The sequence below is a fragment of the Acartia tonsa genome, chromosome 12 (genome assembly GCF_053477335.1).
Source record: "Acartia tonsa isolate MP-2025a chromosome 12, ASM5347733v1, whole genome shotgun sequence".
Classification (NCBI taxonomy): domain Eukaryota; kingdom Metazoa; phylum Arthropoda; class Copepoda; order Calanoida; family Acartiidae; genus Acartia; species Acartia tonsa.
This window is the reverse complement of record NC_137271.1, coordinates 46,268,409-46,332,415: the sequence shown is the minus strand read 5'-3', so window position 1 is coordinate 46,332,415 and position 64,007 is coordinate 46,268,409. Positions and strand designations below refer to the sequence as shown.

The 64,007-nt window shown below is 30.4% G+C and overlaps 2 protein-coding genes and 1 long non-coding RNA gene across 3 annotated transcripts; 2 read left to right on the top strand and 1 right to left on the bottom strand.

Annotated features, from left to right (window-relative positions):
* Positions 1 to 13,354: 13,354 nt before the first annotated feature.
* LOC145333380 (uncharacterized) lies at positions 13,355 to 16,877 on the top strand. The gene is made up of 4 exons (XR_013884489.1): positions 13,355 to 13,392; positions 13,752 to 13,928; positions 15,976 to 16,110; positions 16,831 to 16,877. It is a non-coding gene; the product is annotated as an uncharacterized LOC145333380 (long non-coding RNA).
* An 8,740-nt stretch (positions 16,878 to 25,617) lies between these two features.
* Positions 25,618 to 29,792, top strand: LOC145333990 (lectin-like). The gene is made up of 7 exons (XM_080179262.1): positions 25,618 to 25,656; positions 27,713 to 27,767; positions 28,042 to 28,083; positions 28,463 to 28,591; positions 28,984 to 29,079; positions 29,390 to 29,454; positions 29,713 to 29,792. Exons 2-7 carry the CDS (start codon positions 27,716 to 27,718, stop codon positions 29,788 to 29,790), a joined length of 462 nt encoding a protein of 153 aa, XP_080035388.1. The 5' UTR covers positions 25,618 to 25,656; positions 27,713 to 27,715; the 3' UTR covers positions 29,791 to 29,792.
* Positions 29,793 to 36,835: 7,043 nt separating this feature from the next.
* LOC145333856 (peptidylglycine alpha-hydroxylating monooxygenase-like) lies at positions 36,836 to 56,405 on the bottom strand. The gene is given in 10 exon segments (XM_080179114.1): positions 36,836 to 37,520; positions 38,738 to 38,833; positions 39,195 to 39,277; positions 39,582 to 39,704; positions 40,667 to 40,760; positions 48,891 to 48,976; positions 49,171 to 49,342; positions 55,452 to 55,542; positions 56,304 to 56,349; positions 56,351 to 56,405. Coding segments are annotated over 10 exon segments (930 nt in total). The 5' UTR covers positions 56,390 to 56,405; the 3' UTR covers positions 36,836 to 37,420.
* Positions 56,406 to 64,007: the final 7,602 nt, after the last annotated feature.

Genomic DNA, 64,007 nt, shown 5'->3' with positions numbered 1-64,007 from the left:
CTATAATTGGTAACTTTACACATTTAAAATATAATTTTTGTTTAATTAATCATTTTTATTTTTATATGACCTCAAAACTTTTTTAAATTTTTATGAATCATATCTTTTCAAGTGTTTTTTAAATTTTTATGAATCATATATCTTTTAATTGTTTATTTTATCATTTTAATTTTTATATGACCTCAAAACTTTTCAAATTTTTATGAATCATATACTTTTTCAAGTGTTTTTATTAAACATTTTATCAACTAGCGTACATTTTTTATTTAATTACCCCTAATTACCTTAGGTCTATTTTACAGGTGTCCTTTTTTTTATGGTCTGATGATTATCATTTTAAAGCATTAACACGCAATTATACGTACGTTCAATTTCCTAATTTTTTCCCACAAGTGTTCTTTTTTTCCTATTTTAATACTTTTTTAATTACCATACATTCAATTTTTTACCTTTTAATTTATTATTTTATTTAATTAATTATCATAAAAATTATCTTTTTTAGAAACTTTCATTATTTTTTTCACATATTCAGCTATTTTAATATGGAAATCGATTTTATTTTTCACTTGAATTTTAAATGGCTTGTTATAGTGTTTCATCCAAAGCTTCTAAATAGGGTTCTTCTTGAATATCCGACAGATTATCATTTTCATCTTTTTGTATAAAGATTTCTTCATCTGATTCACTTTCTATATTGTCAAATTTTTCTTCTGTTTCTTTAATTTTCGCTTTTATTCTTGATCTTTTTGATTCCATATTAGGTATATCAAAAATATTGCTTAAATTACTTAAATTAATGCCTCCAAACATCTCAGCTATATAATTTGGAAGGTTTAATTCTGCAATTTTTTCAAAATTAATTAACTTTACATCCGCTATATGCCTAGTTATAATTTGATTACTTACTGTTGATTCTAAAAGTAAAACATATTTCTTTGTTTTTATAACTTTATACAGAATAGTTCCAAAAATTGGTCTATATTTTGCACCATAACCACTGTCATTTAACTTAATAATGACATAGTCATTTATTTTAAATTTGTGGTCAAATCTATTCTTGTTTTTCTTTAATATTATCTTCTGTTTTTCTTTAATAATTCTATTTCTACATTCTTTTACCATATTTAAAAATTCTTTATGTTAACTTTTTAATTTTTCTTCTAGATCAGAATTTACTTTAAGTTTATAATCAAACAAATATTCGCCTGGCTGTCTTATATTACCATCCAAATTTTTTACTGATAAAAACATAATGTTGTATGGGGTTAACTTACTATTTCCATAAGGTGTATGATTCAGCATATATGCTATTATAGAGATAATATGATGGACGTCCAAGTATTTTTTATTTTCTCTAACTACCCGTAAAAGATAGTTAATTCTTTTTACCGCTATCTCCACAAAGCCCCTAACTTTAGATTTTAAAGCAGAGCTCTCTACCATTTTTATATTTAAATTTGATAAATATGTCTTTATTAGTTTAGATTTAAATAGCTGAGCATTATCACTTACTAAATACATAGGTAAATCATAAGTACAAAAATGATTTGTGAGACAATTTCTTATAGCATAATCTTTCTTTTCATTCAATACATATAATGAAATATAATTACTATACACGCATTTAATTACTAAAATCGCACTGGGTATTTTTGTTTTCTTTTTTAAATGGCTTTCTATTGTTGGAAACTCCAACAAATCCATATAGATAGTTTCATTAGGACGTTTACTTTTAATAAAAGATGTGGACCCCTCTTTATATTTATGCACTAATTGTTTGTTTGTTAAACAACCCATACAAGAATTTGTCAAATTTTCACATATCATATTAGCATATTTTTTATTATTTACATAATAATTATCAAATATGTAATTTTTTAATTTCTTTTTACCAATATGACCTAACGAATAATGGAATAGGCATATAAAAGGTAAAATTAGTTTTGTTGGTAACAAAATTTTCTTATCTATGAATTTTAACTCCATAGGATTTTGATTAGGACAATTTTTCTCTTGTAACTGTAGATTTACAAAGTCTTTGGTGTTCATAATGTTATTTAATTTATTAATAATATGTCTTCCTGGATCCGGCAATTTTAAAGCTTCTTGAATGTTTTTTATTACCTCTTTTGCTGGATAATTATCTTTTTTCCTTATCATTCGCTTTAAAGGTTTATCATAAGATTTTTCTTTTATCCTAGAATTTTGTTCCAATGATACTATTTCTAACATTTCATCTTTATACACTGGTTTAAATGTTTCATTAAATCCAGTATTTCCATTTTCTCCGGTTAATCTTGAAAAAATGTCAGCAAGATTTTCTTTATCTGTGCAATGAATAAAATAGATATTATCGTTGCTGTACCAAGATGTGATTCTAGAACTTAAGTTATCTAATTTTGTAGTTTTCTTTATAAGTTTACTATTATTTAAGACTGCGGTAATTACATTACTGTCTATCAGAATATAAGTGGGTCTGTTAATAATATATGGTTCAAAATGCATTAAACACAAATATAATGCCCACATTTCTAGAAAAGCAATTCCTAGCTTTTCAGTACCTTTTGGTACTGCTTTGGAAAAATACCCCAAAATTTTTATAAACTTTTTGTTTTGCTTGTAGGTGTTTTCTTTTATTATTTTTAAGAAGTACGTTTTTAATTCAATTTTTTTCATAAGATCTGGAGAAAAATTTATTGTAGTTATTTTGAACCGTTCTGATTTGATTACTTTTATACCATAGTATAAGTTTTCTTCACAATTATACATTATTAATATTTCAGAAAGCTGGGAACCCACATTAAGACCGAGGTTATGGGTGTTGTTAAACATATGGATTCGGACATCCAGGAGATTCGCAAAACCTGCCAAGAGGTATGTAAATTCATCTAATTTTTCTTCCATGTATTTTTTATCTATCTCTGTGTATGACTTACAAAATAAATTATCTTCAAGCCGTTTTAATGCCATTTTTTCAGTTTCATTTTCCCGTATTGGAAAAAACCCTTCAAAATCTGTCAATTGACAGTAAATAAAAGCTAGATTCATAAAAGCTTGTATATCATTTGTAATTTGTGTTTTGTAGTTTAGAATTTTTGCTGTTTCAAATAAAGTTTCCACAAAATTATCTTTACATGTTAGTATTTGGAGATCTTCCCCTTCTTTTAAAAACTTCTTTTTATTTTCTGGTGTGAACTCAAAACTTTTTATTTTGTGTACCAAATCTTTACAGGCTTCATTCATATTTAAATTTAATAACACCCCACCTGTAGAATAGAAGCTACTATCGCTAAACAAAATATTTACACTATTAGATTCTACAGTGTCTATTGATTGAATTTCTGTGTTAAGCTTATCTTTAATTATATCAAAGTTTTTCTTTAATTCATCATCAAAGGTAAATGGTGACAGTTTTTTGTATAATTTATTTAATGCTTCATGTATTTTTAGACTAAATATATTTCTATAATAGTTCAATTTTCCCAAAAATACTTGTAGTTTCTTTAATGAGTCAGGATATGTCATTTCTGTAATAGTTTTTATCTTTTTATCAGGTATACAAAATTTTCTGTTTTTAATTTTATATCCAAGCAGCTCTATTTCACCGTTGTCAATATCAATACAAGTATTAGCCTTTTCTGGGGACACCTTTACCCCAATTTTCTTTAATCTCTTGAGAACATTTTTTACTTTACAGACATGATCCTCTAAATTACCATCTGAGAAAATTATAATATCGTCTATAAAGACAATTATGTCTTTTATGTAGCTAAATTTCCCATTTTCATCTAAATGTAAATATTTTAAAAAGGTTTGCACAATAAAAGCAGGAACACAATTTAACCCCGTTATAGCTGTATTAAATCTATATACTCCCTGGGGAAGTATAACATTAAATAGCCCCGTTTCTTTCGCCCTCTCTGAAAGTGGGATACTATAGTAGCATTTTTTCAAATCAAAAGATGACACATATTTAGATTTTGTTATCATTTTATTCAATAATTGTTTATAATCTGGTAGCGTAGCAGCTTTAGATTGCTTAATACTTAAATTTGCATTTCTCATATCTGCTATTATCCTTGGTAAACCAGTACCATCATTTCTAGTTTTTACAGTAAATATAGGTGCTCCAAAACTTTGATGTGGTGGCGCTACTTCAATTAAATTATTTTTTAATAATAAGTTAAAAAAATTGGTTACATGGTTTTGATCTTCAGGTGTCAAATTATATGGTTTAGTATTTTTTACCATTTCATTTTTTGTTTCTACATCTAATTTAGGAATATTATCAGATAATCTCCCACAATCAAATGTATGTCTTGAATAAATTGATTCATTATACAAATATTCTGCTATTTGATAATTACCATCAGCATTTCCAGTTTTCATTAAAGCTGCTATTTCTTCAATTGTTAAATTTTTTATTTCTAATAATTTTGTTATGTCCACACCACTAGAGTGGTCAACTTTTTCTTTAAAAGCCTCTATAAATTCATTTTTACTATTAGAGTGGCTTATTTCATTTTTATCTATCTCTTTTTTATCTTTAATTATCTTTTCTTTCATTGATTTTACAATTTTCTTTATTTTAGACCATGAAGTTTGTTGTAATGGAGAATCAAAATCAGGAGAATCGTCGCCGATATGGTCCTTCGCACTCTCAGGATGATCCAGATTCTGCATTAAAAAGGCCCCTGTTAAGCCACACTGCACAGGTATATTTAGTCTATTTTTTACTCTACATATAATTTTATCTTCTACTATTTTATCTTTTTCTATATACACAGGCAAGTTTACATTATTTTTAATTACATAATCTTTCATTGGTTCACCATTTATAATTTTTCCCACAAGATATTTTTCTTCTCCAGGTTTAAACTGTAATTTTTGTCCAAAAAATAAGCTGGGTGTTCCTTTCATTGAAAATTCTAATTTTACAGTTTTATTTTCTTTATCGTATTGTAGTAGACCTCCAACTTTTTTGAAAAATTGTCTTCCCAGTATAAAAAAGTCATCAATATTATCTGATATTCGAATTGTTAAATTAATATTTCCATAACCTGGTAAGTTGAATGGTATTTTATATACTCCTATTACATTTATTGGATTATTATTTTCTATTCCAGTCAAAGAAATGTTATTTGGACCAGTGTAATATTTTTCATAGTCAGGGATATAACTCTGAATAAAATCCTTGGAAACAATGTTATATTCGCTACCTGTATCTAGCTCAAATATTATCTTGGTATCTTCATAAAATATTGGGAAACAGAATTCTTTTGCTTTATCTATTTTTACTAATTTTGTTTTAAATTTCACTTTATTCATTGAATATTTCCGTTTATCTTTTTTATTCTTATGATATCTTACCTTTTTGTACTTTATTTTCTTTGTCATGGTTTTATAATTATTTCTTTTATTTTTCAACCAATTCCATATTAATAGTATCCAATTTATACTCTTTTTGGTACAGATATATGAAATCCAAAAGGTTCCTAGATTTAATACAATATCTATCCTTTTTTCCATGGAACTTATCATAAATACTGCTATCATAATTATCCACATAATTATACTAGGGCCTTCAATATTAAGTTTTTTCATAATTTCCATATTTTTCAAATAATTTACCGTACTTTCTGACTTAATTTTGATATTTTGAACCCATTTATACCTCTTGGTTTTATTTATAATAGTTTTTCCCCATTGTTTTAATTTATTATCCTTAAATACTTTATTTTGTAATTCAGGTCTACCCAGAATATGAAGGTTTGACTCCCAAGTAATCCAACTATTGGCTGGAAAAATTTCCTTCTCCTTCATATTACATGTATCTGTTTTTAATTCATCTATTTTTTTCATTATTTCTACATCTTTTACAGAGAAAGTAATGTTACTATAACTCTTTAATTTTCTTTTTATTGAATTCATATCTCTTTCTAAATATTTCCTTATTTGAATAATGAAAGTGTCTTTAATTTTATTAGTTTTATTTAGCTTTATATAAAAAACATTATGGTTTATATACCAATTTTTTGATGGTTTAATTATCTTATATTCTTTTTTAACAATTTTCGCTTCTATGCTTTTTGACACATTGCTGCTTGTTATTTTATTTTCATGCATTGTTACATAATTTCTAACAATATTGTACTTTTTATTTGTTTGAATAATTTCTTTGCTACAAATATTCATATTAAATTTTTCATTGTTTGATTTTGAACATTTATGATTAAAATATACACTTGAATCTATTTTTCTTTTTCTATTTATTAAATTGATACAGGATACTTTATTATTATCTTTCTTGATTATACTTTCATCGCAAACAGGTTCTATTTTTATCCATTTTATTTTTTCCATTGGATAATCATTTATTTTATTCAACACTAATGGATGGGTTTGTCCTTGTTTATTATTTTTAATTTTTATTAAATTTAAATATTCTAAAGATTTGAATTTATTTTCATAATTTTTACATTGATGACACCTGTACTTTAAATTAAAAAGATTCAAATACCCTATTAATTTACTTAAACACTTGTGCATCATTTCATTTTTTATCATATTAATATATAATTCATAATTAGCATAATTTTGGCCTAATTTTTTATAATTATTGTCATTTACTTTTCCAACTATAAGTTTTTCTGAAAAACAACCATTTTTTAGCTCTAGTTTATTTTTTGAGTCATTTTTATCATTAATTAATTTTTCAACTTTTTTATACCATTTTTCATTGAATTTATCTTTTATTGGTTGTTTTTTAATTTCTCTAAAAAATTGACCTTTAGGCATTCTTCTGGGGTATGGTGGTATTCATATTTTTCTGCCGCTTCACACCTTTCACATGGCTTAGAAACCAATAGTTTTTTAAATATTTCGCAGTTACTATCCTTATGTTGTCCCTTACATTTAAGACAATTTCTAATTTTTAGTTTTTGCTGATTTTTTTGTCTTTTATTTTCATCGGGATTAAATATACACTCGTCTTGAGTATGATAGTTTTTCTTACATATTTTACATTTTTTAAATGGCCTAGGCTCATTTTTTACTTTTAAAACGTTGGAATCTTCATCTTCTTCATCACTACTTGCAGTAAGATACTCCTCCTCTATTTCATAATTTATTTCCGTGGTATTATCATCCTCTAATTCATTTTCATCTATCCTTTTTATTGGAACTTTCTTTGTCATTGTAGTTTTGTTAACAAATCTGAGATATTTGTTTATTTGGTCCCTATTAAGCAATATGAAATCATGGAGTGTTTCACTATTAAGATTTCTACCTAATTTAGCTTCTTCTATTCTTAAAATAGATAATAATTGAGTTGGTAGATATTTCATCATTTGAGAATGTATTCTTCTTTCTTTCTCACTAGCAGACATAACATTAGGAGGTAAATTATTTATTTTTCTTCTATACTCATCATAAATATCCTCTATGTTTCTTTTGGATGTTTTAAATGTTTCAAGCATATAATCAATGTTATGGTTTGCTATACGTCCGTTGTTAACAATGTCACTGACAATGTTAAGATAATCTTTGGTAGTCAATTTTGCTGGGTTTATATTTTTGCATTCAATTCTGTCTTTGGTATCCCTTGGGAGAGAATTGTGGAAAACCGCATTGAATTCGAATTGTGAAAAGCTATCAAAGTCGAATTCACCGAACTGGTCGATGTAATCGATCAGTCCTACATTTTTCAGTGAGAGGAGTTGATTTTTTATAATTTTTAATTTATCACTAACTTTCTCAACATTGTAATATCTTAGACTTGTATCTATAAATTTGGGTGTGAAATCATCACAATTATAATACTTTGATGAGTTATATTTATTTTCCAATGTTTGTATTTTACCAATTTTTGATAATTGTTTAATAACATTTTGTTTCATTTTTTGTTTTTCTGCTTGATTTGATACTAAGTATTCCTCTAATAGTTCTACAGCTTCTGCTGCATGGGTTAACGAGAGTCCCGCAGGGCTAGAATCCCTGTTTTCCGCAGATCTATATACTGTTTTAGCTTCAAATTTCTCACCCCTAGCTGGTTTCCGTTTTAAATATTTTATTTCCATATTTAGATTATCAATTTTCTTTTGCAAATCATCCATATACTTTTTATTTAGATAAGAATCTCTATTTTCTTGAAAATTATCTTTTCTGGATTGTCTAAAATTTCTTTCATTTCTTTCAAAATATCTTTCATTTTTTGGATATCTTTGTTCTTGTCTATAATTAAAACCTCTAAATTCACCCCACTGATTTTGATGTTGATTATTATCATGATCATTTGTGTTAAAATTTTCTCTATCAAAATTAAATTGATTAGAATTATCTTTATGTTGATTAAAATTGCTTCTTTCAAAGTTCATTTCTCTATCCCTTTCATCCCTGAGATTTCTAAGTGAAATATCATCAGTAAGTTCTGTAAAATTTGTCACATAACTTTCTGCTTCTCTGTTGCGCAATAAATCCATTGTTTCTGTATTGAAATCTACATGGTTTTCACGTACACTTTTGTAATCTTCTCCATTCGAATTTTCCAAGTTATCTTTATACTTTTGTAGCCTTTCTAAATATTTTTCTTTATTTTTAATAAACCAATTACTAAACTTTCTTCGCCTGGCACCAGCAAAGTAAGGATCATTTGGTTGTTCTGTGTCCGACATCTTTTATTTTCTTTACCTTTATGTTTTAAGGAAAATGTTTTTTACAGTGTATTATAAAATAAAATTTGGGTACCGTTGGAAGTTTTTATTTTGATTACCTTTTTTATTTTTAGCTTACCAAATTATAATTCAGGAACAATTTTCTTGGCGGAGACTATCTTTATTTTAGATTTTAATGAAATCTGAACAGGAACAATGTTTTGATGACTTTCCAGATTAATCAGGTAGAGTTATTTTTCAAAATTATTTTTACCAATTTTTAGATTAACAAGTAGAATTATCTTTTAAAATTACCTTTACCTAAAATTTTACAATGTTTGTTTGAACTTAATTCTTATAATAGTTATAGAACCAAGAGTAATTTGACAGCTTCGAATTTTTTCAGTCCAATTTTGCCCTCTAATTTCAGAACATAGAATTCTTAATTTCCATAAACCAAGAATATTTAAGCAAAATTTTATCATTTAATTACTTTAACAATAATTATTAGCTTTATAAATTGAACTTTTCTTTTGTGTTCAATATACAAAACTTTTATTTTACCTTTTTTAATTATCTTTATATTTAGTTTTATAATTTAGACTTTTCTTTTGTGTCCAAAGTACAAAACTATAATATTATTTTCTTAACAATTTAAAAATGTTAGGTAATTAAAAAATTTTCAACTTCCCAACTTTTTAATGAAATGATATAATTACTATAATTACAGTGTATGTCCGGTGTAAACACTTGTGTTTTAAATATTTACACTTTTATACAACAATTTTTATGAAATTTTCAATATTTTTATATTTTGATGACGTATATTTTTAAAACTTTATTCTGAATCAGAATGATAGATATTATCAATTTGACTGTTTCCAATTATTATCGTTCCACCTAAATATCTTCTAAACTCAGGAAACCTGTCTAGAGTTCTATTTATTCCAAAATGACTAAATGTGAAAGGACCTGCTATTTCTTGATCTACTTCTTGTCTATTGTATGATGAATTATTATCCAGATTCTCCGCTGTACCTCTATCTCCTATACCTGTATTACCTTGTCTTATTAAATTATATCTATCTTGAATTAATCTTTTAACTGCATAATATATAATTTTCAAATTTTCCCCAATTTTAAATGAGAAATTTGCTTCATAAACATAAAAATTATTATCTTGATTTATTGATTGATTAAAGGTTTTCTTTTTTACATCAAATTTAATAATAACTAGTTCAAAAATGTTGATTATCAACCTTAGAACGTAATGGAGCATAAATTTAATTTTTGTTGCCCCCTATTTTTAGTAGACAAACTTTGTTTTTACTATCTTTTAGTCCTTATCAGACCAAATTATCTTTTTTGTATATTTACCGTAACTAAATTTTATCTTTTTGCCTATATTTTTAGTAGACAAAACTTTATTTGTATTATCTTTTTGCCTTTATCAGACAATATTATCGTTTAAAAAAAAAGGAATTAGATTTTTATTCACAAATTTTATTCACAATTAATTAGATATCTTTTGAAATTATAACTTAGATTTACTTTAATTAAAAGTTACCATTCATCCGACTAAAAAATTTTGAAAAAAAATCAAAAATTTACCAAATCCAAAAGAAATTTTCCTTGATTCTTGACCGATGGGGTTGCCAATCTGTAATAAATCCGCTAATGAAGGTAACAAAATTAATTTTCTTCTATATTATATTTCAGTGTAATCTATTTAATGGTTATAATCTAACTCCACAAATACAAAATATTATAATAATACATCACATTTTTACAAGTGTGGTAATATCTATTATTTACGTCATAGAGATTAAATTTTATTTAATTCACAACAATTATCTACAAGCTTAATACTTAAATTTTATTACTTTTAATTAAAAAGTGTTACAGGGTGCCCCATCCCTCATTTTTAATTTTAGTTAAAAAAATTTAAATTTTTTTTTTTTTTGGGGGGGGGGATTTTTCATTTTTTGGGGGGGTTGGGGGTGTCCCACCCCCCAAGAAAATAGTTATAAACCTTCCCGGGACTTATGAGAAGCTACCCTGTTAAGGAGAACCCGATCGGTTCAGTGGTTAGCGAGATCCTTGGGTACAAACACACAGACACACAAACACACAAACACGCAAACACATAGACATCCTGTTACTTTAGTATAAGGATTCAGGCCTTTAATCTATAATACAAAGTAGAATGATGTCTTTCCGCCTGTCCATTTGTCTGTCTGTCCCTTAAGATCTCAGTAAGCACTGAACCAATTGCATTCTACTCTTCAGGGAATATACCTACTAGTCCTGTGGTGGTTTTAGGCTATTTTCTTAAAAGGTGAAACACCCCCAACCCCCCAAAAAAACAAAAAATACCCCACCCCCAATTTTATTAATTTCTTTTCTTAGAAATTTTGCGAATTCGCCATTTATTCTTGAAAATTTGCAATTCATTTGCACTTTTTTCGGCTGGGTAGGTAATAGAAGATTTAATTATACCTCTTGGGGCAAAGCCTCTAGAGGCTATGGGCGAAGCCGCTAGTACTTTTATATTACATCAAAAGGCCTTCCTTTAAATAAAGGTCTTGCAATAATAATATACAACCTTTGAAAAAGTGTTTCAACACAAAATTTTCTTTTATTGCAAATTTAATATTCCTATAAAAATTTATAATTTAATAATTATTATTAGATCATGGAAAGAAAACGAATTAGCGGGTTTCATTGCATTTTCACAGTAGCTTTAGATAGGTTATATGTTATGTACTGAACCTCTATTGGATAAGGGTAAATTTTCCTGTCTTACATCACCATTTAAATAACAGGTTTAACTTTAAATGGTTAAAACTAAGAATCACAAAGAAATCATTGGCCTCAAGATCATTCTTTTTTTTTATTACCCTTATAAGATTTACCAATACCTGCAAGTAAACTTTAGACAACAAAATAAGTTTTTAGCAATCTTAAAAGGAATTAATTTGTGAATCACGGCTCAAGATTAAAAATAAATAAGCTAAGAGATATTTTCAGAAAATAAGTCCTATTAATACCAACTGTGTGTTTAAATGAGAATCTTTAATAAATTAATGACAAATAAATTGCAGGAACCCTTAATTGGTCAACTAACTTAACCACCTCCCCCCCCCCCCAAATTTTGAAATGTAAAAGATAGTAAATTTTTAAAATTGGCTTTTCAAATGGAATATTAAGACATATATTAAAATGTATTTTTTTGAAACAATATTCTGGATATCAAAGGATGTCAGCAAACTGGCTGAGGTAATCAAAATAAACCAAAATCTATCTATATTAACAATTTTTGCTATGGACTAAATAACAAAATATCCTATCATTTAAATAATAGAGGGGTGACAACATCCCACTAAAAATTGAAACTGAATAGCATATCTTCCCCTTTTTTCCTCCCCTAATGGTTTCATACCCTCCTTGTAAATGGATGTGCAGGCCACTGCATATAAATCTTACTTATAAAATACTTTATTTATAGTAATTTGATGAGAATAGCATAATATTTGTCCTGTTTGGCCTTGAAACAAATTAATCTCCACAGAATTAAAACCAGTCTTAAGCCATACTGAAATTTCACATATATTATCGTTTTACAAACATTTTTCACAAATACAGAAATAAAATCATAAAATTACTACCAGTTTTAATAGTTTTGGTCTTCTGCTGCTTCTCAGGGATACCAATACTGGTTTTAATAATTATTTCATTTTAATATCTGCAGAAAGCTGCAATATGATGCGATAAATAACTATTATTTTATTTTTGCATCTGTTAATGCCTTTAAATTGCAAATGCAACGTAGAAATTTTATCAGTTTCTCTTCAGCTCTATAGTTGGTAAGTAGTGATTTTTATTGTAATACAACTTAAATTACTGCAGATATTTTTTAAAACCTTAATTATTTTATATCTATTTGTATTTGTTTGATACAGTAAAGAATAAAAATATCCCAGGTTGTTACTTGTTTACTTGTACAATTCTTTTGTATGGTTACTTTGTTTATGAAAGTATGACACATCATTTGTATAATTTTACATGTAAAATCATATATTTTTTTGTATTTCACTTTTTTATTCTTTTTGTATTCTATTGTCTGGTATTGTAGTTAAAATTTGAACATATTCTATATTATAAAGTTAAAATTTTAGCCGTAAGGTATTTGTACCTAAAATCTAAACTTGATATTATTTGATGTAAATTTATGTGTTGGTGTTTAAAAATTAATGATGTATCTTTATCTAAATTATATTATGATTTGATTCCGTACTAAGTATTTTGAAACAATGGAATTTGATTTTATTTAGTCATTTTACTAATAGGAATATACATTCCACATAATTTCATAAATCTTGCAGGGGCTCAGTCATTTTCTAAAGATTAGGCTACCCCAAATAAAACACTAATAGTGGGTTGTTTGGGTGATTTATTAGTACATAAAGACAGAACATTCTGACATAAAATAAATATACAAAAAAAATAATTTTACACTATGTAATTATTAATTATACTATTTTATCATATTATAGGAGATGATTTTGCTCTTGTGCTTTCTTGCCTTATTGGCACCTGCTTTATGCCAAGGTAATATGTTTTAGAGAGACTACGATCATGCAGAAAATGATTTTAATAAATAAAGTTTTGTTCTTAAAAAACTGGTTTTCTGTTTTAGGATATACTTGTGATGAGGGATGGACTCTTAATACAAAAAATGGTATAGGGTTTTAACATGTTAAATCAATTTTTAAAAGAAATATAACTTTACATGATGTAGGGACACATAATGAATATTATATATAGTTAAGCATTAATTAATGATATAAACTAAATCATCTTTTATGTATTCTTTTATTGGCACACAAAAATCCTTCAAACGTTAAAAAACAATTTGAAACAGTTAATTAAAGTTTCTTTACATAAGTCGCTTTAAAATTTGTATTAATTTTTTTCATTCTTGGCATATAAAGAGGGTTGTTTAGGATCTTTTTGATAATTTTTGAAATTGAATAAAACAGAAACCATGGACTATGTATGAATTTTATTCCAAATTTTTTATTTTTTAATTTATAATAGCAAGTTGGCTGTCAGTCAAAAAGCCATTTTTTGACTCATTACCTTATGATGATGAAAAATGTTACATGCTGTTAACTGGTAAAAAGATGGATTTTGATGCTGCCAAATCTGCATGTGAGGGCCTGAATGCAACTATTGCTATTGCATCAACTCCTTATGATAATCATTTTCTCTTTGGTTAGTAACAATGACACCAATTAAACTTCCAATACATATAAAGTATTATGTTTTTTTGTCTGTAGCTTGATTACTATTCGAATGGTCTTCAAAATAATTACTTATCCCTACTATAAAAAATTTGGCTTTTATGTTACTTATAGTTTAGTGACATAAATAATGTGATTCTTCATGTTTTAGACACTTTTAGAAATACACCTAAATTTTTTAACCCTTTAAATATAGATTAAAGGAAGCCTGCAAGAAATACCACGCTTTAACTGCTGAAAGACTGCCACAAGTAGACCCAATACCCCAAATTTGAAGCCTTCAGCTTCTATAACAAAAAAGTTCTAGGCATTTTAAAATGACATTTTATGTACAATTAAAATTTTGAAAGAATTGCAATGCTAATGTTAGAAATTTTGAAATTAAACTACGTGGCCTAGAAACAAAATTATAAGCTTATTTTTGTCATAAATTTAGGTTTCCAGTAACAAATTATATTTTTACAATAAAAATGCCCATTTTTAGAGTCAAAATCATTAAAAAAAATTATGTTAACTTGCGTTGTACCGAGTGTACTGTAGCCAATCAGAAGGATGAATCAGCTAAGCAACTAATCACAGCTGAGCTTGTATTAGTTTCCCCCTTTGTTTCCGCTATGATTTTTGTTTACAAATGCAATTTAAATCTAACTTTTTTCATAGATTTTGACTATGAAATGTGGTGTTTTTATTGTAAAAATGTAATCAGTTATCGACAATCTAAGTTTCTGACAAAGATAAGGTTATAATTTTGTGTCTAGGTGACGTAATCTAATATTGTTTTTTCTTTTATGAGCATTGGAAATCTTTCAAAATTTCATTGAACATAAAATGCTATTTTGAAATGCCTAGAACGTTTTTGTTTTTGAAGCTGAAGGCTTTAAATTTGGGGTCTAAATTGGGTCTACTTGTAGCGGTCTTTCAGCAGTTAAAGCATGGTATTTCTTGCAGGCGTTCTTTAAGGACTATATTTGGTAGGTCCGCAACCGCTAGTATTACAGCATGACCCTCAAAAAAGTATTTTTAAGCATCTGCAGCCCTTATTTCTCAATGAATTATAAAAAAATGCATATGTCCTTGTTCTCCATAGTATTCCACATAAGTAGATATAAAAATATTTTTTTTTACCTCCATTAACACCGGAGATTTTTAGAGCTAAAGTTTTGAAAAAGTGACTGAGGAAAAAGTAACTTTTAACATGAAACGACTTTTTTAGCAAAATTAAGGTAGAAATCCTTTTATTTTTGTTACTAGCAGAAACTTTATACAAAAATGAAATAAAAAATTTAGTTCTTGAGTAAAAAGCATTTTTTTACACATATTTTTTGAGTCTTTTTAGTTTAATGATATTTTGAAAAACTTACTTATTAGGCAAAATTTTTTAAGATTAAAAAACCAAATAAATTTTTATGAATATAGCAGGAAAATAGTTTTTGTTTCACAATCCTAACTTTAATAACAAAAAAGTTATGAAGAAAATAAAATTAAAACATAATGATTTTTTTGTCTAAAAAGCTTAATTAACCCCCTATTAAATTATTGAGATGTCAGAAAAGTAGGCGGAGCAACTGTCAAAATTAATCCTTTTCTCAAATAAGGGTTAATAAATAACCTAAAATTTGCAAATAATCAATTCATTCAGTAGTATTTTTTGCCATTAAAAATTTATATTTTTTGGTGGAATAAAAAAGAAATAATTAGTTAACTTGTTTTTCTTTGTGTCTCATTATTCAGTTGCCAGAAAAACATAATATAACCATCCAAAAAATAAGAGAAACAAAAAAAATTCTTTTTCTCAGTCACTTTTTCAAAACTTTAGCTCTAAAAATCTCCGGTGTTAATGGAGGTAAAAAAAATATTTTTATATCTACTTATGTGGAATACTATGGAGAACAAGGACATATGCATTTTTTTATAATTCATTTAGAAATAAGGGCTGCAGATGCTTAAAAATACTTTTTTGAGGGTCATGCTGTATAATAATAATAAATTAGATTTTGATTTATATTTTTGTACTTTAGAGCTGCTGTTGTATATCCTTCACACAACTGAAAAATCTAAAACTGCTATCACAAATATTTGGCTTGGAGCAACGCCCACGTATTTTTATCACGGAAGATACAGAAAATGGTGGTACTGGTTAGATGATTCTGAATGTAAGACCTTTTGCAGATCTATTTTTTATTTTTACTTATGCTCTTTACATCTCATTGTCTGTATTCTAATACATGCTTTTTTGTGCTTCGCTACTTATGGACGATGCCATGTTTGTTTCCACTTCTTATAAACTTCATAAATTATCAATTTACCTTAATAACCTTACATAAATGTAACAGGATGTCTACCCCTCTATTGCTAACCACTGAACTCATATGGTTATCCTGTACAGTTTAGAGTTTTATAGTTAGTGGGATTAGTTTTAATAATATTCTGGTTACTAGCTGAAACAAGGAGGAGAATATCCATAAAAGCAAAGCTCTACAACTAAAGGACAAACGAACCTAACACTTGTAGAGTTTGAGAACTGAATAAGCAGATTATAAATGAATAATTCTAAACAAAATTGGAAGTAAAAAAGTTGACACTGTTTAAGGGCATTGTTTTAGGACTTGATCATTGAGATGCTTCCCTTATAGCTTTGTACTTTATTGTCCAAGGAATCGGTATTCAAAAAATCAGATGAATAGAATAATTATATTATGGACGGATCGATCCTAATTATAAAAATGCTTGGCATTTAAAAATCTCAATATCAAGACACTAAATTATTTATTAACGAGACTGCATATATTCTTTTTTTTTTAAATTTTTACTCTAAAACTTCAGAAGTATTTAGTTATACTAGTTAAACTAGTGACTAAGCCCCTACTATCTAGGTGCTCTGTATTCAAAGGGGAAGAGAGAGGCGAGAAAAGTAGCTTAGAACCACCCGAAGACTTAAATTTAAAATAAAAAAAGCCTGCTAGAGTTGGTTTAGTAACCCCTTCATCGGAGGGTCAATGGAGGGGTGATGAAAAGTTGATTAAGTGGCGATAGAGGGGTGATGAAGGGGCAATGGTGAGGCAATAACATAGCCTCTTATCATAAGAGTTGAACGCTTCTTAAGTGAGGCTTTCACATATCTATATGAAAAGAGGTGATAAAATTGCCACTCAAAAGGGCCATATAAAATAAAATGCGAACATTTTTAAGGGAAAAATGTTTTTATGATAATATGGTTAATTGTTATTTTAGATATGATAGGGAACTCTAAAACTTAACAAGCTTAATTGGAGTTAAAGAAATATTTTTTGAAATTTAAAAATTTTTATACTCACCCCCCCCCCCCCCCCCCGACAGAACTATGAACTATTTTAGGTTAGGTTAGGTCATAGGCATGGTGGCCTATTTAATCTTTGAATTTATAATTGCTTAGAATAAATGTATTATGTATCTTGTTAAAAGTTATTTTTTATATGTTTTATCTTAACATTATGTGTATTAAAAATGATTAAAAAACAGACCGTTTTTTTCTCTAAAATACTGAAACAGTTTCTTTATAAGCCCAAGTAATCAAATTCGAAATAACTATCTATTTCATGGAAAACTAATAAAATACAAAAAAAATATGCAAAGAGAGGAAGTAAGAAAACCAAGAAATGAATAGAAAATCTCCTTTTAAACTTTCTTCTCATTTTTAAAGTTTGATTCTGTTCAATTAACTTTTTGAAAATTGATTTATGCACTGATTAGAAAATAAGAAATTCGACCCCTATTACTTTAAAGGACAGCTGCCAACAGTTTTCATGATGTAGTTAAAAACTTGTTAGAGATAATCATCAGCCTAAAAAGTAAAACAAAAAGTTTTTTTTAATATGGTAAAAAAATATTATTTAAATCTTAATTTTGGGAATGATGACCTTACTTGTGGTGATGGTGAAAACCAACTTATATCTACTTAATGTTATGCTTTATTTCAATCAATTCATAAATCCCTTTGAAAAAAAGTTAATTGAACATAATTAATTTGTAAAATTGAGAGAAAATTTTCAAAAAGGAAATTTTTCTATTGATTTTATGGGATCCATCATATAAAAACTTTTACCCAAATTTGCAAAGAAGGTGTATCAACTTTTTTTTTATAGCTAGCCGGTTCTTTTAGTAAGTAGTAGATGTAAAATTTTTCATAGAATTCAGATATGCAATCGGTTTTTTTGTAGACCTCTTATTTTTTAAGTAATTTAAGTTTAAAAAAAAAAAGATTAAGTCGATTTTAAGGTACTAAAACGCAACAAAAAAAGGAAGAAATGTCCATTATGTACAAAAATAGTAAGATCTTTAATTTGACACCTTACTTTTTCAATTCTGTCAGGTAATTATTAAAAAAATTGATTTTTTTAAACCCACGAGAATAAAAACTTTGATCTTAATTTTATCATTTCACAGGTAAAAAAATATGGGTTAATATATACCTTTAGAATCAGAAAAATATTATGAATCCATTGTAAGCAAAATTGAAAAAAAATAAAAAATAAACAAATGGCCAATTATATTTTTTGTTCAGGCAACACTTTCGTCTTCCCTTTTTTACCCCCTTCTCATTTTTATACTCAATTCAAGAATTAAGACGTTGCCTGTATAATATAATATGATATTTTCATATAATTCCTTTTATTGTAGTTTATATACTATATTGTAAACTTTTTATTTCAATTATGCTTACAATGGATTCGTAATATTTTTCTGATTCTAAAGGTATATATTAACCCATATTTTTTACCTGTGAAATGATAAAATTAAGTTCAAAGTTTTTATTCTCGTGGGTTTAAAAAAATCGATTTTTTCAATAATTACCTGACAGAATTGAAAAAGTAAGGTGTCAAATTAAAGATCTTACTATTTTTGTTCATAATGGCCATTTTCTTTCTTTTTTTTGTTGCATTTTAGTACCTTAAAATCGACTTAATTTTTTTAAAAAAAACCTAAATTACTTAAAAAATAAGAGGTCTACAAAAAAAACCGATTGCATATCTGAATTCTATGAAAAATTTTACATCTACTACTTACTAAAAGAACCGGCTAGCTATAAAAAAAAAGTTGATACAGCTTCTTTTAATATTTTTATTAGTTTTCCATGAAAATGAAAGATGGGTCAAACTGGGCTTGTAAAGAAACTGCTTCAGTATCTAAAAAGTTCTGTTTTGTAAGCATTTTTGAGAGGTAGGGCCAAATATGAACAAACATATAAAAAAAATAACAGAGTTTACGTAAAAAAAACTTTATTTTTTCCATTATTAATGGATGCAAAAAGAGACCACTTGTTTCTAATGTCAGATATGCAATAATTTATGAAAAAAACATTAATAACGAATTACGTCAAATAGCATATACCTACAAGAGAGATAATTTATCTGAAAAAAAGTTACTGTTAGAAATAAAAATAAATATTTTTTTTGCTCTCAATTAGCCTATGCTTTGAGACCCCCGGGGCTAATAAAACTGGTTTTAATCTAGTATTTTTTTCATTTAAATATCCGCGGAAAGTTGTCTATGATACAATGCAAATTTTTCATAATAAATAATTCAAAAAAAGAACACTTGTTTCTAGTATCAGATATGCAATAATTTATGGAAAAATTTATTAATAACAAACTACATAAAATAGCATATACCTACAAAAAAAGGGTACTGTACATTTTTTTATAAAAATTCTAGGTTTTTGAAAATACTCAAAGAAAGCACAGTCTTAAATTCACATGTCTTGGCATTCTGGGAGGGTACAAATAACGTTTTTTTATCGGGCCTTTTTTTGAGATAATCCACCAAAAATGTTTCTCTCATTTTTAGTCTAAATACTAAAAATTAGGGAAATTGATTTAAGATACAAAAGAAAACTTTTGTGACAAGAAGGCACTTGTAGGTTGCTTTTCGGAAAATCACAAACGGTTAAACATAAACATAAACATAAACATATTTATTTGGGCATAAAAATTAAACTTAGTCATAAAATCAAAAAAAAAATATATAAAACACAATTTAAATTACTATAACAATAAACATTAAACAACCTCAATCCTAATCAGTTCTGCCCGGGTAACCATGAATAGATCACTAAGGATTCCCACTGAGGAGAAAGGAAGGAAAGGGTTGGTTATTTTTTTTATAAGCCTCGGCATATCAGCCCAGGAGGGTACTCCAAAGAATTGGAAGATACCTTATTAACCGCAATAAACAAGGCTAACATCCATTTTTAAAGTTGCAATTGAAGGCCGGCCTCCGGCCTTAAAATGCTGGCAAAGTTGTTATATCGAAATTTTGGCAATTTTTTGTTAGGCAGTGTGTTAGGCCGTTGGCTATTGGCGCAGCTCTTAGGCTGGCAGCTGCCACCAAAAGTGTCAATAATTGGCAAAATTCAATGTTGCGAAGCCATGTGATCGAAGGTCTGGGACACATATCCCCTTATAATCTGAGCCATGGAGAATGTTTTGTATTTTGCACAATTTTTTGATCGGACAGGACCAGCCGTCCAAATTTGTCTAGGTCGAATTCGGCCAAAAACCATAAAAAAACTATAGTTTTGGCCATTTTATTAGGGTAAATTTGTCTCAGATCTGTCAGTGACACAGCTTGGCCACAATGCCCTGCAAAAATCTGGAAAAAAAATTGCCAAAATTTTACAATTCGGCCAAATTAAAAATTTAGTTTGTACATTTCCCAGTATGCAAAAACATTTGACTTTTAGGCTGTGCTAACCCCTTTTATGGGTATTTTTAAAAACTAGTTTTTTATGCTACCCGAAAACAATGAATTTTTTTTGCAGATATCTCTCTTATACATACACGTACTATATCAATATATTGCCACTTGTTCTACTTCCATTGTCATAAATGTTATGCATTATATAAACAAAACAAGGATGACAACATCCATAAAAGCGAAGCTCAAAAATCCTAAGGAAGGACAGACAAACAATAACAAAATTATACACAAATTTTATTGTAGAAATTGCATAAATACAGTAAAAGGACATTTTTTTCTTTTGTAGGATTTGATTGCTTTGCTTATAATATTGTTAAAAGTTAAAATATTAGCATGTAAATAAATGTGCTTACGGACTTTCTGGTAACGATTACAGAGTTGCTATGCTTCCTAAATTGTACCTAACTGTTATAGAAATCACCATGCAAAGTTTGAGATTAATTGGACAATTTTAACATGTCTGAATTAAACTGACGGATATATTCTAATTATAGAAAAGCTTCGCTTTTAAAAAGTAAAAACTACGTCAATTGGAATGTGCGCAATCCTCCTAATTTACGCCTCTAACACTTTTATTTTAAAAATACAGGCCCTCCTCTAAGTATTAGGCGTTTAAGAGAAGGACATTGCAATCTTAACCTGAAACCACAAGGGATCATGTAAAGAAAATAGAAGTAGCGGGTTTCGTCGTATTTTCACAGAAGCTTTTCTCATATTTTTAGCCCCTGCAGAATGCTCTAACCCTTTGGGCCTTTTGTCCAACCCTGCGACACAATCATTAACATTTACCTAATCTATCCTATCAAATGCTACTGTGAAAATACTACGAAACACGTTACTTCGTTTTCTTTCTAAAAAAACTAAAAAAGTTGCTAAAATAAAATAAAAAAAATATGAAGATTGATATAGATTACATGCGTAATACAAAGTAGAACGATGTCTGTCTGTCTGTTTTTTTTGTAGCGTTGGATTTCGCTAACCGCTGAACCGATCGGGTTCTCCTTTACAGGGTAGCTTCTCATAGGTCCCGGGAAGGTTTATGACTATTTTCTTGGGGGGGGGGGGGGCTAGGGGCGAAGCAACGATGTCTGTCCGTCTGTCCGTCAGAAGCTTAAGATCTCAGTAACCGCTAACCCGATTAGGCTCTACTTTTCAGGGATTATACCTACTGGTCCTGTGATGGTTTTAAGCTATTTTCTTGGGGGGTGGGACACCCCCAACCCCCCCAGAACAAAAAAAATCCCTCCCCCATTTTTTTTTTTTTGCAGGAGATTTCCTTGGTACTTTTACGAATTTCACCTTAATTTTTTTTTGATCACCTCTTGGGGCAAAGCCCCTAGAGGCTAGGGGCGAAGCCGCTAGTATATAATAATCATTATAATAAAGTAACAGGATGTTTGTTTGTCTGTGTGTTTGTATGTATGTTTGTACCGAAGGATCTCGCTAACCACTGAACCGATCGGGTTCTCCTTAACAGGGTAGCTTCTCATAGGTCACGGGAAGGTTTATAACTATTTTCTTGGGGGTGGGACACCACCTTACCCCCCCCCCAAAAAAAAAAATATCCCCCCCCCCATATCTTTTTTATTCTTTTAACTAAAATTAAAAATGAGGGGGGGGGCACCCCACCCCCAAGAAAAAAATTGGGTTATTAAATTCGACTCTCTCCTCCTCAAGTGCCCCTAGAGACCTCTATGGGCGTAGCCGCTTGTATTTTATAAAGTAGTAAGCCTTTTTTTCTGAAGCGAAGGATCTCGCTGACCGCTAAACCGATATGGTTTCCCTTTACAGTGAAGCTGTTTATATGTCCTGAGATGGTTTTAGGAATTTTTTTTGGCCTTCAATGTCTTCTCTACAATCGAATATGAAGCCAATAGATACAACTAGGGGCGTAGCCTCTAGTTTTAAAGAATAAAACAATTTTATGAACGGCGTAAAAACATATAACAACAATAATGTTTTACGCATATTTATAAATTCTAATGTCATGCATTATGAATTTATGAAACTTTATAAATTCTTTTTTATTTGTGCAGCAAACTTACTGTATAAAAATCAGGGAGCTAAAGGGATAAGACAATGGCCGATAAATTGCTAAACATCCCCTATCATTATACACAAAATTATCATCTGGATAACAATTAGTAGTTGAAATGTTTGATCACTTAACTACACAAACTAACCAATCAAATTTCAATAAAAGTCCCCAGGGTTGTTAAGCAAACGTAATTTTAACACTTTTGGGACTAGTGTAATAAATAGTCCAATGTTTCCTCCCTCTCTGATAATAATTATCAAATTGTGTATTTTGTCCGATTTTTGTTAAAAGAAACCTAATTTAATTGGATATAGAATATACGTAGATCACAGTGCAAATGAAGGTGATTTGACTTTTGTGTCAGAACCTAAATTGGGACATAGTGCATTTCATTACCCTAGGTTAGGTAACTTCATTTCACTTTTCAATAAAATCTAAAATGCAGCGGTTTTTGAGAAAATTAAATTTGAAAATTTTAAGTTTAATTTTCACCCACTAGGAGTTACCGCATAATCATGACAAGAAAAGCAAAGATTATTTATTTAAAATTTTGAACAACTTTGTTTTTATAAAGTTTTTTTTATAAAACCACTCCTGAAATGAGTTAATTAATGGCCATTTTTATCAATTGCTTTGCTAAGGTCACGGAAATTCAGCCTTTAAAAATCATATATAGAGAGGTTTTATGACAGACTTTATAAAAGCAAAGTTGTTCAAAATTTTAAATAGATAATATTTGCTTTTCTTGTCATGATTATGCGGTAACTCCTAGTGGGTGAAAATTGAACTTGAAATTTTCAAATCTAATTTTCTCAAAAACCGCTGCATTTTAGATTTTATTAAAAAATGAAATGAAGTTACCTAACCTAGGGTAATGAAATGCACTATGTCCCAATTAAGGTTCTGACACAAAAGTCAAAGCACCTTCGAACGGACTGTGAGATATTATAACAGAGAAAAAATGGTCTTTAATATAGGTTGCTAATGGACATAATATATTGGTCAGTTTGTTTATCCAGTAGGAGGGAAGGTGATTGGAAAAAAAGGGTGGAAATGATGATGGGTTAAGTAACACCTAAGATATAAACACGTTGCGCATCCGCTCATTGTCGAGGAGGTGCAGGTACAAATCTCTGCTTATCACCACGTAATAACTAAAGACTATAAAAATGGTTCCTAGTGCTACTATGTCAGGTGCCCGACATTAAAAGTTTGAGTAGAGGAGCAACTTATTGCCATGCAGTTAGTACTTCTCAGAAAACTCTTTCAACTCTTTTATTGCATGACCTTGCAGCAGTGTAGGAAAAATTCTTAGATATGACGCGGTGTGTTTAGCCCAGATCTGAACTCATTACCAACCCAACGACGTGACGTGTTAAGCCACAGTCACGGGGGCGGGGCATTTAAAACATCTTATTTCACACTCCCTCTAAATAGAAAACTAGGGTGTCCCTGAAGGTAGGCCTTTCCAATGTCAATTTTAAGGGGTGTATTAACACTCCCCTACGGCACAATCCTGGTTCCTACATTGTGTCCATTTAAATGAAGGCTAAACCAAGAGATGGAGGGAACAATATGCTGTTTATTACAATAGTCTCCATGGTATGATAATAAAGTTTTCTTATTCGTTGGCTCAACAACTTTGGGAACTTTAATTTAATTTTGATTGGTTTTTTCATTAAGTTGAGTGTCCAAATTTTTAATCAAATCATAGTAACCTACACAAGGAGTTTTTTGTGTATTATCATTGAGGATGTATTTTAATTTATAAGCCATTGTCTTATCCCTTTACATACCTGACTAAACCCTAGAGTTTTAGGAGCTACTCTAGCAACATATATGTATAGCGTAAATATATTGTTTATTTTATCCTAACATTATTATCAGATATTGGTCAATATGTTTCTCTAAGGTCAAGGAAGGGGAAAGGGTAAATGGGTGTGGAGGTATTGGGTATTGTCATAATAGCCAGCTTGAAAAAAAACACATTTAATCAAGGTACGTAAGAATCTCTCAAAATATCCATGTGTTTTATATTCATTGCCAAAAGTTTATAAAATAAATATTGCATTGGTTCTAGTGCTCAAAGACCAAATTAAACAGCCCAATAATTATATTATCCCATTTACCTACAAATTAACATTTCCTGAAAAAAATTCTTTTAGCATGAAAAACTATAGTTATTTTAAGCTTTAGGTAAAAAAGGACATAATACAAATGTTGCAAAATAAAGGTGCGAAGTAAGCAAAGTATGACTTTGACTCCTTTATAATGGAAAATTTGTTATAAAAGATGGAAACCTCACACAAATTTCTCAGGAATAAGACAATGGCCGATAAAGTGATATACATCCCCAATAATGATCCACAAAATTTACCCGTTCTTTAGATTACAATTAGAGGTTGAAAGGTTTAAACACTCTACTTCACGAAAATTAAACAAAAGTCCCCAAAGTAGTTAATTCAACAAAGAAGAAAACATTATTATAAAACTATGGGAACTAGTGTAATAAACAGCCCTCTTTCTCTCTCTGCGAATTTCTAGCTCTATAAGAGACCGAACTAAATATTGTATGATAAAATTGTCCTATTCATCTATTTAAAAAAAATATGGTTCCTATTACAACAAGGTACAATTACAATAAGCAAAGCACCTCTATAATCAATTCCTTAAAATGAAAGTATTAAGAGTTAATAATCGTTTGTCTAACCGTTTCCTAGCTTCACTTTAATGAATGTTGTCATCCTAGTTTTCTAGAATGTAACGTAAAATTATTAAAAATAATTATAGGTTCTCAAATATAGTTTAAAGTAATTTGATGATAATGCATAATACTTTTATTTTATTTTTGCATCTGTTTACATCTTTAAATAGTAAATACAACGTAGAAATCTTAACATTTTCTCTTCAGCTATACAGTTGATTGGTAAGTAATAATTTTTGTATTAGATTGCTTAGATAATTGCGTTGTATTTTATTTTTAAAATGAAAGCTTTTAATATAATTTCAAAACAAAGCCTTTCTTTTATTATTTTGGTTATTCAAACATGTTAAAATTGGCTCTTCCGTTTAAAACTTTGCATGATGATTCCTAAAACAGCTAGGTATGTTTTAGGAAGCGTAGCAACATTTTGATCATGATAAGAAAGTCCGTCTGTCTATTTAACGAACATTGCTTTTTTACTTGTTTAACAACAATTTTTACTCATTTCAATTACAACAAGGTACACATGTAAGTATGTCCTAAACAGCCTCCTGTGTTTAAGAAGTTTTACAACAATTTCACATACATTTTTTTCTAGTACATTTATATTATGCTTTAAACACATATTTTCCTAGGCAATAAGTGCAGTCAATATTCTCTAAAATGGCTATAACATTTGGAATGATGGTGCAGCTATTACCTTTTATGATACAAATAAGGATTTTAATTGCCAATTATCTGAAAAGTTTATATCCTTGATCTAAATTTTTTTTTGAAATTTTATAACTCTGCCAACCCTAAATCTTCATGCGGTTTTTAATATCTTTGTTATGATTCAATCCACGCATATAACGATTGCTTTAATTGTTTTCCAGGTCCCATAACTGTGCTGCTAGATCTTTATTTTTTTAAAATCGGTTCAGAAATAAGGATTTTAGAAGCTATAATATTAGAATATTAGTTGTTTGATCCTTATCCTATTGGGGAGTCTGATAGAGGTCAGGAACAAAGCCTAAAACCAACCCTAAGACATTTATAAACCTTCCCTTAAAAGTGTAACCAAATTGGAACAGTATTAGCAAGCTGTTTTTGTTATCGGCCGGCCGGAAATCGGCCGACTTCGGCCCACATTTTCTTCATGTTTAGTTTAAAAATATCGTATTCGGCTATTCCTCGGCCGATTTAGTTGTCTAAGGTGGCAAAAAAATAGTCCTGGTCGTAATAAATTCAAATCCGTTGACCAATCTAAAATCGGTCCACTGGTTGTTGCGTAACGATGATTTTAAAGTTGTAGACATGATAATAATTGCATAAATTAGAAGTAAAGTTTAAAAATACCGTAGCCGGCTATTCCTTGGCCGATTTAGTCGACCAAGGTGGCAAGCCAAAATTTCTCTAACTTTGGCTAGACTTCAAAATTCAAATCCGTTGACCAATCTAAAATCGGTTCACTGGTTGTCGCATAACAATGATTTTAAAGTTGTAGACATGATAATAATTGCATAAAATAGAAGTAAAGTTTAAAAATACCATAGCCGGCTATTCCTTGGCCGATTTTGTCGTCCAAGGTGGCAAAAAAAATAGTAATAAATTCAAATCCGTTGACCAATCTAAAATTGGTCCACTGGTTGTCACGTAACGATGATTTTAAAGTTGTTATAAATGCTGCGTATATTATAAATATAATAATGTCGTCTTCGAAATGAAAATTTTACTCTAAGCAAATTTTTGAACTTCAAATGTGATTTAGATGGATCTTTTACCATAAATTTTTTTTTTCATAAACTAATTATTATTTAACTACCTTTTTTACAGTAGCTGCACTAGTTTTCTACCAAAAAAAAATTATTGACTGCACTTACTAGGCAATTTATTTTGAGAAGATTACGCTACTACAAAAAACCTTCGAACTCAAACTTGCTTTATTTCTTAAAAATACCAATTAGACAAAAATAATAGTTGTATATTTAAAAAATATTTATCTTTTTTTTAAATGCTATGTAATAAATCAAATATTTTATTTTCTCGTATTCATTCAAATCCGGTGGAGAGGAACCGGTTCTCATCCATACAAAAAAACGATGTCTAGCATCGTATTATATCCAGCTTTCTACGAATATAAAAATGTACAATCAAAAGATTAAAACCAGTTTTTTTAGCCGGTGCCGTCGGCACTCTGGGGATAAAAAAACTAGTTTTAATCTTTTAATTGTACATTCTATATCCGCGGAAAGCTGTTTATAATACGATGCGAGAAATAACTATTATCATATTTTAGAAAATGATTTTTCTTTTGTGCTATCTCGCCTTTTTGGCACCTGCTTTGGTCAAAGGTAATCTAGTATTAATAAGATACTCTTAGATTTTATATAAATAAAAATTTCTAGCAAACAATCTGAAAAGAGGGTTATTTTCTTGTGTAATTCCGTAAAGGTAGGTGTTTGGTTGTAGTCAAATGCTATTATTAAATCAAACTGTTCTTAATTATAGACCATTTCATGTATATATGTATACATCTGGTTATAAATAAGAACACTTTGACTATAACCCAACACCCAACTTTACGGAATTACACAAAAAATGACTCTCTTGTTTTTAATGTTTTAGGACTTACTTGTGATGAGAATTGGATTCCAAATCCAAATAATGGTAAAATGTTTTTATTAATCCTTACAATAAAGTAACAGGATGTCTATCTGTTTTTTTGTACCCAAGAGTCTCGCTAAACGCTCAACAATTATGGTTCTCCTTTACAAGGAAGCTTCTCCGAAGGTTTTTAACTTTTTTTTAAAAATAATTTATTTCTATAACTAAAATTGACCCACAAATTTTTCTTATTCTTTTTAAATCTAAAATAATTAAAAAAATATCAAATTTAACTCCCCTCTCCTCTACAGAGGCCTCTAGGGCGTACCCGCTAGTCTAAATATAAATTGTCCATTATTAAAATAAAACTTTGTAATAAATTGAATTGTTACTGGCTACCTTTCTGTCATAAATCATTAACTATTTCTAAAAAAAAATATAGGAAAATGTTACATGATGATAAACAAGTTTGAGAAGCGAATGAATTGGACTGATTCGATGATTCGATGTGAAAACTTGAACGCAACCATTGCTTCTGCATCAAATAAGAATGATAATTTATTTGTATTTGGTTAGTATAGTTTACATGTTTATATAATACTACATTATAAACCTACTAGTGGTTCAAAGACGAGATGGGAAGTACCAACCTCCCAGAAAATAGCTTAAAACCAACAGGTGGTATATACCCTATAAAGTAGAGCCCAATTGGTTTAGCAGTTACGCTTTGCTTACAATAAAAAGAAAACAAATTTTTGGAGGGAATATTTTTTCTTTTAAGAAATTATCTTAACACAACCACAGGACCAGTATATTCTCTGAAGAATAGAGCCCTTTCGCCAAATCGATTCAGCGGTTACCAAGATCTTAAGCTTCAGATGGATAGACAGACAGACATTGCTCGACCTTGTATTGTAGATATAATTTAAAACTTATTGTTTCTTTAAAATAATATGATCTCAGGTATGTTGAATGCCACTGATGAAACTGATGTATGGCTTGGAGCTATAATGAAGGACGGGAATGATCGACCATTTACCTGGCAAGATGGATCTACTTGTAAGACCTTTTTCAGAGATACAACAAGGATAGGACAACGGGCATTTAATTCAATTTTTCTAACTCAATTTCTTCCCAAACCTGATTTATCTAGAAAAATCATCAAAAATATTTTAACGTTGAAAGACAAATATTTAATATTAAGTTATATCTTAAATCCATCATTCCATCCAATATCCGTGCCTTTTTAAATCATTATTTACCTACTGGAAATATAGAAAATTATAAACATCATTTAGATTATATCAATGAAATTACCATATTCTATAAAATATATTAAAAAAATAAAAACTTGAAACATTAATTTTAGGGAACTATACTAATTTGATGGAACATGCACCAAATAATGGAGGTGGCATTGAACACTGTCTTTGGGTAATTATTTCTCTTTATATTTCACTACCAGTTACGCTCCTAGGGGCTTTTTCTCTTGGGAGGTTTGTTATACCCTCCCACAAAAAAGAATTCCTAGGGCCTATAAAAAGCTACCTTGCAAAGGAGAAACATATCAGTTAAATTTTTAGCAAGATCCTTTGATACACACACACAAGAATCCTGTTACTTTAAAATAAGGATTAACATTTGTTATTGTAATTCAATTTTCAAGCCTTGTTGAATACTTTGATTATTTAGACGTCGAAAAAGCTGGATGGAAAGTGGAATGATATCAGGTGTTACCTAAAGAAACCAGCTAGTTGCCAAAAGCCCTGAAGTAGCTGTCTATGACTCTATAGTGCCCTAGCAAAATGGGGATAGATGTCACTGCTTTTGGCTTACCTATTCTATTGACGTTAGGAAATATCCTATACTCCATCTCCTTTCTAGGGGGTTCTTTTCCATTTCCCTTTCTCTTGCCCTCTGCTATGACATACATCCCAATTTTCCTAGGGCACTAAACACAGCTACAATAATAAAAAGGTAATAAAAATATTACCTTTTTTTAATATCTTTTACATATGAAAAGTTAATGTTTCATTTAAAAAAATGATTACTTTTTGTTGTATTATTTATGTAATTTGGGAGTTTAAATTTTTAATTGTGAGATAATACAGGGTGCCTTTTTTAATATAACAAAAGTATTGCTTAATTTAACCTGCGTAACATTCTCAGAAATTAATAATCAATATTTCATTTTCTTCATTGACATGGAACATTTTGTATCAGTATAAAATCATTTTATTGTTTTTAACAAATTATGCCTTAAAAACCGGTTTTCTAAAGTGCCTCATTTTGAAGATTAATGGACTATGATCAATCCAAAGGATGTGCAAAAATGGGTATATTTTTAAAATTCAAACTGCATGGCTTGTGTTAGTAGTATAAAATTGTTGCGCATCGTCATAAACTCTAGTTTTTGGAAATATATGTATCATATTTGCGCTATTTGTAGTTGAAAAATGTGAGAGGGATTTTAAAAAGTTTTATTTTAGTTTGAACATTTTACCACGTAGCTCCTAAACTATTTGTAGCACAGGAAGGGTTAGTATATATCCAAAAAATAGAGTTTATGGTTATTCTAATAGTATACATTTTCATACTATAACACAAGCCACACAATTTGAATTGTACAAAATATACATATTTTTGCACACCCTTTGAATAGGTCTTGGTCTATTAATCTTTCAAATTTAGGCACTTTGGAAAACCAGTTTTTAAAGCATAATCTGTTGAAAACTATGAAATGTTTTTTTCCTGATAAAATGTCCCACATCAATGAAGAAAATTAAAAATTGATCTTTAATTCTATCAACGGTAAGTGGTTTAAATTAAGCAATACTTTTGTTCCATTAAAAAAGGCACCCTGTTTTATCTCACAATTAAAAGTTTAAAATGTCAAATTACATAAATAATACAACAAAAAGTAATATTTTTTTTAATGGAATATTAACATATTCCTTGCACTATAATATGTAAATGATTGTTATATTATTATGATATGTTATTATGATATGGCCATATAATATTTACCCACATTAAAAAATATACTAATCCTAAAATTGACTTTAGCTTGTATTTATTCAATAGAGGGTATTGAAACAAGGAGGACAACATTCATAAAAGCAAAGCTCTGTAACGGTAGGACAAACAAACATTAACACTTGTAGATTGTCAGAACTGAATAACAAGAATATAAATTTATAAAAGTCGAAACAAAATTGTAAGTAAATTTGTTGACAAATTGCTTAATTAAAGGATATTGTTTAAGGACATACTTCTTAGGGCTTGATTACAGAGTTAAAAGTTAAAAATCAACATTTTTTAAATTTCTAGTAAAGATTATAGAGAAGCTACGCTTTCTAAATCATACCTACTAGAGGAATCACAATGATGGACGGACGGACAGATTTACTAATATATAAGATAAGGTAATAAAGACAATGCGCTGTGGTAGAATTATTCCCAGCTGAACAATATAATTAACAGTTTAACCTGTTTCATATATATTATTGGTTATTAGACAAATATATAAATAAACATTCCTATAATAAAGTATTAGGATCTTTGTCTGTCTATCTGTTTGTAATATAATAGTTATAATAGTAACAGTATATGTGTGTTTCTGTCTTTTGGGTGTAAAACAAAGGATCTTGCTAACCGATTAACCGATGTGGTTCTCCTCTGCATGGTAGAATCTTATAGGTCTTAGGAAGGTTCAAAACTATTTTGAGGTAAGGTACCTCCATCCTCCGAAAGAAAGAAAAATCAAGTGCCCCTAGCCGCTGGTATTTGTGAAAATGAAAAATTAATGTAAACTGATTGTAGATAAGAAAATTTTAATTACCTTTAAATAAAAAGGGAATTACAACAAATAGATTCCTAAAACATGGATCTCATTTGTTGTTCAGTTCGTTCATACAGTAGAAAGGGAGGGGATTATTTTTGTCCGTTACTAAAGAAAATTACCAAACAGATAAAGTTCTTCATTTCGGGGATTCTTTACATAGGTCCTTGGGTGGTTTAAGGTTATTATTTTTTTAGATAGAGTCTATTTTTACTTTTTTATGATAATTTTATTTAAATTTTATAAACAAAACAAAACAGGAAAATACTAAAAATTAGAAAAGACTACAAACAATAAAAATAAGGATGACAACATCCATTAAGGCTTAGCTCTACAGAAGGAAGGACAAATAATAAAAATCTTGTAGTATGTCAGAACTTAATAAACATAATTTTTTTTATATATTACTTAGAGTTTGATCATAGAGATACCTCGCTTATAATATTGTACTTCGTTATTCGATGAATCATTATTCTAAAAATTAGAAGAATAGGATAATTATATCATACAAAAAGTTGTTTAAAACAAGTAAAGTATGTTTTTAATGAACGTAGTAAATGAATTATGAGTTACTATGCTTCCTAGATCGTACTTAACTGTTATAGTAATCATGACTGAAGAATGGACCAACCATAATTATAGAAAAGCTTAGCTTTTTAAAACAGATAGAAAGATATTAAGTTGAGATTTAAATTGTGTGTAGTGTGTAGCTTTGTTGTAATGAAGTGCATATAAATTGCCTATTTAGTTAATTCTAACAAAAGTTTGTGTACTATATTTACAGGGATAAGACAATGGTCAATAAATTGATGTACATCCTCAATGACGATTTATCCTTCTGTATTTTACAATTAGTGGTTGAATTGTTTTGACACTTAACTTACAATGAAGTAACCAATCAAAATACAATAGTCCCCAAATTGTTAAGCCAACAAACAAGAAAACGTTATTATAAAACTTTGGGGACCATTGTAATAAACAACCCAATGTACCCTCCCTCCCTGGATTCTCAGTCTAGCATTCTCATTGTGTTGAACCTTTTTTTGTGTTTTCCTTTTATGTTTAAGGAAGAAAATGTTCGTATTATTGTCTATTTTGTAATGTTTTCCACTATTTTTGTCAAGATTTTGTTCTTAAACTAATTGGGAGAGGTAGCTTGTGCAATATTGTATAAAATTGTGAGTAAGCTTTCAGTCCAAAGCCATAATTAAGTCTAACTGTTCTTAATATTGACAAAAAGCATAGTATAATTAAACGCATAACATTAATAACAGTTAGACTTAATAATCGCTTTTGATTAGAAGCTTACTTACAATTTTACACGATATTGCACTAGCTACTTCTCTCTTTATGAATATTTCTCATTAATTATATTTTTGCTTATGATTTTATTGTTAAGGATCTAAAGGGATAAGACAATGGCAGATAAATTGATGTACATCCCCAATGATATAGAGTACAATTAGTATTTGATTAATTTGGCGCTCTAAATAAACCAACCAATCAAAATTTAATTAAAAGTCCTTAATTATACAACAAATAAGAAAACTTTTGGGACTAGTGTAAAAACCTACCAATGCCCCTTACCTTCCTAATAAATAACAAAAAAATTGGCATAATACATCTATGGTAAAATCTTCTTAAATTCAGTTATAACTTTAAAATAGCTTAAACAGATATCCTAATCTTCCTTATAATAAAGTAAAAAAAATTTTGTCTGTGTGTCTGTTTGTTTGTACCGAAGGATCTCGCTAACCGCTGAACCGATCGGGTTCTCCTTAACAGAGTAACTTCTCATAGGTCCCGGGAAGGTTTATATCTATTTTGGGAGAGGGTACCACCACCCTCCTAAGAGAAATCACCCCTAGAAAAAATCCCCCCCCCCAAAAAAAAAAATCCCCCTCAAATTTATTTTACTTTTTCTTTTCAAATGTAAAATAATAAATTGGATTATCAAATACGACTCTCCCCTCCTCAAGTGCCCCTAGAGGCCTCTAGGGGCCTAGCCGCTAGTATATAATATTAGGAGTCTCTTTGTATCTTCATCATTGGTAAAAACAAGACTGACATCAACCATAAGAGCAAAGGTAAACAAACATACAGACGGACAAATGAACATTAAACAAACACTTATGGATTGACATTGCTTAATGGAACAGAACATAATACAGCACTCCACCCAAGGCTTATTAGGTTAGAATAAAAGACCATAGAATAGAAACAGTTTTGACTAGATGTACTGGGACCTTATGGTGAGTTTAAAATAAGCTTTATCTAAATCTAACTAGTAGCTCACCTTAATTAAAAGTTTTTCATATAACTTTTGGTGGTCAAATTGTAACTTTTCTTTGAAGAACATTTACCTTACCTCCTTTATTATATTATTTTATCTCACATTTTCAATGTACTACAATCCCTTTTTTAAATCAAATTTTTATAAAAATTACTTTTTTCATGAAGCTATCATTTTTTTATTTTTTATGCTTTAGAAAGATTGAGTATCAAATCTGCCTCTGTGTAAAAAATCAGGATAATGATTTACCCTTTTTTTCCTATAGGCTTTTTAAATTTTAACACTGTTTTTAATGTAAATAAATGATCCATGTTTGCAAAATCTTTGATTAAAAGTTTTTTCTTTATCTCCCACACGGGCCCAACAATTTTTCATAAACTTTTCATTAAAGATGAAGGATCTTCTAACACTTTGCTCTCCTCTTACTTTCATTATGATATTCACCCATCTAAAGGAATAAGACAATGGCTGATAAATTTATGTATATCCCCAATGATGATACACATAATTACCTCTTCTGTAGATTACAATTAGTGGTTGAAACGTTTGGACACTAAACTTAATGGATAAAGGATCTTCTAACATTTTGCTCTTTTCTATCTCACTTTCATTATGCTATTCACCAGGGAGGGAGGACTGTTACATTAGAGTTTTTATTACACTAGTCCCCAAAGTTTTATAATAACGTCTTCTTATTTGTTGGCTGAAAAACCTTGGAGACTTTTTGTTAGTTCATTTAGTTGAGTATCCAAATGTTTCAACTACTAATTTTAATCTACAGAAGGGGTAATTATGTGTGTCATCATCGGGGATGTACATGAATTTGTGGGCCAGTAATTGTTCCCTTCAGATCCCTGGCTTTTCAGCCATCATACTTATCTTAGCTAAAAACCATCATATAATCAATTTTACAATTGATACTTAGCTCTTATTATTGAAAATAATCAGTTAGAAAGAAAAATAGTGTAAAAGAGTTAGAGCTTTGACACAAATAAAAAAAGATTTGAACAATAAAAAGTAGATCTTCATGCTTAATTTGCAGTCTTATAACACTTTAAGACTCTTACTAAAATACCAAGAATTGATTTTTTTCCAATACCAATTTAAAGGTTAAAAATAAAATGTTTTGAATGGTAACAAAAAGTTGCTACGCTTTCTTAATCGTACCTAACTGTCATAGGAATCATCGTACAAAATATGAATTTCAACATGTTTAAATTACTCAAAAAAGCTTATCGTTATATACGTTTGGACGGACAGACCGACGGACCATAATTATAGAAAAGCTTCGCTTTTAAAAGGATATTATCTTAAGTCTTGTCTGTTAAAATTCTTTTATATAGAATCCATATCCCTCCCTCCCTAAAAAAAACTAGGAAGTTGTGTTAACAAATGTATCCCAGGAGGGCAGTGAAGCCCCCCCCCCCCACCCACTCCCCAACCTAGTACAACTTTTCAAATTTTTAGCAGGGATGAAGGAATTGATTTGGTACTTCACCAGGAAAGAAATTTTTAAATTGAATCACTTCATAAATTAAACAATTTGCTTTAAAAAAATCATTTTGGAGTATTGCTTAGGATACTGTAGCGGACAGACCTATAGTAATTATGGCTTCGCTCCCTCTAATAATAATGTGCTTGTAAATTTATCTATTTTAGGTTATCAATAATTTTAACTTTGTATATCTATTGTGTTGTTGATTCCTCCCTTAAAAATTTTACAGGCAAGGAATCTATTCCCATCGCATTTAACCCATCCTAACTCTAAAGATATTAATGTTTATTACTCCCCCCAAAATATATAGATAGAAGGAATCTAGTATTATCGCATTTGACCCATCCTAATTTTGTAGATATTTTATTTAATATTGTTAAACTTGTGTACTAATTAACTTGTTAATATAACCTTTTTTGTATTAGAGATAGAAGCGAAGCTCCTTTATAGACAAACTAAGTAACGTCCGTCCGTCCGTTACGCTAGAATAAAAAGATTTTTATATAAAGTATTTTTTACAAATGTTCCTTTACCTCTGAACCTAACTTCATCAACTAAAGGCAAAGTTCTCTAAAAATTAATGGATCACTTAATAATAGAGGAGAGAATAACTCTTTATAATCATATTTTAACATTAACAATTTCTTAAGGGAGATATAAATTTTAGAGTTTGGAGATCAAGGTAGATGAACTAACAGGCAACTGAATTAATCTGAAAATAATGTTTATCATTGCTTTGGTTACTAAATTAACTTTTAATGCAAAAAACAAAGCTTTTCTATAAGTAGGGCCAGTCCGACCTTCCGTCCGGAACCGTTAGAACTTATTCTTCGTTCATATAGACATGTTAGAATTCTCCTATCGTTTTCAAACTTTGCATGATAATTCCTATAACAGTTAGGTACTATTTAAGAAGCGTTAACAAAAATAAAGTACAATTAAATAAGCAAAGCATCTCTATAATCAAGTCATAAATATGTAAGTATGTCCATAAACAGTATCCTGTATTTAAGCAGTTTTACGAAAAAATTACCTACAATATTGTTTTGACTTATACATTTATATTCTGCTTATTCAGTTCTGACAAGTGTTACTGTTTGTTTGTCCTACCGTTTCAGAGCTTCTATGTTATGGATGGTGTCATCCTTGTAGGCTTGCTTGTTTATAGTAAGTTTCATATAAGACATTTTAAAGAAATCACATGTATTTAAAATAGCAACACAAAGAAAAATTAAATTTTTTTTTTTCATAAAACATTTAACAACAAAAATAACAAATCAAAAAATATACAAATTATAATCAGCTGCTTAAGAATAAATATATGACAAAAGACTTGAAACAAAATTATTTATAAAAAATGTTTGCATTTCATAACAAATATTCAATTATTTGAATATTCTAAAAAACTCAAAAAATAATAAATTACCAAAATGGGTTAGGAGTATTCTAAGAAGTCAAATAACTATAACTAGCGGGTTCACCCCTTGGTACTTGAGGTGTTTTTGGGTTGAATTCCACCTAATCCCTCATAATTAATCTTAGTTTTAGAAAAAAACAATTACTTTTTTTAAAGGGGCGTAATTTTTTAAGTGGGCGATTTATCTTGGGAGATAATAACACTTACCAGGACCTATGAGAAGCTACATTGTAAAGGAGAACCATATTAGTTCATTGTTTAGCGAGATCCTTAGGTACAAACAGACATACACATACAAAGATCCTGTTACTTTAAAAAAAGATCAACTTGAAGCTTGGGACACCAAATAGATTATTAGGCCAGACTTGAAGCTTCTTCATCAGGAATATTTCTGAGTCCACCTCCAACCAGAAATCTGTCCCAGGTATACACAGGAGGTCCCAGGGATGTACACCTAGATAGATAGATAAATAGATAGTTGGAAAATAGAGAAGTAGTCCGCCTCCAACCAGAAATCTGTCCCTTGTATACACAGGGAGTCCCAGAGATGTACACCTAGATAGATAGATAGATAGATAGATATATAGATAGATTGATAAGAGAGATAGATAGATAGATAGTCCGACTCCAACAAGAAATCTGACCCAGGTATACACAGGAGGTCCCAGGGATGTACACCTAGATAGATAGATAGATGGATAGATAGTCCACATCCAACCAGAAATCTGTCCCTTGTATACACAGGGAGTCCCAGAGACGTACACCTAGATAGATAGATAGGTATATAGATAAGTATATAAATAGATAGAGATAGATAGTCCACCTCCAACCAGAAATCTATCCTAGGTACACACAGGGGGTCCCAGAGATGTACACCTAGATAGATAGATAGATAGACAGATAGTCCACCTCCAACCAGAAATCTGCCCCAGGTATAAACAGGAGGTCCCAGGGATGTACACCTAGATAGATAGATAGTCCACCTCCAACCAGAAATCTGTGTCATGTATGAGGGACAATGGGCAATTAATTCAATTTAAGATTTTTTGCTGAAAGGCCATGAAATCCAGATTTATCCTATATTACTAGAAAAATTGTCTCTGGAACTCGTTCACCCCATGTTTAAATTTTAAAATGCCATTATTTATCCAAGTCTAAATAACACATGTTATACAATATCTACCCCAAAAATAAAACAACAATTAGATATTGGTCCAAACATAATGAATAAAAGACACAAACTGAAAATCTCAACCCAATTATACCAAACATAACCATCACTCATAAAAACCTGTATTTCAGGGATAAATATTATAAAACAACATACTAAATGCAAGACTTGAGTTTAATGGTTCTTAGATTGTTTATTACAAAAATATCACAATAAAGTTTTTATCTATGAAATGAAAATTTTTGGAGAGAAAAAAAATGGTAAAACCAGCTATCTCACAAAAAAATATTCTGTCTGCTACTTGTCTGCTATATTCAAAACTAACTCGCGAGCTTGCGGCATTAGGCGCAAGTACCCAAAATCAGTCAGACCCTGCTAAATTCTTGCACATTCCCTTTGAGCCAGTACCCAAAGTCTGAGACTCTTAAAAATTGAATATTCGATCCATTGTCCCCTCCCTTACTCCCTGTAGATAAGTATATAAAAAGATAGTTCCTTACCATTCCCCATTTAGAATATCCCCCTCAACCCAGTACATCATGTAAAAGTTGCACATCTCGTCTTCAGCTGTAGCACCAACCCAGGTTATTCTGTCCCTAAAATGAAATAAAATATTGGATACAAAGTTTCATATAATTAGTAGTATTTTTTACATTAAATCCTTATAATAAAGTAAAAGGATCTCTGTCTGTCTGTTTGATCGTCAGAAGGATCTCGCTAACCGCTAAACCGATATGATTCTCCTTTACAGTGTAGCTTCTCATAGGTCCTGATAAAGTTTATAGGTATTAGGAGTAAGTGTACCACCACTCTCCCAAGAAAAATCACAAAAAAATGATAAAGTAGATGTTCTTGGTAAACAGCTGTTCTTAACATAGATTGAAAAGAAAACATTGTAAATGTCCCTATAGGCCTCTAGGGGCATAACCTAAAGTCTACAAACGATTTTTGTTTTACCTGTAACTAACCATGGTGCATCTAGCAGCAATTGTATCTCCCTTTCTGATAACCATAGACTTATCTTCTACGGGGTAGAACATCTAAATTCAGTTTATATTATTATATTATAATAGATAGACAGATTGATAAATTGATAGATATATTGTATCTCCCTTTCTGATAACCATAGACTTATCCTCTACTGGGTAGAACATCTAAATACAGTTTAGATTAAAACCAGTTAAAACTGAGAGGTTAAAAAAAACTGATCTTTTTATGCAATTATAATTTTGATATTTTTGTAAAATTAATACAATGCTTTAAATGCATTTTTAGTATGGCTAAGGACCAGTTTTAATCCAGCAAATATTTATCGGTTTCGAAGCCATACTGAAAATAACTTACCTGGGGAAGTTGAGGATCCTTCTTGCCAATGAGGCTCCATTCCATGGAGGGGGAGACCTTCCATCCTGAGACTACTCTGCCCAGAGCATGGGTGTGGGTACGGAAAGCAAATGGATGCAGCTCCTAAATAATATTCTTTATAGTTGAAGTTTCCAACTTTCCTCACACTTTTCTACACTACTCTGCCCAGAGCATGGGTGTGGGTACGGAAAGCAAATGGATGCAGCTCCTAAATAATATTCTTTATAGTTGCATTTCCACACTACTCTGCATAGAGCATGGGTTTGGGTACGGAAAGCAAAGGGATGCAGCTCCTAAATAATACTATTTTTATTTACATTTTCCACCCTTCCTCACACTTTTCTTCACTACTCTGCCCAGAGCATGGGTGTGGGTACGAAAAGCAAAAACCTTCCATCCTGAGACTACTCTGCCCGGAGCATGGGTGTGGGTATAGAAAGCAAAGGAATAAAGCTCCTAAATAATATTCTTTTTAGTTATATTTTCCAACCTTCCTCACACTTTTCTACACTACTCTTCCCAGAGCATGGGTGTGGGTAGGGAAAGCAAAGGGATGCAGCTCTTAAATAATATTCTTTATAAATGAATTTTCCAACCTTCCTAACACTTTTCTTCACTACTCTGCCCAGAGCATGGGTGTGGGTACGAAAAGCAAAAAGGTGTAGCTCCTATAATAATATTCTTTATAGTTGCATTTTTCAACCTTCCTCACACTTTTCTACATATCTCTGCCCGGAGCATGGGTGTGGGTATAGAAAGCAAAGGAATAAAGCTCCTAAATAATATTCTTTTTAGTTGTATTTTCCAACCTTCCTCACACTTTTCTACACTAATCTACCCAGAGCATGGGTGTGTGTACAGAAAGCAAAAGGATGCAGCTCCTAAATAATATTCTTTATAGTTAAATTTTCCAACCTTCATCGTCGTCAATTTTACGATGTGTTGTGCCCCAAACGACAGCTGAAAAACACGTATAGGTTTCGTGATTTCCCCCCCGAATTAATTACGTTATTGGTATAAGCTGAATATATAATCTTTAATAAACAATTTTTTGCAATCTTTACCTTATTCTCTTTGATTTCACAGGCAGCTTCCATATTAGTTGTAGACCTGGCGGGGATCATTCCTCTGGTTCCAACAAAATATACTCCAGCACTCCTAGATAGATAGATAGATATATAGTTAGTTAGATAGATAGATAGTTATATAGATAGATAGATAGTTAGTTGTAGACCTGGCGGGGATTATTCCTTTGGTCCCAACAAAATATACTTCAGCACTCCTAGATAGATAGATAGATAGATAGTTAGTTAGATAGATAGATAGATAGTTAGTTGTAGACCTGGCGGGGATAATTCCTCTGGTCCCAACAAAGTATACACTAGCACTCCTAGATAGATAGTTAGATATATAGTTAGATAGCTAGATAGATAGATAGTTGTGGACCTAGCGGGGATCATTCCTCTGGTCCCAACAAAATATACTCCAGCACTCCTAGATAGATAGATAGATAAAATAGATAGAGATGTATAGAGAGATAGAGATAAAGATCTATTTTAATTTTAAGTATTTTATTTATAGTATGTTTTCCTCAAAAATATATTTTATTTGCACAATAATATCGCTTTGAAATTTTATCTATTGAGACAATTTATAAATTTTTATATTTTTATTTGAAAATTTTCTATTTTCATGGAGTAAATCCTTAAATCCACACAATACATTCTCAGGGATATACAGGGATAAGACAATGACCGATAAATTAATGTACATCCCCAATGATAATTAACCCTTCTGATTATAATTAGTGGTTGAAACATTTAAACACTCAACTTACTCAACCAACCAAAACAAATTTAATAAAGGTCCCAAGCCAGTGAATAAGAAAACGTTGGGGACTAGTGTAATAAACAGCCCAATGTCCCGTTACTCCCTAGAATAGGATAAGAGAAGATAGATAGATAATAACAGATTACACGGAAAGCAAAAGAAAGAGATAAGATTTATAAAAAGAATAATTATCTACCGTATTATAGACAGATTTCCGCCGATATTAAAATAAAAATTATAATATTTAAACCAGTTTTGTGGCCGAAGGCCTTGGATAACTGTGCATCATTGGATCTTGGCTATTCTAGTTTATTTATATGCCTTTTTATACTGCTTTTTATTTGCGGGCATAAAATGGACGTTCAGCCGTTTCGCAGTTTTTTAAAGGAAACTTTATCCCTATCCTAGCTGAGGGCTATATATTTTGTATTGAACTTATAAGATAAATTGAGGATAAACTTGAACTTTGGTTAAGCTTAAATACAACATAGGACATACTAAATTAATAGATGGATATCTTTATCAGGGTTCAGCAGCCTTTACCCCCAGAGAGAGAGAGAGAGAGAGAGAGAGAGAGAGAGAGAGAGAGAGAGAGAGAGAGAGAGAGAGAGAGAGAGAGAGAGAGAGAGAGAGAAAGAGAGAGAGAGAGAGAGAGAGAGGGGGAACAAGGTGTTTATTACACTAGTCCCCAAAGAGTAAAATTTAACTTTTTGTAAATTCTGCTTGGTTGGATCATTAAATTAAGTGTTTAAACATTTCAACGATCAATTGTAAAATACAGAAGGGTTAATTTTATGTATCATCATTAGGGATGTACATCAATTTATCGGCCATTGTCTTATCCCTTTAGATCCCTGCTTTAACCCTTATAGTTATAATTCTAAACTTGACAAAAATTTGACAATCCCTCTTTTCAAAACAAAATTTAAAGCATCCAAACGGGTTTAAAATTGATGCTTAGTGTGGTATTAAAATATTTTGTTGATTATTTTGTGAAGGTGCCTGTAAATAATTTTTAATTCAGAATTTTTTTATGCTTGCCTACTTATGGGTGTTGTCATCCTTGTTTTAAAAACAAAACACTTGACAACCTATTTGATATTTTTTGTATTGTAAAATATAAAGGTAAACAAGTTAAAATTAAGATTCACAGGGATTTTAAGGGATAAGATAATGGCCGATAAATTGATGTACATATCCATTGATGACACACAAAATCATCCCTAATGTAGATTAAAATTATTGGTTATAAGGTTTGAGCTTAAACCAAGTCAAAATTCTGTAAAATACGAAAACTTAATCTTAAAACTTTGGGGACTAGTATAATAAACAGTCCATTGTCCCCTTCCTCCCTGGTTGAAAATAATGAAGCATTAATCTGCAATGTTTGCCAAAACTGAAGTCTGATATTGACTAAATTACCCATTTATTATAGAAAAATGCCAAGACAGTCAAGAATAGTTATTTAGTTCATCGTATTATAGACAGTTTTCCGTGGATATTAACATTAAGAATTTTTGGATACAAACCAGTATTGTTAGTCTCTAGGCACTAAGGGTCCGGGGCAACAAAACTGGATTTAATTTTAGCATTTGTATTTTAATATTCGCTGGAAATTGTCTGTAATACAATGATATACATGCTTTTTCAGTATGGCTGAGTAATGAGTATCTAATCCAGCGGATATAAATGGGATTCGAAGCCATACTGGATATGAAGTTTTAGCTAATATAAATAAGACATTTGCCAATAACATTTTAAAGCAATAAAACCTATATTCAGAACTATCGACTAAGCCCTTAGCAACTAAGGGCTCTATATTTAAATTGTGTGGTAAGAAGAAGGCATTCAAATATAAAGGTGAAGCAGCCTAAAACAATCCCGGGACCTATGTGACGCTTTCCTAAAAAAGGAAAACTCTTATCAATTCAGTACGTATTAAATTTTTAAGCTTTTTTAAAAAAAAATTATGAGATGTTTGGACACTAAATACCTAGTAAAAAATGTTTAATCACTTGTAAAGTTTTAATTAGAGCAATATAAACTCAAACAACATTAATGATAAAATCTTAGTATTTAAAACCTTTCAATGTACAAAATACCATCTTATACCCTTATGCATATAATTCTATATATTCTGTTGAGATTATGCTCTAAATTTCAATTTAAGAATTCTTCACATTACATGTATGTATAGCAAAAGAGGAATTTTGAAATATTACCAATATCTTACATATTTTAGAAGATCCTAAAAGTTTGGAAGGTAAACAATTATATAACTTTATTTAACATTTAGCTACAGAGTACAATATTCATATAAAAAAAATCAAATTCTAAGTTTTTGCCCAATTTGCTTAGGAATTGCAAATCTTATTGCAAAATTAAATACATTTCAAAAGTCCTATCAAGTCCTCTTATAATTTACAAGTATGATTTATTTTAAATAAATATTTGAATAAATTGGAACCCATATGAAATATTTAGGATATTGGAGAAATATTCACCATTGCATGGTTGAATCTCTTACGGAGCAACAACAATAAAATATGACATATAATACTTTAAAAATTAGAATATGAAATTGTTGTGGATTTTTAACACAGGGATCTAAAGGGATAAGACAATGCTTGGTAAATTGATTTACATCAGCAATGATGATACACAAAATTAACCCTTCTGTAGTTTATAATTAGTGGTTGAAACGTTTGGACACCCAAACGTAAGTACCAACCAATTAAAGGTTAATAGAAGTCCCCAAAGTTGTCAAGCCAACGAATAAGAAAACGTTATTGTAAAACTTTGGGGACAAGTGTAATAAACAGCACAATGTCCTTTTTCTACCTGAGAGTAACAGTTTCATCTGATATAGTTAACACCATCAAAGAAATCTAACTTAAATTTTAAAATATAAGATATTCAAAAAAATTGCCTTTTGTAGTTGCTCCATCTCACTTTACAATAAATCCAAATGTTTAACTCAAGTATGGTATAATATGTAAGAAGGGAGGGGACAATAGCGGTTTATTGCACTAGTTCCCAAAGTATTATAATAACGTTTTCTTATTTGTTGGCTCAATAACCTTGGTCACTTCTAATTGAATTTTAGTTTGCTGTTCCATGAAGTTGAGTGTCCAAACGTCTCAACACCTAGTTTTATAATACAGAAGGGGTATTATTGTGTATTATCATCGGAGATGTATATCAATTTATTGGCCATTGTCTTATCCCTTTAGATCACTGATACTAATGCATATGGAGAGATAGAAAAAAAGTTCAGTACCTAAAGAAAGGTTAAATGATTTTAACAGCCACATGAAAAGATAAAAAAATTGGACATGATTTTGGTTGATCTAAATATAATCGACTCTTTAAAATTTATATAAAATATAATTATTAATAGTTATCTATCTTTTTGTAATATAATCAGCTTTTTAATTAAAATATTAAAATAAAAAATTATAAGTTTAAAACCGAAGGACCGGTCTAACAAAACTGTTATTACTTTAACGATTTTTATCTTAATATTTGTAAAAAAAAATTCTGTAATACGATACTATACATCATTTTTCAGTGTGGCTTAGAACCAGTTCTAATCCAGCGGATATTAATCGGTTTAGAAGCCATACTAGAGAATATTTTACACAGATATATATAGATAAATGTATAAAGTAGGGGAAATTAAAATCTCAATAGCTTATAAAATCTGTATAACCCAGACAGAAATTTAAATATGTGAATATTGAAAATAAGGTTAAGGGTATCCAGATTCATGTATAAAATAAATTGAGATAAAAATGCATTATAACCTTTGATGACAAGCATAAATATTTTAATAAAACTATTGGTTACGCCCCTAGAAGCCTCTAGGGGCACTTGAAGGTTTTAAAGGGGTGTGATATCGAAAATCCAGTTCTAGATTTTTTGGGGGTGGGTAATTTTTTAGGGGAGATTTTATCTGGGAGGATGGTGGTACCCTCCACCAAAATAGTTGTAAACCTTCCCAAGACCTATGAGAAGCTATCCTGTAAAGGAGAACCATATCAGTTCAGCGGTTAGCAAGACAAACACACAGACAGACATCCTGTTACTTTAGTATAAGGATGGTTACAAAAATATGATTCTTTTATGCTTTAAGAATTCAAAGAGAATAGTTCTCGAAGGGAAGGAAGGGGAAAATGGGATATTACTAGTCCCCAAAGTTTTATAAGAATGTTTTCTTTTTCCATGGTTTAACAACTTTGGGGACTTTTATGTAATTTGATTGGTTGGTTCATTGTGTGGATCTTCCAAACGTTTCAACCACTAATTGTTATTTACATAAGAGGGAATTTTTAGCATACTAATTTATCGGCCATTGTCTTATCCCTTTAGATCCCTGGGTTCTCAAGTAGTTTAAATATTTCAATCTTTACAGTAGTTAGACAAGCAAATTGAAAACTAAATTTTTATACAGATTCTCCCCAACCCTCCCCAAAAAGATTTTCCCTTTCTTTTTTAAATCCTTGTTTCAAGCATGGATCTAAAGGGATAAGACAATGGCCGATAAATTTATGTACATCCCTAATGATGAAAAAATTACTGCTTCTGTAGATTAAAATCAGTGGTTGAAACGTTTAAGTTTTTAAGGAATATATAAGAAAACGTAATTATAAAACTTTGGGGACTAGTGTAATAAACAGTCAATTGTACCCTCTCTCTCTCTCTCTCTCTCTCTCTCTGGTTTAATCTCAATTTTCAATTTTCCCCCATCTCTTTACCTTTTATTGGATGTATGTAGATGCTCTGTGATTCATTATCTGTCTGACTTTAAATTGAAAAATTTGTAAACTGCTATCTAACTCTTAAAAAATATTTTTTATATTTATTTATATGAATTGAAACAAATAAGAAATATTTTCATTTTTATAATATAAAGTTAGCTTGAACAATAGAATATATTTCAATCCTTGTAATAAAGTAACATGATCTACGTGTATTTACCTAAGGATCTCGCTAACAACTGAACCGATATGGTTCTCCTTTACAGGGTAGCATTTCATGAGTCCTGGGTAGGTTTATAACTATTTTGGGGGAGAGTATCACCACCCTCCCAATAGAAATCGCCCATAGGAAAAATTTGCCTCAAAATTTTTTTGTTAAACTTTTTTTTTAAAACTGCATTTGAATTTAGAGGCCTTTAGGGGCGTAGCCGCTAGTTTGTAATATAGTAAAGTACAAAAAATAATTTTAGGATCTTTAGAATTCTGAAGTACTTCAAAAGTTAGGCTAGAAAAAGGTTCTATGTAAATTTTTACACTTGTTAGAAATCACATTCCCATTATGCCAAACCCTTCTCCTCACATCTATAATTTCTTCTCCCTCCCCCCATGTCTGTAATATCCCCTAGTTTCCAGGAAAAAAGGGGACATTTAGCTGTTTATTACACTAGTCCCCAAAGTTTTATATAAAGTTTTTTATTCGTTGGCTTAACAACTTTGGAGACTATAATTAATTTTATTAATTGGTTGATTAAGTTGAGTGTCAAAACGTTTTAACCACTAATTGTAACATACAAAAGGGATCATTTTTTGAGATGTACATAAATTTATCGGCCATTGTCTTATTCCTTTATATCCCTGTCCTGAATAAGTGTATCTGCATACCAATTTTGAACATTATAGTGTCTTCCTGGTTTCTAGGATTATTAAAATCTTAAAATAACAGCTAATAACAACTCTCATAAGGTGTATACTGAGTTGTATTTTATTTCAAAAAAACAACTTTGGAAACTGTCTGTCTGATCTTTCAGCCACTTATACAGATCAGCATACAGTTACAGGTATCTAAAGGGATAAGACAATGCCCGGTAAATTGGTGTACATCATCAATGATGCTACACAAAGTCACCCCTTATGGATTAAATTAGTGGTTGAAATGTCTGAACAATCAGCTTAATTAACCAGCTAATCAAATTTAATAAAAGTTCCCCAGGTTGATAAGCCAACGAATAAGAAAACGTTATTAAAAGCTTTGGTGACTAGTGTAATAAACAGTCAATTGTACCCTCCCTCCTTGATACAGTCATATTAGATTGGGTTGATAGCTGGAAAGATAAAATTGTTCTTCTTTCTTTAAAACTAGGTTAACTTGAAATTACCAGAGGATGATAAAAAAATATTGAAAAGAAAGAAAATCATACCACCTAGATATTTAGACAGTTTAAATATTTCATATATTAACCCTTACAGATCGGGCCCCAATTCCCACCTTAATAGATCGGGGGGGGGGGGGGTTATATTGACCCCCCCTCTATCTCGGCTTCTGTTACAGATAAAGACGTAAAATTTTTTTCTGGTGGTTTATGTGTATTTTTAGAGAAAATTACTTTTTCTAGTCATAGCGATCAAGCCGCTCCTTAGCCGCTTTTTAGCGGCCAGCCGCTAAATTTTAAAACAGCTGTGGAGCGGCCAATTTAGCAGCTAGGATGACCAAATTTTAGGACGAACTTTTTTTTTTCATAACAAAAAAATTACTTTTTCTGATAATCGCCGAAAAACGGCAAATAACGGAAACCGTTATTTTCGGCGGTTACGGCGGTAAAACGGCGGTTGGCGGCGCCAATTAATATTTTTATCTGTTTATTGTTTCTCAAGAATTTAACAAAAAAATTTATAGGTCTCTAGCTGTAATAGAAGCCACGATATTCATGATATATGTCTGTAGTAAAAGCCGGACAAAAATTAGTCATAAAGTCGGTCAGGGTGCGGTCAAACGGTCATAACACCACTTTTCTCATAAGGTCATTGATATCTCAGTATTCACCAAAAAAAAATTAGGTTTCTACCTTATACACAAAAGTCATAATGTAGAAATTAAAATTTATTTAGAATTTTTTTTTAATTTTGGTGCTACCCAACCGACTTTGACCGGACACCACGACCGACACAGACCAGATATCCTAATAAAATCAACTCTTGCCGACGCATAATTACTAAACTTAAAAAGTCATGAAGTCACAGCTCTCCATCTTACCTACAAAAAAATGACATTGAAAAAACTAGAGGGGGGGTCAATATGACCCCTCCCCCCTGATCTGTAAGGGTTAATCTTTGGATGAAAATATCCTTTTTTTGTCTTTGTTTGTGTAACAAAGGATCTAGTAAACTGCTGAACCAATATGCTTCTCCTTTACAGGGTAGCTTCTGATAGGTTCTCAGAAGTGTTATAACTATTTTGGGAGGGGGTACCACCAACCCCCTTGGTTGAGTACAATTCCTGAGGTATCTCCATCTGTTGGGGTATTATTTTAGATATAGTGAAATATGTGAAAAATTGAAAATAGTTAAAAACATGCCTTAGAGCAGTCCGACCGCCATTGATGTATTCTACTTAATTATGTGCCATAGGGATACGACCTTTGCCAAGAAGTATCAGCCTTCTTTCTTTTATAGGAGCCGAGAAATTTATGGAGTAGCTTACCTTGGTTGAGGTTCATTTGTATACTTGAGTACAACTCCTGAGGTATCTCCATCCTCTGGGATATTATCTACTGAAGCATAGTGAACCTGACAAACAGAAATTGTATTTATTACCATCTAAAGGAATGAGACAATGGCCCATAAATTGATGAACATTCTTCATGTTGACACTATAAATTAAAGTAAGAAGAACCTATCGGTTCAGTGGTTAGAGAGATCCTTCGGTACACACACTTTGAAAGACACACAGAGATTTTTTTTACTTTATTATAAGTATGTACCTGTAAGACCAAATAGTTAACATCAGAGTCCTTGCCTCCGACCTTGAAGCCCACCCCCTCTGGGAGGTCTAGTCTGGGGGCATTCTTGGCCCAGGCATACAAAATTTTCTGGCCATTTTTGCAGGGGGAGGCATTCTTGGTTCCGGTTAGTCCATTCTCCATCTCTCCACAACTAAACATTATACAAAATTATTCTAGTACTTTAATCGTCTGTAATTTGATGCTATACATGATTTTTTATTATTACTGAGAACCGGTCTTAATCCAGCAGATATCAATTAATTTCAAGGCCACAGTGAAAAAAGTGTTATCATTTTTTTGATTAAATAAGATAGTAAAAAGTATTAATTATTTAATATGCTTGACATATAAATAAAATTAAATTGATTACCAATAGAAAAGTTGCATGCTTAAAGTGTTTTGGAAGCCATTGCAGATCTTAGCTTAACTCATTAATCATATTCATTTACATTTTTGTAATCAAGTAAATTTTTTTATGAATTGTTTTATTTTTTGAAAAAATATAAATCAACATTATGTAGAAACTATACAGCAATACAATGATCATTTATTTGACAAATTTCTATTCAATTGTCTATATCATTTATATAAACTAAAGATTTTTATATTTTTTTACTTTTTTAAAATATAATTTTTCATTTATGGTTTTGTTGATTTTAGATGCTGAAAAATAAATATGAAAAAAATAAATGTTGGATAGAAATAAAGAATAATCTGAAAAAGTATAATCTGATTCCTATAAAACCAGAACAAATTACTACAATTAAAAATCTCTAGTTCTGGACAATAGAGAGAAGGAAAATAAAAAAATCATCTTATGTAAGCAAGGAGGGATAATATCATTCTAAAAATTAATTAGGAAGATTTAAGTAAATTCTATTGATAAAAAAAGAATCTAAAGAGATAAGACAAGGGCCCATGAATTGATATACATTACCAATGTTAATTCACAAAATAACCTAAAATAGAGCTATGCTAATCAGGTCAATATCCTTATAAAGAAGTAACAGGATGTCATCTGTCTGTTTGTTTGTACTGAAGGGTCTCGCTAACAGCTAAACTGATATGGTTTACCTTTACAGGGTATCTTCTCATAGGTCCTGAGACGGTTTATAATTTTTTGAGGGAAGGTTACCACCACCCTCCTAAGAGAAATCGGCCTCAGAACCCCCCCCCCCCCAATTAAAAAAAATTGTTTTAATCTAAAATTGATAATAGGGGGGGGGGGGGGGTCATGATTTGAACTATTGAATTGACTGTATTCTATTCTTTAAAGAATACAAGTCTTATCTGATGTGGTTACATATAAGTGGATTAATCAAGAATTAATATTGTTAAGCCTTTCCTCTCAGAGAGGGAGAGGACAATGAGCTCTTATTACACTAGTCCCCAAAGTCTTATAATAACGTTTTCTTATTCGTTAGCTTAACCATGGGGACTTTTTGTGAATTTTGAATAGTTAGTTCATTAAGTTGAGCGTCCGAACTTTTCATCCACTAATTGCAATCTAAATAATGGGTTATTTTGTGTATCATCATTTGGGTTGTATATCAATTTATCGGTCATTGTCTTATCCCTTTAAAATCCCTGTTTTCCTATTCTTTTCCGTTCTTTACAATCACACAAATAAAGAATTAGGATTTTCTTATACAAATTACTAATTTTTTTTCAAAAAAATGTTTTTGAATCAAACAATAAGATAATATGATTATTAAACTTTGGATACAAGTGTAATTTATGGTCTAACTTTTGTTCGTCCGTCCTTCCGTATGTCTGAAGCCTAAGATATAGGTAACCGCTGAATCGATAGGGTTCTACTATTTTGTGAATTTGTATACTGGTCCTGTGGTGGTTTATAGCTATTTTCTTGGGACGCTCTCAACCCCCCCCCCCCCCAAAAAAAAAAATATATCTCTCCCAAACCTAATAATGGTTGTTGGAAACCCCAACCTTACTATGGGGCGAAGCATTCCTGTAAAAAAATTAATCCTCCCCCCCCCCCTTTTCTTTAAAACTAGTAATTACAACGCAGCATTTAATCTGTGACAAATTAGAGGATTTTTTTTTGATACGATTACAGTATATAGTACGATTCTATATGGGTAATTGGACTTCTCATGATATTAGATGAATATTAGGAATAAGGAGAGCCAACAAGCGAAATAAATTTAAAATAATATGTTAGGGGCGTCAATTCAAGTGTTGGCCCCCAATGACAGCTGACAATCACATATAGGTTTCGTGATTTCTTTTCAAATTAATTTCGTTGTTGGTATAAGCTGAATAAATATATACTACTAAAGCACACCATACCTAGCTTATCATATAAAAAGGTATAAATATTCTGTCCTCGTTCATAAAGTGAGAGAAAAGAGACCTTTTACTCATCTTTTATGGATTTAGATAACACAAAAAGTAACTAATTCTTCAAATAGCAAATATTTGAAAATCTAAGAAGATAAATTTCTAGAAATCATAAAAATGGTTTTTAGCAAGGATCTTAATGAATATTATAGTGGATGGTAAATTGATGTACAGTCCCAATTATGATAAACAAAAAAAACACGTTCTGATTTCATAATAGAAAAGTTTGGTTACCAGTATAATTTACATTCCAATGTCATCCAGTTTAAATAAAATTTACTACTTTGCTTTTTAAAGTTTTTGCTAGATTTGAAAAATCTCCTTTATGGAGATTTTATCACAGGATATATGTTTATACAAATCTTTCATGATTTTCTTTAAAAATGTTCTATTGATATTTACTTTAATAGAATAACAGTCCACTAAGTCACTGCTACTTGTATGAAAAAAATACATTTTATCTGTTATTATAGGATGTGATATTGGGCTTTTTATTACACCAGTCCCAAACATTTTCTGTTAACGTTTTCTTATTCGATGGTTTGATAACTTTCGGTACTATTATTGAAATTTTATTGGTTGGTTCATAAAATTGAGTGTCCAAACGTTTCAACCACAAATTGAAATCTATAGATGGGGTAATTTGTTTATCATTATTGGGAATATAGATTTATTTATCGGCCATTGTCTTAACCTTTTAGATCTCTGTTTTTTTTACACAATTTGGCTTGCAAAATAGCTTAGAACCATAGAAAAAAAAACAATAGGTTAATTTACTAAAAATATATAATTATTGCTTTCTAGCAACCTTAATTTAAGAATAGTTATTTATCTCATCGTATCATAGACAGCTTTCCGCGGATATTTAAATGTAAACTTAAATGATAAAAACAGTTTTGTTAACCGGCCAAAAGCGCTAACAAAACTGCAATTAATTGGGTGTTTTTTATTTTAATATTTGTGGAAATTGTTATTGCGTTTTCTCTGTAAAATGATAGGAATACCTTTTATCACATATAATACACATAATAACTTTAAATAGAGTTCAATACTCTGACATTTTTTACAATACAATACTAGTGGATCTAATGGGATAAGACAATGTCCGATAAATTGATGGTACATCCCAAATGATAATACACAAAATTACCCCTTCTTCATATTACATCTAATGTTAAAAACGTTTAAACACTCAGCTTAAAGTACAAACCAATCATAATTTAATAAAATTTTCCAAAGTTTTTATGTCAACGAAAAAGAAAACGATATTATAAAACTTTGGGGGCTAATTTAATAAACAGCCAAATTTTCCCTCCCAACCTGAAATCTAGCCCTACTCCAATGCTTTCTTACTCATTGCTATGCATTTTTTAATGATCGATGATGTAAATTTAATATTTGAATGTATTGCATAAGTAAATAAGTTCATATCTATTATAATGTCGTAATTCTACGACTTGATGTCACTTTCCAAATTCCAGTTAAATCTAAACATTTCAGTTTATACGTTGGTTAATAATTGTCAGTATATAAGCAAAGATTCTTTATACACTCGCTTTTTATTTTATTCTTTGCGCATTTTCCCTCCATTTAGAAGCAAAGCTATTATCAGGGAGGTAGGGGACATTGGGCTGTCTATTACACTAGTCCCTAACTTGCTTACCAACTTCGAGGACTTTTATTGAACTTTGATTAAGTAATTCATCAAGTTGGATGCCCACTAATTGTATTTGACAGAATGGGTAATTTTGTGTATCATCATTGGGAATGTACATCAATTTATCTGCTTGTTGTATCTTTCTAGATCCATTGCTAATGTATATTAAGGACAAGTTTGTATAAGTCCGTTGAAAGGTCCTAAAAATTGGATTCCATTTTTTGCTTAAATTTAAAGGTTTTTTTTTGTTATAACATTATTAATTACCACCTTCATGAGTGCAAAAATGATTTTATAAGGAAAGCCTTTCTAGAATTGGAATTAAGTGTTCTTGTTTTGATGTATCACTACTATACTATAATATGTACTTTAGATTGTAATATTATGAAATTTCAAGTTTACAGCTTAATAACTAGGGCTGTATATTATCATAATAAACTCTCTCACTCTCTCTCTCTCTTTCTCGTGTTACTTTCTCTCTCTCTCAATATCAATTTCTCTTCTGTCCTTGTTTATCTCTTTATATCTCCCTCTTTCTCTTATTCTCAATTTCAATCTCTCTCTATTTTTTTTTCTCTACCTTTCTTTGTATCTTTTTCACTTATTCTCAATTTCATTCTCTCTTTATTTCTGTTTCTTTCTCTCCTTCTTTTTCTATCTCTCTTTCTCTTCCTTTTTTTTCTGTCATTCTTTCTCTCTTTCGTTTTCTCTATCCATCTAACTTTATCTCTCTCTTTCTATCTGTATTATATCTCTCAGTTTTCCCTCTATCGTTCTTATCGTACTTTATCTCTTTCTCTCTCTCTCTCTCTCTCTCTCTCTCTCTCTCTCTCTCTCTCTCTCTCTCTCTCTCTCTCTCTCTCTCTCTCTCTCTCTCTCTCTCTCTCTCTCTCTCTCTCTCTCTCTCTCTCTCTCTCTCTCTCTCTCTCTCTCTTTCTCTCTCTCTCTCTCTCTCTCTCTCTCTCTCTCTCTCTCTCTCTCTCTCTCTCTCTCTCTCTCTCTTCTCTCTCTCTCTATCTATCTATCTATCTATCTATCTATCTATCTATTTATCTATCTATCTATCTATCTATCTATCTATCTATCTATCTATCTTTCTATCTATATATCTATCTTTCTATCTATATATCTATTTATCTATCTATTTATCTATCTATCTATCTCTCTCTATCTATTCTTTTACTTTTATCTGCTTTCTCTTATTTTCTCTCTCTCTCTTTCACTCTCTTTTCTCTATTAATTTTTCACTTCCTATTTTCTCTATAAATTTATCAATTTATCTAAAATTCCAACCTATTTCCTAGCCATATATATAATCAGTTTGAGCAGGGATCTTAAGGGATAAGACAAAGCACACTGAATTAATTGAAATATCCAATGATGATAAGATAAACAAAATGGCCATTTCTGTATGTTAGAATAATTGTTTGGTTTTGACATTGCTTGGTTGAAACCAAACAATCAAATTTCAAGAAGAGCACGCAACATTTTTTAACCAACGGATGTGATAATGTATTTGTACAACTTTAGGTACTTTTTAATTTAAAGTACAATATTCTTTCCCCTCCTGCTAATTTTCTAAGTATATATATAAATTGTATGTGATAAGTTTAAGTGTCATACTCCAATTTCCTTAAAAGCAATTTCAACACAAATATGTATCTTTTGTAGAGCGAATCTTTTCATAATTTGAATTGAAACGTAAAATAATAGGATGTCTATTTTTAGCTTAAATTATCGCTAACCACCGGACCGATATGGTTATTATTTAAAGTGAAGCTCCAGGGAAGTATTATAACTAATTTAGGAGAGGGTAGTCCAACCTCCCAAGATACTTTGCCTCTGAAAAAATCGGGCTTTCCCTTGACAAAATTTCAAACTAGAATATGAAGTCGGTGGTCGACTTTACTCTCCCCCTCTCTCAATCGCATTTACTAGCCCTTAGTGAATAAAACAGAATGAATTATAGATAAAATGTTCAGTTGATATATGTGCAATAATTCTTAGAAATCACCAAATCTTTCTGAAATAAAAATATAATACTTTTAATGTCTTTTATGAATGACCGATGGACTAACAGACAAAGTAAAGTATACACATCATGTTCATTGATACAGGGACCAAAAATTCAATATATAAAACGAGAAAATCACATTTACCCCATTTCATTACGGAAGGACTGACAGACATACAAAGTGAACTATAGAGTAGCTTCGCTACTAAAAAAAGATAGTTATACCTAAAGATAGATTCCTTAATTCCAGGTTCCTTACATCCAAACAGCAACATGTGGTGGGCTGTCTCCATTTCAGCTCGCGGCTCATATCCAACTATAATATAGATAGATAGATAGATAGATAGATAGATAGATAGATAGATAGATAGATAGATAGATAGATAGATAGATAGATAGATAGATATATCTACAGACAGGCAGAGATAGAGAGATACATCCAAACAATAACATGTGATGGGCTGTCTCCATTTCTGCACAAGGCTCATAACCAAATATAATATAGATAGATAGATAGATAGATAGATAGATATATATATAGACAGATAGATAGATAGATAGATAGATAGATAGATAGATAGATAGATAGATAGATAGATAGATAGATAGATAGATAGATAGATAGATAGATAGATAGATAGATAGATAGATAGATAGTTAGATAGATAGATAGATAGATAGATAGATAGATAGATAGAGATACAGACAGACAGACAGACAAACAGAATGATAGAGAGAGATACTGGCAGATAGATAGAGATACAGACATATAGAGGGAGAAATAGATAGATAGAGAGAATGATGGACTGATATATAGACATATAGATAGATGGGTAGATAGATAAGTAGATAGATAGACAGATAGACTTGCCAACATAATAAGTATTATTTCCCTCTAGTCTCATGGGTGTACATAGATAGACTACTTTCTAGATAGATAGATAGACATATAATAGATAGATGGACAGATGGACTTACCGACATAATAAGTATTATTATCTAATATGATAGGTGTACATAGATAGACAATCAAACATATAAATTGACAAAAAATAGATAGATAGAAAATGGACTTACCGACATAATAAGTATTATTTTCATCTAATCTGATAGGAGTACAAACAAAGATAAGTTTCAGGTGCTTCGGGTTTAGCTTTGGGCATCAACAGCTCATAATTGGATCTAAACAAAATAAAGACAGGGGTCAGTAATTAAAAAGTCATCCTACAAGTAAATGTATTGCAATAAAAACTGTGTTTTTATGGGATTTTGATGGATAAGACATAGAAAACAAAGCACGAAAATTATTGGACAATGATAGTTTATACAACCCCATTAGGATTTAATGAAAGTCACCAGAGATAATAATTATATTACCCTCTATATTAACAATAAAACTATTTTTAGTCCAGACAGGCTGAATTCCCGGGATAATAAAACTGGTTCAAACTTTATGGATTTTATTTCAATATTCGTAAAAAAATGGAATAGTTATTTCTCGTATCGTACTATAAACGGCTTTCCGCGGATATAGAATGTACAATTATAAGATTAAAACTAGTTTTTTTAGCCCCGTGGTGCCGAAGGCACCGGCTAAAAAAACTAGTTTTAATCTTATGATTGTACATTTCTATATTCGTAGATAACTGGATATAATACGATGCTAGACATAGTTTTTTCGTATGGATGAGAACCGGTTCCTATCCACCGGATTCGAATGAATACGAGAAAATACTTACGTATCTACAATTCTTATTGACTGGCCCAAACCAACAAAACAGCTTAGCAAGCTCAAAATTAATAACATTTTAAATCTGAAAAAATAGTATTATGTACATTAAAGAACAAGAAAATATATTTTCAGTATGACTTGGAAACTGATTATTATCCACTTTATTAGAACTGGTTAAAAAATTCATGTACAGCATAGTAATACAGACAATTTTCCACGAATATAAAGAAAATAAATATCCAGGTTTGGAAAGGTAGAATATTGGGTAGAATTTTCAATCTTTAAAAAAAAACTAAGGGATTACTAGTTTATGTGCATGCTAGGTATTTTGAGGTAAAGCACCTTATTACTCCAAATAACTTTGGCACTACATACTTATTTCCATGGCTCGGCAGCAGCTTCGACTAAGCCTGGAATTTAAACACGGGTATTTTGAAATTACTTTAGGATTGTGAGACAGCGTAAGGTGGCACCAATAAAATGACGTCATGCAGTAAAGTTGACCAATGAGAGGCAATATTTGGGTAAAGTTTTAACTTTAAAAAATGTTAAATGTTAATTTCTTCGAAGCCTACAGGCGGCTGACGCGCGGCTGCCGAGCCCTGCTTAGTTCTTTATAAAAATATTGACATCTGCCAATTTCTCATAAAGTAATTTTATCATAATTTCTTCCTTTATTATTTATAGGAAATCTAATATTTATGATTTCCATTGAATAGTATTGCGTCAATATAATCACCCCCTCTCGTATTTTTAAGAGAGAGAGAGAGAGAGAGAGAGAGAGAGAGAGAGAGAGGGGGGGGGGGGACAATGGACTGTTTATTACACTAGTCCCCAAAGTTTTACAATAATGTTTTCGTATTCATTGTCTTAACAACTTTGCAGACTTTTAATGAATTTTTATTATTTGGTTTATTAAGTTAAGTGTTGAAACGATTAAACTAATTTTAATCTAAAGAAATGCTAATTTCTGTATCATCATTGGGGATGTAATTGTACATCAATTTATCGGTCATCGTCTTAACATTTTAAATCCTTGTATTTTTTATATAAATTAGGGGTTCTTTATACCTAGCCTTAACCCTGCTACCCTGTACCCAAAAATTTCTAACATAGGATAAAACCCTGACACATAAAACTTAATGTAAATAAAGGGGGAGGGGGGTTCTGTGGTTACTAAGCACTTTGGGGGAATCTTCAATAATATTTTAGATGAATATAAATGTTATATTGAATAGGTAAAAATTTCCATTGATTAGTATTATGGCGTTTTCTGGTATCCTCAGAAAGTTTACTAGGAATTTAAGTTTTTTTTTTAACTAATTGTTAACATGCAACGATTGTGCTATAAAATTTGTATACCTTACTCAATATGCATATCACGCGGTAAGTTTTCTATTAAATAGATTAGTTGGGTAGAATGGTTAGTTGGTCCTCCAAAATAGTTCGATGTTACCGGCTTTTCAAATAGTTTGATGGTACTTACTGCATTGTTTAACTTCACTTTTGCGAGAGGTAATTCCCTATTTTAACATTTTTTAATATTCCGGTAGATTGCAGGCAGGGAAAGGACATAAGGGTGTTTTTTACACTAGTCCCCAAAGTTTTAAAATAACGTTTTCTTATTCTTAAGCTTAACAGCTTTGGTGACATTAAATAAATTTTTATTAGTTAGTTAAGTATTTGAGTGTCCAAACGTTTCAACCTCTAATTGTAATCAAAAAAGGGATAATTTTTGTATGATTATTGGGGATTTTCATCAATTGTTTAGCCATTGTCTTATCGCTTTTGATACCTGGGTTGATTGAGTATTTGTTGCCAATTTAGAAAAAAAAGAAATCTTCACTGAAAATTTTAGCTGTTTATCTTCAATAGCAGCAGAGAAAATAACATTTATTCATAGAGTTACGAAATCTGACGGACATACAAGGTTATCTGTGGAGTAGCTTTGCTATTAAAATTACGTAACAACACAAACTATCCTGGAAAAAAATTTCACTGATAAAAATCTTCACCATTTATGTAGAGATATTACATAATATTCAGGGGTAGGATAATTAAAGATATATAAATGAAATACTTCCATCATAATATTTTCTTAATTTTAATTTGTTGAATTATGCCTTCAATAGCTTTTAGTACTAAGGAGTAAGAAAGGACAATATTTTTTATTTTATTTTAGGCAACACTTTTTGTGCACTGCTCTTTGGTTTAATATAGGAGAATAATTTCAATTATAGCTTCTAAACCAATTAATATCCGCTATATTATAGCCGGTTCTCAATTATACTGAAAAATCATGTATAGCATCGTATTAAACAGATATTTTTACAAGAATATCAAATTCGGTCCCTCAGGTCTAACAAAACTAGTCTTATTATTTTTCATTTTAATATTTGTCGAAAGCTGTCTATAATACGATGCGATAAATAACTATTATCTTCAATAGATTTAGATTTTGATATTTTAAACTAATAATAACTATTTAACTATTTGCTGCACTATTCCAAAGCCAACAAGTTAACCACCCACCGACTAAAAGTATACTGTTCAAAGCCCTTACACCGCCCTTCCTATTTATATGATCAGTTCTAGAGTCACTTCCTACTCTAATATCACCATAAAAAATCCTCCAAACTTGAGTTGAAATTGTTCTGTTATATTATGGTATTTAGAACTGGTTAATTTCTAGGTTAATCCTTAGCAAGGACATGGAAATATATTTTCAAAATCAAATAATTTTTTTTAGATTGCTATAATGATAAGTAATACTCTAATAAGCATATTGGGGAATGGAGGAATGGGATCAAAACAGCCTAAAACCTAGGTTACAAGCCTTAAATTCAATAGTATAAAAAGTCTAAAACTATCCAATGGCCAATGTAAAGATCCCCTGAAAAGAAGAACTAAATCTAAAAGAGAAAACTCTTTTTTCATAGTTGATAAAAATCTAATTGTGTCTATTTACCTTTACATAGAGTGGCTGCCATAGACGTCCAAGAATGGGGGTTAAGGCGTCTTTACCCACCTTAAAACTTAACAAATACATTAGATTACCACCCCTCAAACCTTTAAAACCACTCTCATTTTTTACCCCCCTTAAAGTTAAAGGCTTGGACTTCTCTGGTAGTAACTAAATATTGTAATATCCTTCTCTGTTAAATCGTGATTTTCATCCTATGTTTGGTAAGGTGAAGTAACATATAAAAGAAAAAAGGGTTTCTTCATTGTAACCAAAAAAAGGATGAAAACGTCCATAAAACTGTTTAATACATGATTCGGTTTAAGGACATAATTACATTTAATTTGATCATAGAGAAGCTTCGCTTTTAATATTGTACTATATTGTCCTTAGAATCAGAATTCCAAAAATCAGATGAATAGGATAATTATATCACATGAAATATTGTTGTCAAAAAGGAAAAAAATCAGCATGTTTTAAATGAACGTACAGACTTTCTAGTAATGGTTATTTAGTTGCAAAGGTTTCTAAATTGCACTGACGTATAATGAATTATACATAGATTCGCTTATAATAACACTTCAGTGACTTTGTAAGGCTACATACATACAGACATAAACAAATAATAATGAAGCTTCGCTATAAAAAAAACCATTAAGCTAGTCTGTGTAAACAACTTTTAATAGCTACAGATATAAGAAACGGAGATATGGAAATAGAAAAACTGAGATAGATAGATAGATAGATAGAGAGATAGAGAGAGAGAGAGAGAGAGAGAGAGAGAGAGAGAGAGAGAGAGAAATAAAGTGAGAGTTTAAGGAAAGGTTAAATTTTGGTTCTTCTGTCGTTATCGTGTCATTCTGTCACAATTAAATACACCTTTTTTAAAACTAAACTCCTAATGTGACAGTCTGACTGAATATTTTTAAAGAACCAGCTGGAGAGAGTTTTAAAATCAACTTTCACTTCACTTTCACAGTGACATTTAAATCAGGGATTTAAAGGGATAAGGGATATGTATATCCCCAACGATTAAACACAAAATTATCCCTTTTCTAGATTACAATTAGTGGTTGACGCGTTTGGACACTCATTTCAATGAGCCAACCAATCAAAATTCAATAAAATTTCCCAAAATTACTGAACCAAGAATATGAATATGGTGTCATAAAACTTTGGGGACTAGTGAAATAAAAAGCGAAAGTTTACCTACGTCTCAGATTTCAAAGTCACATATAAGAATAGATTAAGTAGATCCGAGCCCATAATCTGTCAAACTTAAAATAGTTATTGCATCGTATTATAGACAGCTTTACACGGATATCAAAATGAAAAATTAAATTAAAACCAGTTTTGTTACGTCAATATTTACAATATTAACCTACTGACTTTTAGTCTATGATTATAGAGGTGATACACCGAAATTTAACATAAGAGCCGCTAGAGATAAACGGACAGATATAACAGGGAGTAAGGGAGGGGACAATAGGCAATTAATTCAATATAAGAGTTATCCAAGAAAGGGCATGAAATCCAGTTTAATCCAATAAATTTGTAGGAAATTATAAAGGGATTGTTAATTGAATAATAGATTTCCATAGCGTCATGTAAAGTGAAATCACAACTTGTTTTTGATGAAATATATTGAGGTTTTTTGGTGTGATTTTTATATTAAAAGATTATTGGACCCGGCCAGCTGCTAGCAAGAATATGACTGCCCCTTTTTATTCTGTTTATTTCCCTTGCCTCCACCTCCCTTATCCCTTCTCCCCGTCTGCTACATTCCAAACTAACACAACGAGTGTTTATTTCCCTTGCCCCCACTTCCCTTATCCCTTCTCCCCGTCTGCAATATTCAAAACATACATAACGAGTAGCGGCATTTCATGCGCAAGTCCCCAAACTCAGTCAGAAACTGCTAAATTCTTGCACATTCCCTTTAAGCCAGTCCCCAAAGTCTGAGACTCCTAAAAATTGAATATTCGATCCATTGTCCCCTCCCTTACTCCCTGCAGATATAACCTAAATTAAGAGAAGCAGAGCTATATAAGGTAGCAAGATTTTTTTATTTGCCCGTTAAGATCTGAACAGAGAATTATATTTTAGGGAAGCGTACAATGAGTCACTGGATGTTTATACAATCACTCCTAACTGTATTAGGGACAAAACCTCTAATTCTAACGAAAAGTCAGAAAGTAAAAATATTATTTCCTAAAAATGAACAGATGGACACACTAAATATGTAGAAGAAGCTGCGCTACTTATTACATGACTCTATACATTTTCCACTAAACTGAAATGACAGTTAATTAACCAAGTAAAATAAATCATGGATCAAAAGTGATAACACAATGGCCGTTAAAATGATATACATCCCCAATGATGATACACAAAATTACCCTTTCTTTAGATTGAAACTAGTGGTTGAAACAATTTAAGACTCAACATAATGAACCAACATATTAAAATTAAAAATGTTCTTAAAGTTGTTAACCCGACAAAAAGGAAAACGTTAATACAAAAATTTGTTGACTGTTGTAAAACAGCACAATGTCCCCCTCCTCCCTAAAAATAAATAGAAGGGTAGCGGACTTTTATTTTTGTCAAGTATGATAATATCCATATAAACAAAACTAAAGATATTAAAACATGTACATCAACATCGAAGAAATAATACAATTTATAATTATAAATAAATTTTTGCTTAAAAATCAAGATCGCGTTGGTGTTACGACTGTGCTTGTAATCGTTCAAGGAATCACAATCCGAAAAATCAAAAGAATTGTTATTTTTCGGATTGTGGTTATATAGTTGCTACGGTTTTAATTTTAAATTAAATAAATAAATTTGTCGTCAATCTAAGTTGCTAACATGGACCTTACCTATTGGTTAGTTCGTTCATCTAGTAGGAGTGGAGGGGATGGGGTAAATGGGGTGATGGGATCATTATTTTAGCCAGCTGGAAGAATCACATTAATAGAGTACATGAAAATCTGGTGCAACTTCAAAGTAATAAAATATTTTTTTCTATAAATGAACGGAAGAACGCACTCTACATGCCAAAAAGATTTGCTTTTACAAGATGGCTAAAGCATTACTTTTAAAAATCATCGTAGGTGGGTTTCGGCGTCGATAAAGAATTTGTTAAAACAATGTAGTTTTGTCTAAACCATTTTTTTACTGTTGTGTAATAATAAAGTAAAAAAAAATGCTTTGTTTAAAGTTGAACTTCCTTATTCTGTAATTATTTGCAATTTGATTTAATTCAACTCTTAAGAGAAAAACAGAAAAAAACGTTGATTGAAATAGTTATAACAAGGATGACAACACCCATAAGGAGCGAAGCACATAAGGTGGATTGACAAACAGACAACAAGTGAATCAAGTAAATATTCTGTGGACATAAAAAAAAGGAAGAACATAAGTTATTAGTAATGATAGAAATCACAAAACCTTTAACAAAAATATTTATATTTGTTGTTTTTTTACATGACCCATAGAATGGCAGACAAAGACTGGATGCTCTTTGGAAAATGGTACCTTCACAAAAAATCAGCAATCTTTCTTCAAAGAAAATTAATAATAATCTAAATAATGACAATTTTATTTTAAATTTGGGTATTCTGTTTTACTCTTGTGGTTTCTTTTTGAAGGTTGGTGGTACCCTCCCCACATAGACTTTGCACTTGGTTGACAAATGTTGTCGCAATTTGTCAGATTATGATCACGCAACCTTCCCTGAGATGCCCTAAGGTTGTATGGAGGGAGAAAGTTAGGATTCTACCAATCAAGCAACTTTAACCATGCTTTTCCTCGTCCATGCTCCTCGAATTGCGGGTCAGCTTGTAATGTAACATAGAATACAATCAGCTATACGCGAAGCTTACCAATCTAAGATTGGCTAAGGATTCTCACTTCCAGTCTCCGTGTGCATCTGAGTCCTAACTTCAGAGAATCAGTGCTACAGCAACAACAACAACCCTCCCCCGAAATTGTTATAAAGCTTTCTAGGACCTACGATAAGAAGCTACATTGTAAAGGAGAACCATTTCGGTTCTTTGCTACACACACACACAAACATATATAT

Bases quoted from the DNA above. Each gene is read 5' to 3' on its own strand.
- LOC145333990 (XM_080179262.1), top strand. From the start codon at position 27,716: ATGATTTTTCTTTTGTGCTATCTCGCCTTTTTGGCACCTGCTTTGGTC. The intron at 27,768-28,041 runs GTAATCTAGTAT...TTAATGTTTTAG, and splicing joins GGCACCTGCTTTGGTCAAAG to GACTTACTTGTGATGAGAAT. The intron at 28,084-28,462 runs GTAAAATGTTTT...AAAAAAATATAG, and splicing joins GATTCCAAATCCAAATAATG to GAAAATGTTACATGATGATA.